Source organism: Myotis yumanensis, unplaced genomic scaffold (assembly GCF_028538775.1).
Source record: "Myotis yumanensis isolate MYYU_CA2020_CCGP unplaced genomic scaffold, mMyoYum1.0.hap1 SCAF_1, whole genome shotgun sequence".
Taxonomy (NCBI): Eukaryota; Metazoa; Chordata; class Mammalia; order Chiroptera; family Vespertilionidae; genus Myotis; species Myotis yumanensis.
This window is the reverse complement of record NW_027223752.1, coordinates 145,092,753-145,164,841: the sequence shown is the minus strand read 5'-3', so window position 1 is coordinate 145,164,841 and position 72,089 is coordinate 145,092,753. Positions and strand designations below refer to the sequence as shown.

Genomic DNA, 72,089 nt, shown 5'->3' with positions numbered 1-72,089 from the left:
TAGCTTTTTTTATATACCAATAATGAACTCACAGAAAGAGAAACAACAAAAACAATCTCATTTACCATTGCACCCAAAAAATAAAGATACCTAAGAATAAACTTAACTAAGGAGGTAAAAGACCTGTACTTGGAAAACTACAGGACATTGAAAAAAGAGATAGAGGAAGACATAAACAAATGGAAGAATATACCATGTTCATGGATTAGTAGAATCAACACCATTAAAGTGTCCATACTACCCAAAGCAATCTACAGATTTAATGGAATCCCCATTAAAATACCAATAGCATATTTCACAGACCTAGAACAAACTCTCCAAAAATTCATCTGGAATAAAAAAAGACCCCAAATAGCCACAGCAATCCTGAGAAAGAAGAACAAAGTAGGAGGGATCATAATACCAGATATCAAGCTATATTACAAAGCCACTGTTCTCAAAACTGCCTGGTACTGGCACAAGAACAGACATATAGATCAATGGAATAGAGTAGAGAACCCAGAAATCACCATTATGCTCAATTAATATTCGACAAAGGAAGCAAGAGCATACAATGGAGTCAAGACAGTCTCTTCAATAAATGGTGTTGGGAAAATTGGACAGATACATACAAAAAAAATGAAACTAGACCACCAACTTACACCATACACAAAAATAAACTCAAAATTGATAAAGGACTTAAACATAAGATGGGAAACCATAAAAATCTTAGAACAATCCATAGGCAGCAAAATATCAGACGTATGTTGTGGCAATATCTTTACAGATATGGCTCCTAGGACAATGGAAACTAAGGAGAAAATAAACAAATGAGACTAAATCAAAATAAAAAGCTTCTGCACAGCAAAAGAGACCATCAACAAAACAATAAGAAAGCCTACTGCGTGGTAGAACATATTTGCCAATGTTATCTCCGATAAGGGCTTAATCTCCAAAATTTACAGGGAACTCATACAACTTAACAAAAGAAAGATATCAGTAAACAATCCAATCAAAAAATGGGCAAAGGACCTAACTAGACACTTTTCGAAAGAGGACATACAGAAGGCCAAGAGACATATGAAAACATGCTCAAAGTCACTAATCATCTGAGAGATGCAAATCAAAATGACAATGAGGTACCCTCTCACACCTGTCAGAATGGCTATCATCAACAAATCAACAAACAACAAGTGCTGGTGAGGATGCGGAGAAAAAACAACCCTCCTTCACTTCTAGTGGGAATGTAGACTGGTGCAGCCACTATGAAAACAATATGGAGTTTCCTCAAAAAGTTAAAAATGGAACTGCCATTTGACCCAGTAATACCACTTCTAGGAATATATCCCAAGAAAATAGAAACACCAGTCAGAAAGGATATATGCACCCCTATGTTCATAGCAGCACAATTCACAATAGCTAAGATTTGAAACAGCCTAAATGCCCATCAGCAGATGAGTGGATTAGAAAACTGGTACATCTACACAATGGAATACTATGCTGCTGTAAAGAAAAAAAAAAAAGAAGGAATTCTTACCATTTGCAGCAGCATGGATGGAACTGGAGAGCATTATGCTAAGCGAAATAAGCCAGTCAGTGAAAGATAAATACCACATGATCTCACTCATTTGTGGAATATAAAGAACATTATTAACTGATGAACCAAAATAGATACAGAGGCAAAGAAGCATTGAACAGACTGTCAAACTACAGCGGGAAGGCAAGGGAGGGTTGGGGGAGGGTAAGAAATTAACCAAAGGACTTATATACATGCATATAAGCATAAACAATGGACACAAGACACTGGGGGATGGGGGATGAGGGCATGTGCAGGGGGGGTCATAGGGGAGGCTGGGGGGGGAGGTCAATGGGACATATGTATTATTTTTAATACTTTAAACAATAAAATAAAATTTAAAAAAATAAAAATTGAAATCCCAGTTGACCCAGTAATCCCACTTCTAGGAATATATCCCAAGAAATCAGAAACACCAATCAGAAAGGACATATGTACCTCTATGTCCATAACAGCACAATTTACCATAGCTAAAATTTGGAAACAGCTTAAGTGCCCATCAGCAGAGGAGTGGATTAAAAAATGGTGGTACATCTACACAGAATAATAATAATAATAATAATAATAATAATAAAGAAGGAATTCTTACCATTTGCAACAGCATGGATGGAACTGGAGAGCATTATGCTAAGTGAAATAAGCCAGCCGGAGAAAGATAAGTATCACATGATCTCACTCACTGTGGAATATAATGAACAACATAAACTGATGAACAAAAATAGAGCCAGAGAAAAATATATTTTAGAATATAATAGAAGTAATTCTGTTACTTGCAGATTTTTAATATTTCCTACAATTTTTGTAATATTATACTATATTAGTACAGTTTTGGTAATATTATTACATTTAAAATATTTTTTCTTTTTTAAAAAAAAGAACCTTCTATGTGGGATACCAAAATACATACTCTACCCTCAAAAGAATGATTAAGAGGCCAGGAAAAAGAAACACCAACAGTATTTGATGATAGAAGAAATACCTACAAGAAAAATAAAATTTCTGTGACTCCTTGAAGAGATCAAAGTAATTAGTAAATGACTCTCTGACTTATAAAAATAAGGAAAATTTTTCAACAATTAAGATTTGTGTTTAGTTTTTAAAACTCTGGTAAAATACACACAACATAAAATTTACCATTTTAAAGTATACAATTCAGTGGCATTTAGTGCATTCACAATGTGGTGCAACCATCTTTCTAGTTCCAGAATTTTTTTTTTTAATAATATTACCTAGCCCATTTAAGCACTCAAGAGTGTTAGGTTTGTTTGTTTTTTTTAAAAAAATATATTTTATTGATTTCTTACAGAGAGGAAGGGAGAGCGATAGAGAGTTAGAAACATTGATGAGAGAGAAACATCAATCAGCTGCCTCCTGCACACCCTCTACTGGGGATGTGCCCGCAACCAAGGTACATGCCCTTGACCAGAATCGAACCTGGGACCTTTCAGTCCACAGGCCGACGCTCTATCCACTGAACCAAACCAGTCAGGGCCAGAATATTTTTATCATCCCAACAAGAACCACATATGTGAAAAAAAAAAAAAAAGAACCACATATGTGTTAAGCAGTCACTCCTCATCCTCTCTCCTGGAGTCCTGGGCAACCACTAACTAGTCTGCTTCTGTCTCTCTGAGTTTGCATAATCTGGATAGTTCATATAAATGAAATAATATAATATGTAGCCTTTGAGCCTGGCTTCCTTTTCACACATAACGTTTTTAAGGTTCGTCCATGTCATAACATATATTAGTACTTGATCCTTTTTATGACTGATGATATTCCACTGTGTAGATATGTAACATTTTGCTTATCCAGTCATTCTTTTGGCTATTGTGAATAATACTGCTATGAACATTTTGTACAAGTTTTCTTTGAACACTCATTTTCAATTATTTTGGAAATATAACTATTGAGTAGAATTGCTGGGTTACATAGTAATTATGTTCAATTTACTGAGGAATTGCCAAGCTGTTCTAAGCAGCCACACCATTTTCTTCACCTACCAACAATGTATGAGGGGTCCAATTTCTCCACATATTCACTAACACTTGTTATTTTCCTTTTTTATTAGTAGATAATGTGCTAGCTCACTGTGGTTTTGATTTCCATTTCCTAAGGACTAGTGCTGTTGAGCATCTTTTCATGTTTGTTGACCATGTGTTTGTCTTCTTTGGATAAAGGTCTATTCAAGCCCTTTGCCAATTTTTAATTGGATTGTTTGTCATTTGGTGACACAAATAGGAATGTAATCTTAAAAATATGTCAAGAAAGATACATTCCTAGGTTATGGTAAAATAGCAGAATGGAATGGACAGTGCAAGACCCTACCTATAGGAAGGTCTTTCCTTAACTACTATTATGTGGTGCTGTACAGAAACATAGTAGTGGGGCACTCTTAAATGACCTTTAGAAGGCCTGACATGCTTATATACTTGGCAAAAATGCTTTACCAAACCTTCCATTAAACATATTCCCCTTCCTTGTAGATGCTTCTCTCCCCCTTGCTTTATTTTATATATATATATATATATATATATATATATATATATTTTATATATATATATATATTTTTTATATATATATATATATTTTATATATATATATATTTTATATATATATATATATATATATTTTATATATATATATATTTTATATATATATATATATTCCTCACCCAAGGATATTTTTCCATTGATTTTTAGAGAGAGTGGAAGAGAGAGGGAAAGACAGAGAGAAATATCGATGTGAGAGAAACACATAGATTGGTTGCCTCCTGCATGAGCCCCAACCAGGGCCAGAGCAGGGAGGAGCTTGCAATCGATCACCTGGGACCCTTCAGTCCTCAGGCCAACACTCTATTCACTGAGCCAGACCAGCTAGAGTTCCCTCCCCCTTGCTTTAAGCAATTTCTTACAGTTGCCATTAACCAAATTTCACCTGTATATAAAGATTTCTGTAAATGACTTTGTGTTTGGTTTTATATACCTAAGACTGATCCTATGATTTTAATACTCCCATACACAGAAATATTGCTTTATGTATAATCCCATTACATTTTAAAATCTGTATTCTCTTTATATTAACAATAATGGAAAAAAGCTGCACATAACCTCAAAGTAGAATGCCCTAAAGATATTATTACGTTCAGTTCAAAGAATTGAATGTGTATTAACATCTTAATTCTAATGCCTACAAGCTTGCAAATGTGCCCAAACTATCAAATTTTTAAGTCAAAAACATAACTATTTAAAAATTCTTACATTCTGTCCTGCCAATGAGTAAGGAAGAATGTCCCCTTTGACAACTGCTTCTGCTAGGTCATCATTATAATGAGCCAGTCTCCCAAAAGCCAAAGCAGCAGTCTGTTGAATTGTTGGGACCATGTCCAGAAGAGGCCTCAGCAAAGACATTGCACCTGAGTGAAATTATGAAAAAACAGAAATCAGCAAAACTTAAATTAAAAAGCAAAACTACAATTTAGCATAGTATAGCCAAATAAAAAATTAAGGGAAAAATCAGCAAAAACAAAAAATTAGCCACTAAAAACTAATGGGATATTTAGAAGCATATAATTGGCCAAGACACAGAATAATAAAACCTGTAATTATCAAAGAAGCAGCATAGTGTGGAAATAAGAACGGCTTTGGGTTTAGAGAATTTAAATCCCTGATTTGCAAACACTAGCTATGTGACCTGATAGGGCTGTCAGGACTAATGCAAAGAAAAGTTGTGAAGCACATTGCATAATGCCACCCTCAGCCTTTGCGAATTATATCTTTCAGAGTTGAGTTCAGATTATTTCATCTCAGTGAAGTCTTTCATTTGTGTGGTGTTTTGTTTTGGAGTTTCTTTTCTCTAACTTTTGGGTCTTCCTCTGGTTCCAAATGAACTTAGAGTTTATTACGGAAATTTTATCGGGATCTATCACAGGGCCAGGGAGCAGGAGGGCCATTTGGCTAGGACCTCACATTCACGAAGAGCTGCAAATCATATTGCTGACATTATCTCCAAAAAAATAAATTCTTTGATAGAAGAAAGCATATTGTATTATGAGGTCTCACAATATCATTTTAGGATTGTCTACAGCGTAGGTTTATCATCCTCACAACAATAATAAAAACAGTTTATATTTGCAGAGCACTTGTATGCATGCATTGTTTTCAAGATTTGTTTTCCATATTAATTTACTGACCTCTCATAACAAACCTATGATGTAGGCCTTATTATTATGTCTATTATACAGATGAGGACATTGAGGCTGAGAAAGGTTAAAAAAATTATCACACAACTAATAAACGGTAGAAAAAGTTTAGAAATTTTGACATTCTGTATTGATCATCTATAATAATAAAAGCATAATATGCTAATTAGACCGGACATCCTTCTGGACAACCTTCTGGATGAAGCCGGGGCTGCAAGGGAAGCCTGGGTCCCAGGTGCCTACAGGTGGCTGGAGGGAGGCCCGGATCCTGGGTGCCAGAGGGAAGCCGGTGCCAGCAGTGGGGGGAAGGAAGGCCTACTTTGCACAAATTTCGTGCATCAGGCCTCTAGTTGCTAAATAAATAATATGTATTAAAATTGAGGTGGTTGGAAAAGGGAGTCAAATAATTGCATTTTGGTCATTTTATTGGACATTCCAACTCTTTATATTAACTTTGCCTTACTAGAAAATATGTAAAATAGTCAACAGCTATTTGTGCTTTATGATGGTGTTTTAGTCTAAGGTTGCAAGAAAGGTAATGATGGAGTTCAAACTGGAACAAAGTGCTTTTGACTTTCTAAACTTTATGTAATTTACAGAAGGCTATTCAACTGCATAATAATTAAAGATTAATAATAATTAATCTTTTCTATAAAAACATATTCTAGTGATCTATAAAAGCATATATTACCAATATTCTTTTATAATGATACATCCAGAAACATTTGAAATAGAATAAAAGGAAAACATTTACAATAATATTTAGGATTAAAGTAAGAGAAATAGTATTACCAAATAACATGAACAGAGAATAATGATGCTTATCTCAGATACATTTAATGATGTGACCTGTGGCTTTTCATAGTCTCACACTTCATTTAGTGATCATTTTCATATCTAAGTTGCTTGGTTAGACCATCTAATACAGTGGTTCTCAACCTTCTGGCCCTTTAAATACAGTTCCTCATGTGACCCAACCATAAAATTATTTTCGTTGCTACTTCATAACTGTAATGTTGCTACTGTTATGAATCGTAATGTAAATATCTGATATGCAGGATGGTCTTAGGCGATCCCTGTGAAGGGGTCGTTCGACTGCCAAAGGGGTCGCGACCCACAGGTTGAGAACCACTGAATACAAGACCACAGTTTCAAGTTTAAACCGCACAGGCTGGTTAACTTTGCAGGCACACAGCACTCCTACTCATGCCTAGATCATAGCTCCTAACAAATCAAAGCATAAACAAATCAATATGCCTATGCTCATAAGTGTTGCTTATATTATTATCTATATCTTTTCCATAGAGATATTTAGGAAATATCTCACAACAAAAAGTCTAAAGCACAGAATAAGGTACTAGAATTACCAAGCATTAACATGGGTTCTTTCTGGAAAGTTAGGTTAAAACAATTTATCCATTTCTTCATTGTAGTTTGCTTTATTACTTCATTTTTTAATTGTAGTAAAATTCACATAACATAAAAATTGCCACTTAAACCATTTTTAGTGTACAATTCAGTGGTATGAAGTTTCATAATGAATATATTAATTAGGCAAAAAATATAAACTATAAGTATGCCTAGAATAGTTTCCAACGATGTGTAATCATCACCATCATCTAGAACAGCGGTTCCCAACCTGTGGGTCGTGACCCCTTTGGGGGTCAAACGACCCTTTCACAGGGGTCGCCTAAGACCATTGGAAAACACATATATAATTACATATTGTTTTTGTGATTAATCACTATGCTTTAATTATGTTCAATTTGTAACAATGAAATTGTGGGTCACCACAACATGAGGAACTGTATTAAAGGGTCGCGGCATTAGGAAGGTTGAGAACCACTGATCTAGAAACTGTTAAACTGTTTTCTACAGAAGCTGAACCATTTTACATTCCAACCAGCAAAGTGCAAGGGTTCAGATTTCTCCATATCCTCACCATCACTCATTTCCCATGTTGTTTTAAAATAATAGGCATCCTAATAGGTATGAAGTGGTATGTCATTGTGGTTTTGATTTACATTTCCCTAGCACTAATGATGGTGAATGTCTTTTCATGTGCTTGTGTATTGGCCATTTGTACATCATCTTTGCTGAAATGTCTATTCAAGTCCTGTGCCCATTTTTAAATTAGGTTGTTGTTGTTGAATATAACTTGAAATTTTTTATAATAAATACACACCATTTAAAAAAGAAGAGCAAAGAAAAAGAAAAGCTAAATTTGTTTACATATATTTAAAGTTTCATAGTAAATATATTAATGAGGCAAAAATATAAACTATAAGTATACTTAGAATAGTTTTAAGAGAATCACAATTTAAAAAATAAAAGAATCATGATTATGGTTCATGTTATTTTTTTTCTGATGATTCTGGTATTTCCTTTTTTTCCTTACTTGATAAATTTATGTGAAGTGGCTTATTGTCTTTTGAAATATAATTGGAAAATCAATACATACTGGATTATTCCACCTAAATATTTCAAATTAAAACCTCAAGAACTTTAAACTTCCATGGTAAGAATTTGATGAATTCATCTATTTAAGTATATAATATTTAACTTAATTATGTGTTTATTATTACTTACAGTATTTAGCTAATATACCAAAAGCCTCCAATTTTGGAAAATTTCAGTTTGCAATTTTAGCATTAAAATATTTTACCCCCCAAAGTGTATTTTACTTGTCCCTATACTCAAAGGAATTTTCTACTTTCTCCTCCACTTTTCTATTGCATCTGGACTAAGAAAATAATGTCAACAAAATGACACATAATTCCTTTCCTTCTATTCCTGTTTTCATTATCCAAGTTAGGCTACTGCATGGAACTTCTGCTCTATCATACTTTTCCTGTATTCCTTAGTCCAAACAGTAGCACAATGAGGATTTTGCAAAAAATTTAAATCATTCTTTAGGGAAAATATGGCCCCTAATTTCTAGTCCTTAAATTTTCTCTTAGTGGTTTATCATCAATCATTAAGTCCCCAGGGACATGATTTTTATCTCTTACACAGCATGGATGGAAACTTTGTTATTTAATTACAGGTTTGTCCAAAAAATACAGATAATGATACAAGAGACACTGAGAGACAAAAGGGGTAAAGGTAGGGGAAGGGAAGACAGGGGGAAAATAAGTATATATAACATAAAAAGAAATTTTTTCTTACCTGCCTGTCCATTAGGAATCCATAGTGATTGATCCTTGGTGAATAAATGCATGAAAATTTAGAATCCATAAATTACAGCAGTCTGAAATAGTTGCTATATCTGATACACAAGGTCTCTAAGGAGCAGCTAATGACCTTATTGGGCTCTCCGCTGAAGGAGCCAACATGATCTATCTAATACCTAATATTAAAAATAATTCATATATTGTACTCTAATATTTATAAAACAAGTTAGTATACTCTAGGCAAACTGATAAAATAGTGTGAAACTATTTTTGAACTTTTATAGGATACATCTTTATAATCCTCTCCTACCCCAACTTTATAGCTTTGTACTCCTTTCGTATTTTTCTTGTTCCAGTGCCATACTGGAGACATTGCTGCTAATACCTACATTGCAATCCAGTTATGCCCCAAACAACCTTGCTGATCCTGCCCAGATCATTCATTCAAAAAACAGATCAGAGTTTATCAAGTGGCAAGGAATAAAACTACATACATGAGTTAAGGCAGCTCCTACTCTCAAGAAACTAATAATCAAGTAGAGATTATAAAATAGCCTCAAAATAATTACGGCTCTTTCTTTTAATTCCTTTCAATGCAACATAGGCCTAATTACTTGATTTTGCATACCTACTGCATATATAAATTAGGAAGAAAATGTCAAACATTTCCAAAGACAAAAAAAATTACTCAAATTACTCATTCATTCTCATATTATATATATAATTTATATACATATACCTCAATTTTCTGTTTATAAAGATATTTAACATATCAACGTTGTTTCTTTAAAAACAAGTGTCTGTCCCGGCCAGTGTGGTTCAGTGGTTGAGTGTAGACCTATGAACCAGAAGGTCACTGTTTGATTCCCAGTCAGGGCACATGCCGAGGTTGTGACCTCAATCCCCAGTATAGGGTGAGCAGGAGGCAGCTTATCAATGATTCTCTTTCGTCACTAATGTTTCCATCTCTCTCCTTCTTACTTCCTCTCTCTGAAATCAATCTTTAAAAGACATATTAAAAAAATAAAGATTTGTTTGCCCTCGTTACTTCTTATTTTCTTTTGCAATTTTTTATTGTATTTATTTTGTGGTAAAGTATACATAACAAAATTTATTATTTTAACCATTTTTAGATGTACAATTCAGTGGCATTAAATACAGTCAGAATGTTGTGTAACCATCACCCACTATTATTTCCAGAACTTTTTCACCATCCCTAACAGATACTTTATACAAATTAAACACTAACTCCCCATTTCTCCCTACCCCCAGCCCCTGGTAACCTCTATTCTACTTTCTGTCTCTCTGAATTTGTTTACTATAGATACCTCATATAAATGGAATCATATAATATTTGTCCTTTTTTGCCTGGCTTATTTCAAACTTAGCATGTTTTCAAGGTTCATCTGTTGTAGCATGTATCAGAATTTCATTACCTTTGTAAGATGAATACCATTCGATTGTATACACAACATTTTGTTTGTCCATTCATCTATTTCCACCTTTTGGTTATTGTGAATAATGCTGCTATGAACATTGGTGTACACATATCCATTTAAGTCCCAGCTTTCTATTCTTTTTACTGTGTACCTTGAAGTGGAATTTTTGGATCAAATGGTAATTCTATGTTTAACTTTTGAGGAACCATCAAGCTGTTTTCCACAATGGCTGCACCATTTTACATTCCCACCATCAAAGCGCAAAGGTTCCTCCACATTCTTACCAACACGTATTTTGTTGTTGTTGTTTTCAATAATGTGTGTGAAATGGTATCTCACTGTGGTTTGATTTGCATTTCTCTAATGACTAATGATATTGAGTATCTATTCATGTGCTTATTAGCCATTTTTATAACTTCTTTGGAGAAATGTCTATTCAAAATTTTTGGCCATTTTTGAATCAAGTTGTTTGGAGTTTTTTGTTGAATCTTAGGAGTTCTATATATATTTTTTGGATATTAATCTCTTATCATATATATGCTTTGCAAATATATCCTACCATTCTGTGAGCTGTCTTTTTAGTCTCTTGGTATTGTACTTTGATGCCCTTCTTTATATTTTTTTGACTTAAATGTGAAGTTATTTCTACCATATATATTCTTTGCTTTCCAATTTTATTCAAAATTATCACAAACATAAAATATGTTAAAGATGTATTATTGCAAATTTTTACTTTTGCTATTATTAATAAAAATAATTATTATTTCTTTATTATTGCAAATGTTTTATTTTTATCTAAAACTACTTTTTATATGACCATTTACTATGAAATTGCACTATAGTTCATTCAAGCTTTGGAAGAAGTGATTTTTGCATACAATTAACCAATACAAAACAAAGAATTCATCTTTGACTGTCAATGTTACTACTTGACCCAGGCATTCTGTTTGAAGTCCAATGAGAATATTAAAGAAATTCCATGCTTTAAAAATAGAAGGAATCACTTGCCCTGCTTGCTACATGACTGCCTATGTTAACAATAGACTGAGGTAATTAGAGCCTGTATCTGGAGGTAAACTGATTGGGTTCAAATTTGGGCGCTGCCATTTCCTTGCGGGGGGACTCAGCAAGGTTACTTAACATCTCTGTGTCTCAGTTTCACCATCGGGAAAATGGTGGTAAATTCTAAGACTACCTCATAAAATTGTTGTGAGAATTACAATGAAGTAAAATTTCTAAAGTGTTAGAACATGAGTTGGGATAAAATAAACACAAGTGCTTGTTAAATAACATACAGTAGAGCAGGCTTTAAAGAACACAGAAAAGGCAACCCAGGAGCAGTGACATCTAAGTTGAGATCCAAAGGCTTTGGGGGAAGATTGCCTGCTAAAAATTTGGAGGGAGTAGTGAGGTAAATGGATTGGAGAGTATTCCAACCAGAAGGAGCTACACAAATGAAGCTGAAAACCAAAAACAGTTTGGTGTGTTGACAAAACTGAGAATGCAGTATGACTACAGTGTAAGAGCGGAGAGAGGTTAGAGAAAGAAGGCTAAGAAATTAACAGGAACCAAAATCCTGAAGTATTTTGAATTAAATCTGAACATTAATGTCAGTATGGTGACAGAATCAAATTTGCACTTTGTAAAGGAGGCTCCCTCTGATTACACTGAGAAGAAAGGATAAACACAGACAAGATTGGAGGCAGGAAGACCACTTGGGAAGCTGTTGTAGGAACCTACACCGGATGTGAAGATAGCCTGGAGAACAGCAATGGCAAAAGGGAAGGGGACAAGGGAGATATTTAGAAGAGAAACTGATTAGTGTGAAGAAGATGGAGAAATTGGTGACACTTCAGGTTTCTGGCTTGGACAAGGAGTGCATGATGGTGGTGGACTGTAGAAGAAGCCATGAGAAAGTCAGACCAGCCTAAAATGTCAAGTGGGGGGTGACTTGGGAAGAAATAAAGCAGGAGATTTGGGGCAAGATCAAATTTGGCTTCAGGTCAAATTAAGATTTTGTGATGTTATTCTAAGTGAAATGGGAAGCCATGGAGAGCTTTATTGTTTACACCACTTACTCTCATGGAAATAAATGAAAATGAAGACTGAATAATTCCCAGGTCCACCATGAATGGCCGAGCAGGCTGTGTGCTGCACAAATCCAGGGGATGCCACTCACATAGATCATGATATAAATGGTACACCCAAAGCCATGCAAAGCACAGCAGCCATCCTTGACATAGCATCTTAAGTGGTTCTCTAGTTTGTTTATGTAAATGAATTGCTTATTTCCATAGTAAAACAATAAACATCTCTAGAGCAGAACTTGTTTTATACTTGTTTTCTGTTTCTCAAATTACCTAGCACAGATCAGAATACACAGCCAGCTCTTATTGAAAAACGTGTGGTCTTGGCTCTAGAAACCACCACTCACTTTGATTTTACTACTGTAAGCACTACCTGTTCTATCCCAGAGTAACTCCAACTACACTTACCAACTTTAGTAGATTTAAAATTTTTATTTCTATAATAAGAAATTATATTTACATGATTATACTTTTACTGAAGTAAGTGTCATGCCACTGATGAATTTTATAACTATTTCTCATTTTATAACTATTTCTCATTTTCCTTCACTGGTCATCTTTTATTTGAAAATATTTAAGCATTCCCCCCCCCCCCCTTGCATTTTTTTAGAGTAAAAATTTTCATGAACTGGTTTCATGATTTGGTTTCTCCCAGCCCCTATGATTATATACCTCTGGCCACTATTCCTGCATTTGATTAAAAAAAAATAGAAATTTGGGTATCACATGTCTGTTTTGTTTTCTGTATAATACTTTTTCACTGCCATTACTATCAAATCAATTATGATTTTAGGTGATATATCCCTTACAACACAGAGTCTTATAATTTATTTAAAGGGTCATAATGAATCACAAAAATCTATGTATAAGCTTTTTACATGATGATCAAAAGTAACCCATTTTCTCCTTTTAAAATTATTCTCATTGTAGTTAATACTACAGTTAGCATCTTCTGAATTTTGTTTGGTGATTCACTGTTAACTCAGTTGTTTATGAGTGAAGGACTACCACACCTGATATCTCATTTTTGTGTGGGGAGAGGTGAGAGGAAGATGAGACCAAGACTACTGACTCACTGCACAAATTAGCAACAATTCTAAGAGGGCAAGGAAGCGCAGCATGCATTTATTTACTTATTTAACATATACTTGTATAGCATTTACCATTTACCAATGAAACTGGCCTATTGCCAGGTTTAGAATGCATACCAAAGGGTATAATCTCTGAATTGATGTTATTCTGCCATTAACATTACTGTAGCTGTCTTCCTTGATTACTGTATTAAACTAATTCAACTGTCTGACTAGACTAGGTCACAGCCATCACTATGAACTGAGTGAGCATGTAGAACATACAAGTTATGGCAGGTTCAATTTACATATACTTTAGATAAAATGAATGGAACTCACATGTTTATAATTATACTAGAGGCCCGGTGCACAAAAATTTGTGCACTGGGAGGGGGGTGGTCCTTCAGCCCAGCCTCTGCCCTCTTGCAGTCTGGGACCCCTCAGGAGATAACAACCTGCTGGCTTAGGCCTGCTCTTGGGTGGCAGAGGGCAGGCCCAATCCCTAGGTGCAGCCCCTGGTCAAGCTCAGAGCAGGGCTGATTGGGGAGTTGGGGCGCCACCCCCTGTCATGCACAGAGCAGGGCGGATCAGGAGGTTGCAATGCCACCCCTAGTCATGCTCATGGTGGGGCCGATTGGGGGTTTGGGGCACCGCCCCCTGTCACACTCAAGGCAGGGTCGATGGGGAGGTTACGGCGCCACCCCCTGTCACGCACAGAGCAGGGCCAATCAGGGGGTTGGGGCGCTGCCCCCTGTCACACACAGAGCAGGGCCCATCAGGGGGTTGGGGAGCTCCCCCCTGTCAAGCACAGAGTAGGGCCAATAGGGGAGTTAGGGCACCACCCCCTGTCACACACAGAGCAGGGCGGATCAGGGGGTTGGGACGCCACCCTCTATCACCCACAGAGCAGGGCCGATCGGGGGTTTGGGGCGCCGCCACTGTCACACTCAGGGCAGGGCCGATGGGGAGGATATGGCTCTACCCCATCACACACAGAGCAGGGCCCGTGTGTGTGTGGGGGGGGGGGGGTTGGGGCGCCGCACCCTGTCACACACAGAGCAGGGCCCATCAGGGGGTTGGGGCACCTTCCCCTGTCACGAACAGAGCAGGGCGGATAGGGAGGTTGTGGCCCCGCCCCCTGTCACACACAGAGCCGCAGGGCGATCAGGGGGTTTGGGTGCTGCCCCCTGTCACGCTGATCCCGGTACTGGGAGGCATATTACCCTTTTACTATATAGGATAGAAGCCTTGGGGGCCGGCTGGTTTGCCCTGAATGGTGTCCTGGATCAGGGTGGGGGTCCCCACTGGGATGCCTGGGCAGCCTGGATGAGGGGATGATGGCTGTTTGCAGCTGGTCACACACCCTTCAGTGTGGGGGTCCCCACTGGGGTGCCTGGCCAGTCTGGGTGAGGGGCTGAGGGCTGCTTTTAGGCTGACTGAAGCTCCCAACCACTCCTTTTTTTTCTCTTTTTTTATTTTATTCTGGGTCAGCTTTAGCTCTGGCTCTAGCTCTGAGGCTTCGTATCTGGTTTGTTTGCCTTCTATAATCGAAACAATGTATAACTTCAGCTCTGAGTTCCCGGCTGGCTGAAAGCTGGTTTCAGCTTCTTATTTGGAACATAGTACATAGTTGCTTAGAGTTGCAGCTCAGAGGCTGGCAAGGCAAGCGGGGAACATTGGAGTCCGCAGTCCCTGGAGCAAGCAAGCCTCATGTTCGCTTCCAGCTGCCTGGCTGCCGGCTGCGATCTTGGCTGACAGTTAATTTGCATAAGGATATGCTGATTAGCCAATGGGAAGGGTAGCAGTCGTACACTAATTACCATGTTTTTCTTTTATTAGTGTAGATATAGAAATATGAAAATGAGCTTTGACTATAGTTTCAAATGAGCATGTAAGTTCCACACTGGAGAGAAGGCAGTCAGTCACAGGCAACTGACCCCACTGGGCTCTGATGAAATCTCCTCTGCACCCCCCTGATCCAGGTAGGGTCTCAGACCAACAACTCTCCGAAGTACTCTCTTGGGTCTCAATCCCCAGTGGATTATATGCTCTTCCCTGGGTGCTTTAACGAGTCTCTGGATTGATACGGCTTTTCCTTAGAAGCCACAAGAAGCCCAAAGGTCCTCCTCTAGAGCTCTAAGACCAGTTTAAGCCCTAAATACAATTTCTCCCTCTAACCTCCAGATATTTATTAAAGTTAGTCCTCTGCATCTGGCCTCCACAAAAGCTCCCATAATGGTCCTTAAGAAGACCTCAAAAGCCAGTCATGCACAATTACTGGACAGCCTTCTTACCCAAAGGCCTGAACAGACAACTTGTTTTAACAGTTAACATTGAGGTTTACTAGGAATTTCTAAAACCACTTAGAAATTGTTTACTAATTCCTACAAGCAGAAAGATCACAAGATCAGACAGCAATTAAGAAACAGGTCTTAGTTCCACTTTGGCCTCTAACTTGCTTTGTGATGAGGGCAATTATCCATCCTTTTTGGGCTTAAAATCCACACTGAAGAAGATACCTACACTACCTACCTGAGCTGTTACAAGAATCTGATTTTTTAAGAGATGTGAAAACACTTAGAAAATTAATTACTCCTTCATTCTATTTAAAGATGTTAAACATCTACTCTATGCTAAGCATTATACTAGGCATAGAATTTACAGTTAGTGAAGAAAACAGAAAAGAAATCAGTGCAATTATGAGAAGTATTATAAAAAAAGAAATATTAGGAGCAAGGAAAGCATAAATCAGGAGACTTAACTTACTCTGAGGGCCCAAAGAAGGTTTCTCTGAGGAATTAACATCTAAACAGAGCCATAAAGAATGAGCAGAACCTTGGCCAGTGTGGCTCAGTTGGTTGAGTGTCTTCCTGTGCACTGAAAGGTGTCTTTGGTTCCATTTCCAGCCAGAGCACATGCCCAGGTTTCGGGTTCCATCCCCAGTGGGTGCATGCGGGAGGCAACTGGTTGATGTTTCTCTCTCCCTCTCCCTTCCTCTCTCTCTAAAATCAATAAAAAGATATGTTTTTTTAAAAGAATGAGTAGAAATTAATTAGAAAAAGAAGTATAGGAAAAGGTTCTAGTCATAGCAGCAAAGACCATGAAAAAAAAACTATTAAAGTGTAAAGTGGAATTAGAAAATATTCAAATAACCTTTCAGAAACATTTAATATGTAACATTTAAATTTAATCCACACTATCTCTAAGCCCCACTCTCATAGGTTCATCAATAGCTTGGGGTTTGTTTTAGTTCCTTAATTGTCTAATTTTTCCTAAGAAAACAATGAGACCCTAGCCTTCACTGTATTATTTTCTACTTATGTACCAAAGCTTAGATAACAAAACAGATAAATGTCCATGTAGGAACAATGATTTGGAACACAGAATCAAATTCTGAATAATCTTGTTTTTAGGACATATTGTTAGGGGCTACATTTTCAGAATTTTTATAGTGCCATAGAATATTTTTCACTTAAACATAGGTGAAAAAAACTATATACCGATCTTAAAAAAAAAAGAAAAAAAAGCCAGTGTTTTGAGTTATAATTTACAACTATAAGACTCCTTTTATATTGACAAAATGCATCAAATTTAAATAGCATAATTCATATTTTGAAGTTGCTCCACCAGTTGTCTTTATCTTATGGAACAGTAGTTTTTGTAAGAGAATCATGGTACATTTACCTACTAGGATATGTTTAGATACATTATAAATGCTTAACTCAGGCTTTTCCTTTTCATAGCAAATTGAGGTGCTAGATCATTAATTTGAATATTTTAACACTGCCCCAGACACATGTAATTTAAAATCATTTTATGTCAACATATATTACTTATTTTCTTGAACGCTGAATCCATTAAGTTGATTCAACTTGCAAATTAGCTTCAGACAGATGCACAAAGTGTTATGCAAACTTCTGTATTCCTACTCTTCTGAAAATGTGCATACTTACTGATTTGCCATGCTCACTGTTTTGCTATAGATTATATGTAATATATTACAAAGTATTAATTTAAACTTTACCCCCACTTTACTTATAGGAATATCTGCTTCAAATAAGTTTATTTGATTTAAAAATAATTTTAAAAATAACTTTCTTGGAACTTTTACTAGCTTTTTTCTAAAGACCTCCTAAACAACCTGAGTGGTCTGGTATTCCAATATGCCATAAAACATGATTCTTATATTTTATAACTAAACAACCACCCTAAACTGCTCAAATTCTACAATTGGTAGAATTAACAGTCATTATCCAAAGAGGAAAGGTATCAAAATTCATTTTTTTGTTTTAAATTATTTGTTATTATTACTATTTAAAACCATATGTGCATTATAAAAATTTGAAAATACAAATTAACAGAAGAAAATAAAAACATCACAGATTGTGGATAATTCTTACATTCTCTGTACATTTAATGTTTAGAATATGCATAGATATATAATCATTAAAACTTTAAAAATATAGAGCCTATTTTTGTTTTGGTTCACATTTATAGCTGTGAGATGTAATGGTCCAAATGTACAGGGTTTGAGGTTTTAAACTTTTTAGTATTTTCATGTATGCTCTTTTGATTTCAGAGGAATCAAATCTCAATGAGAAAAAAATAACTCTAAGTTATAGACACATTGTACACAGTTCTTTCTAGAAACAAGTTTAATTAGGAATCAAACTTATTTTTGTCCAATTATTCTGAAGAATATTGTTTGCTTTAGTAATTACTTTGGACATATTTAATAAGGCAGATTCTCTCATAAGACCAACAAAAGCACAATGAAAAAGAGCAGAGATTTAAAATGAAATAAAATTTTATTGATAATTTTCACCTTTAAGATTCCTTTCACAGTAAATGAATTCAAAAATTTTTAACAACTGAACTACTGATTTATCATGATGCCCATATGGAAATGGTTTTCACATTACCTTGAATATATGATATGCTATTTTATATAAATAGCTTATATAAAAGTAAGAAAATAAAACCCTCCCAGGTATGCAGAGATTATGTCAAAGTCAGGAATAAAATGTAATGGTGTCTTACACTACCAAAATGAAGTCACATAACTGAAAAAAAAAAAAAAGCTTGATCAGAATATATAATTAATATATATATTTAGTGGCTCATTCAAAAGCATTTTTGAATCCAGGTGATTTTTTTTAAAAGAATAAATCATTTGAATGTTTAAGTTAGTTTACTATTAAGAAAAGTTCTCATAAAAAAGCTTACAGGTTATTTTTTATTAAAAGAATAAATATATTAGAATATTCATTATCTGTCTCTACTTAAAATAACTAAGAAGTACTTAGCCCAGCTGGTATGGCTTGGTGGTTGAGAATCTACCCAGGGCACATGCCCAGGTTGCAGGTTCGATCCCCAGTGTGGGGTGTGCAGGAGGCAGCCAATCAATGATTCTCTCTCATCATTGATGTTTCTCTCTCTCTCTCCCGCTTCCGTCCTCTCTGAAATCAATAAAATATATATTTTAAATATATATGTATAATATATTTTTTAAAAGAAGTGCTTAAATTAAATCTCGATAACATGAAATATGTTAAAATAAATTTCTCAGGAAAATAAAAATCTTAATGTTCCAGCAAGTTATTAGTCAATGAGTGGATTAAAAAGCTATGGTACATTTACACAATACAATACTACTCAGCTGTTAAAAAAGAAAGAAATCTTACCTTTTGCAACATCATGCATAGACCTGGAGAGTATTATGCTAAATGAAATAGGCCAGTCAGAGAAAGACAAATACCACATGATCTCACTTACATGGATCTAATAAACATAATAAACTGACAAAATAGAAACAGAGGTATGGATACATGGAACAGATTGACAGCCGTCAGAGGGAAGGGGGTTGAGGGTAGGTAAAAGAGGTGAAGGGATTAAGGGGGGAAATATATATATATATATATATATATATATATATATATATATATAAAATTTGTTTGGACACAGATGACAGTGTGCTGATAGCCAGAGGGAAAGACAGTGTGGTGGCAGCCGGAGGAGAAGGGGGCTGGTGTTAGGTGGAGGTGGATAAAGGAGGGGGAATGGGAGTGGAAAGAGGCTTTGCTTTGGGCAATGGCGCACAATGCAGTGGGCAGATGATGTTTGATGGAGTTGTACACTTGAAACCTGTACCCCAATAAATCCAATAAAAAAATAAATAACTTTTAAAAAGACAATAGTCAAGTGCAGATCACGTTAAAACATTAAGTTATATTCCTTTTGTACTCCATTTCTTCATAAGTCAGAACATAAGTGAAAATAGGTGGCTACTTAAAATGCCACCTCTAAGTCACTTATACTTTGGTGATCATTTAGTCTAATAGTTTGGATTGACTAAATTCCATAATATATTCTACAATGTACACTAATGGGAAGAGAAAACCTACCACTATTATACTAAAACATGATATTCTGTATTTTAAGTGTTATCTATACTTCCATATTTCAGTATCAAATGTTTAATATAATGTAAATAGCAAGTGTACATTCACGAAGGCTGTTAAATGGGACTGAGGGGGGAACCCTGTTAAAGGTGCATTTTTAAAATGTAATATGCTCTAATGAACTTTAATTAACCAGTGTATTAGGTTCTGAGTACTTTGAGGAGTATACATGCATGCATTAAAGCACACACACATGCAGAAGAAAGTAAATTAATCCACATGAAACAACTGCACAACAAAAGATTATCAATTTTGAAATAACAAAATTTTTTTAAATGGAAAACAGATTAGTGGTTGCCCTGGGTTAGGGACAAGAGGGAGGTGGGTGTGGTTATAAAAGGGCAACACAGGGAGGCAATCTTGTGGTGATGAAGGACTTTTGCATCTTGACTGTTGTGGTGATTGACACACAAAGGATAAAAATGCATACCACACACACACACACACACACACACACACACACACACACGAGCACACAAATAAGTACAAGTCAAACTGGGGAAACCTGAATTAAATCAATGAATTACCAATATCAACTCCTGGTTGTGATATCATACCACAGTTTGCAGGTATACGGGATCTTTTATTATTTCTTACAACTACATGTGAATCTATAATTATCCCTAAATAAAAGGTTTTTTAAATGATTATAAAATGCACTTTCTCCATTCTAAATACATCTCCTGATGCCCGCCCCCCCCCCCCCGCGCCAAAAAAATACAGGGAATAAATAAAATACCAAAATCTCTCCCAGTGACAAAAAACAAAACACCCCCCCCCCATACACACACACACAAAATCTAGGTGCTGTAATTCCCCTAAAAAAAAAAAACACACAGTAAATACTACATCTAAACATTCTTGCCCTGTCAATATGTTCTTAAATTTTTTTAATTCCATGTTAATTTTAATGTTTTAAAGATCATATCCAATGAATTGAAGGTTTCTCATGACACAGTGATAAAATGCTATCTTACTCTGAGTTCAGACGGTGGTGGAATCGTGCTAAATGAGAGAGGGAGGGCAGGGGGAGAAGAGAGCCACCATTATCTTATCTCTTTACTAGAATAGAAGCCTCTCTCTCTCTCTCTCTCTCTCTCTCTCTCTCTCTCTCTCTCCCTCCCTCCCTCCCTCCCTCCGTTCCTCCCTCTCTGTAGTCTGCACGAGTTCTTGCTGAGGGGTGAAATGAGAACACCATAATGATTTCTCAAAGTTAGGTCTTTACCTACTTTGAATCTCCTGGGAAATATTCAAGCATATCATGGCTCTTTCACTAATGCAAAATGAGAAATAATGTGTCAGCGGCTCTGGAATTCCTTTGGTGTGAAGAAGTGAAGGTGATCAAAGGCAGGGTGAAGTGTGGGGGCACCCGGATAAAACGGGAGTGATTAGGGTAGATTCCCATTCGCGTAAAATGACTTCCAGGCAATTCGTTTGGCTTTGACTTTCAACCTGACACAGGCCTGGTTGCGATCAAGATGTTAATGGGGCGCTGGGCCCCTCACACCAGCCTGTAAGCCTCAGCCTCAGCCTCACCCGCAGGCCCTCAGAGACCGGCTGACTCCACACCTCACTGAGCTGGAGGGATTTGGGGGTGCTGCCCTCCAGTCCCCGTGCTGCTCCTCCCCAGAGCTCCGCGGGCAGGGGGTGGGGGTGGGATGGAGGCCGGGGTGAGGGGAGGGTTGGGGCGCGAAAGCGGGGACTGGACGGGAGGCCGGGTCGAGGGCTCTGCGACTCCTGCCTGGAGGCGCGGGGCGAGGCCTGCGCCCCGGGTGACAGCCCCGCGCGTGCGGGGTGACGCGGTTCAGGTGAGGGCTCCACGCGCGTTGCAGGGTCTCAGTGTTTTGGGGTCTGGTCGTCAGCTCTGCCGCCAACTGCACGAACTGGGTTTGGGCTTCCTGGTTCCGCTCCAACACTGTGGGAGGGACGCGGTGGAGCTGGCCGCCCGGTCCTCCCCGTCGGGGCGCCGCCCCAGCCCCGCCCGGCAGCTCCTGCCTCTGACTCCGGGCGCCCACCGCCCCCGCGGGTCCCAGCTCGGGGCCTGGGATAGAGGAGCGGCCTCGGCGACGGGAGCCGGTCCTCTCTGTACCCGCGTCTGGTCAACCGACCGGCACCGGGACGTTGCAGGGGCTCTCTCGCTGCCATCTCGCCGCAAGGCCCAGCCCCGGGAGTGACGTCGGGGCCGCCGGGACCCGCACCCCCGAAGACGGCCAGCCCCGGGGAACTCCGCCCGCGGCGGCGCCCCCGACGTGCCAAATGCGCGCACGCGCTGCAGGAGTAGCGCGCCTCCGGGTCGCTGGCCCGGTGTGGGGGGCGTCCTGGGGAGCACAGGTGCTTTACAAGCGACCCCGGACCCGCAGAGCTGCCCGCCTGCGCGGGAGCCCCCAGGGCCGGGACACCGGAGCAAGTGCAGTGAGACAAGGAAACTGGGCAATGGACTTGTGTTGGCTTCCACAGTCAAGTGGAATCTCACACATGACATTGTGGAATCTGATAATTACATTATTGTCAATGCAACCTTAAGGTCAAATGTTTCTCCCTTCAGTCCAGCTTTTATATACCTGGCACTTCAAGTTTCAGAATTCCTGGTGGGTCAAGACAACGATGTTCACACACTGAATTATGTTGCATTGAAAGCATTTAATAAGCACTCCTAGATATTCAATGAGAAAAGTGTACGAGGAAACGATGTGATAAATGTCCTGTCTTCCGTGACTTTCTCCTCCTACTACTAGCTTTGCTGTTTCCTCATTTTTGTGTGATTTTTAAACATTTGCACTTTTTTAAAATTTAGGCTTTATTTATTTTTGCTGAATGACATCCCCCCAAAAAAGGGGGGGGGGGAGAGAATCTTTACCTGGAAAGTCTTAATTCAAATTATCTTACTGGGCTTCCCTAGCTTATATAACTTTAACTCTGTACCTAGTCTCTCTTAACAACAACAAAAATAGGTACTTAGTCTATTACTGGTTCCTAGCTTCTCTAAAAACTGTATGCCAAATGTTTCAATCACAGGTGTCAACTTAAAACGCTTCTCCACCAGAAACTACAATTTCACCAGGTGTGGGTAGATATCGCCACAGCTGCTGCTGAGTAATGCCAAAGAGAGGAAACCTCTTGAATTCTCTTCTTCAATAGAAGGGAGCATGCAAACTTAGCTGGCTCTTATATTTGGTGTGAGTCCTATAAAATAATCTTGAAGATCTCATTCTGACTTGAGTTCTCTGATGAAGTCTTGGCATTTTGTGAAGCCCCAAATAGTTGGGAATGGACCCACAATCAGAGAGAGCAATGTGCTCAGTAAGGCAGATGCGTGTCTTCTGCTCTGCAGTTCAGAAGCCAGTGATACCCAAACCCCTCTGCTTAACTCCAAGGGCTGTTTCACAATGATCTCCACATTAACCTAAGGAAACAGACCCTTTAAAATTAAAGTTGTCTAAAAAAATAAAAATAATAAAATTAAAGTTGTCGTGTTTCCTTTTTTGAGATGTGTGTGTTGAGGGGGGAGATTCAGCAAATAATTAAAATTGCAAATAAACTTTCATTGTAATTTTGTTTTCAGTTCCTTGTTGCATTATGGGGGGAAATCCCCTTAAAACTAAAAGGTTCCATAATTGATTTCAGTCCTTAAACTCCCAAGTTAGTACAGCTGCCATTTTTAATGGTGGTTTCACTATGCATTTTCTTTTCTTTTTTTCACTATGTATTTTCTACTTTAAAAGTATTGAGATAAGAGCTCAGAGGTGAAAAAGGTGTAAAGCTATAAACATGTCTAGTTATGGAAGGCTACAAAGTTTGAAAACTTTAATTCAAATGGCATCTAATATATTTTAACTATAGATTCTGAGAGTCTGTCATCATTAACAATGTCTATGGATTAAATTGTTCTGTACCTGATAAAACACAATATAGGATTCCTACTTTATATCTGAAATTAGAGATATGAAAGAAGCTAGATCCTTGGCTCCTTAATTCTAGCTTTTTTTTTTAGAAGTCTTTAAATGGCTAATGTAACATGAAATGATTATAACATACATATAAGTTGTTAGCAATTCAAATATAAAATATGGCAACAGATTGCTTTTACTGACAAGAAAGCCAGTCTATATTTTCTGACTCACGTTTCAACTTTTTAACTTTAAAATAAAATACTATTTTTTTTACAAAGTTAATTGAATGCCCCAGATCACACACACACTTCTAATAGTGAGGGGAAAAAGCTATTTAAGGGATATTTTAGTTTTTTTAAAAAAAAAATGCTGTTTAAGATAAATATCTTAAAGTACCAGCTGACTTTAAATACAGACATACAATGTTCTTGACACATTAAATTATACATTTGATTGAGAATGAAACATTACCTGAACAACTTGCAGAAATGTTTCTCTGAAAGATTTGTTTGGAAAACTTTGGCTCTTTTATAAAAAGCGAATCTTATGTAACTTCAAAATCATCTTTGCATTCCTCTATGCAAATGAGACTAAAAAAGATGACAGTATAAAGCCAGCTGAAAATTCTGTTCCATTTCTCTTTAAAAATTTGCTTTGGAAATTCAGAAAATCCCATCATCATGGGTATATATTCTACACAAGCCTAAGAGAACTTTAGTTAATTTTAACATACATGTTACTTTTTCCTTAGCTCCTAGCTTAATTTTAAAATCAAAGCTTTATATATATGCTAATTAGATATTAACACCCAGATTTTAAAAACTGCTGCAGAGGTGAATCAAGTATGTATCCATATGTGCTAGACACTTTGCTAATAACAGAACGTGTCTGTCTCCTAGGACATGAAATCTAGTGGGAGACAGACATGCAAACAAAGTATTAATTCATTCAACAAGCATATACTGCAGTCTGCCCTGTCTTAAGGGCTGTAATTACTCTACAATGTGCTTTGAAAGTAAAGAGAGGGGACTTAGGGGAGCCCAGGTGAAGAGGCAAGGCTATCTAAAACATTCCTTAAATAATAAAAGGCTTCTTGTTTTTAAGAAAAATCAGCTGTTTTATCTAAGTATGAAATCTCCTTCCTTCCTCCCCCAAATAATAAAAACATAGTGTCAGCATTTAAACAGGCGTTCATTTGGCAACTGCATATATTTAAGTTATGAGAACACAATAATCATTTTGCCAACACCAAATCTAAAATTACTGAAATAACTCATTTACATACTTGAATTAACAATAAGGGATTACATACCCCATTACTAAGTGGATTCAAAATATTATCTATAATGAGGAAAGCAAACATACTACATTTTAAATATTGCGTTGCCACTCTTTTTTTAGGAGGGTGGGGTGGGGGAGGGCGTCAGGATTTTAGGTCCAGGTCTGAGCAGACCGTCTCCCTCTGCCAGGAAGTTTGTCAGCAGGGCAGAAGGCTCTTGGACACTCCCTCGAGGAGGGGAAGATGAACATTTCTATGCTTGTGTCTTATTTCCCATTCTTTGCTTTAGAAGCCTTTTTAAGCCAACTCTTTACAGTTTAAACGTGAAAGCTTTTAGGTTTCTTTTAGTGTTAAGGTCAAGGAAATGTTATGGTGACAGTGATTTGGCTGGCCCCCAAATTCTAAAGACACAGGTGTATCTTTTCCACTAATTCAGTGATGCAGAGATTTTCCCACTCCTACAGCAGGACCGTCATTGGTGGGCTTACACAAGAATAATTTCATCTCCAAAGACACCGTGTCGCACAAAGTGATGGATACTAAAAATTAATGATTCTAACGTAGAAGTCTGAAATACAGCGTGACGTTTCCTAAGACAATGGGACATGCATAAATTCAAAACTGCTGCCTGGTGAGAGAGACACACAGATGTGTGCACATCGTCTTCCTGAAGACCCACGTGGGTGTCCCTGAAAAGGGGCACCCAAGCCCCTGCCGCCGACAGAACGCGCCGGGCGCCCTGCCCGCAAGACTGTCGGCCTCGCTCCCGCCGCCAGGCCACCGCACCTGAACGCCCGGGTGGCGCGGGGCTTCTCTGGGAGGAGCAGATGGACTCCTTCCCCACCTTCCCGTCAGCGGGGACGCAGGACACAAAGGTGGCAGGTGCCACAGAGGAACTCGGCCCCGCACCCGAGCTGCGGCCGGGAGCCCGCGGCCCGCGCAGCCCTCGGTGCGGACTCCGCCCGCCCCGCGCCGAAGGCTCCCGGCCAGCGCCTCGGAGCCGGCGCCGGGAGGCCCTGCGCGGCGCGGGCGCGGGTCCGGGTCCGGGTCCGGGTCCGGGTCCGGGTCCACCGCCCTGGCCCCGCACACACCTGCGCTCAGGGCGGCGGAGGCGCTGGGGCTGGAGCGGAGGGCCAGCACGCAGACTCCCCGACCTCCCAGGCTTTTCTTTTACCCCGAAGTTTCTGGAACCCCAGGAGCCCTCCGCACGCCCCGCACACTTTCTAGCCAGGCTCGGGTCAGGGCCCCGCGAGAGGCCGGGCCGCCCGGGCGGGGAGCGCGGCGGGAGGAAGGGGCGGGGGCGCGGCCCGAGGCCGAGGGCGGAAGAGCAGCGCGGGCTGGGCCGGCGCCTCCCTCCCGCGGGGCTTCCCGGGGCGCCCGCGGCGGGGTGGGGAGTTTGGGGGTCCCGCGCCCCGGCCTCCTCGCAGCCCCGCTGGCTGCCGGCTGGGAGCGGGAGGGAGGGAGGGAGGGCGGGCCGCGGCCCCGCAGAGCCGCCGCGGCGGGGGCGGGGGTGAAGGAGCCTGTCCTTTCGCTTTGCTTCCGCGGCCGAGCCTCGGCGGGAACCGCACCCGCGCGGGCTCCGCCGAGGGGTCCCGCCCGCGCCAGCCGGGCCGGCGGCCGACCCGCCGGGGGGAGCCTGGAGCGGGCGGAGACCGGAACCGGAGCCGAGGCCCGGAGCGCTGGCGCAACCAGAAAAGCTCGCCGCGGCGGCTGCGGCCGGCCCGGCTCCCTCCGACTTTCTGCCCTGGGGTGGCGGGGTCCTGGGGGGCGGGAGGGAAGGAGGGGGGGGTCTCCTACGCTCTTTGCCCGAGTGGGTGAGGGAACCCGGCACCGACTGGCAGCAGCCCGCTCCCTAGACCTCGCGCGCAAAAGGGATCCCAGAGGCGGGGTGAAGAGCCAAAAGCTTACTTAAAAAAAGAAAAAGCTGTATCTCACTGCGCATGTGCGAGCCTCAAAAAAAATTTTAAGTCATTTCGCGTTATCAAGTCCCAAGCCAAAACTTATTGCTCATTAATTACTCGGAAGAACAATTGACTGAATGCTCTGATGCCTAGGAAATAATGCAAAAGTACAGAGAGAAGGAGTTCAAAGTTTCCGCTTTCACAAAAATAGCATAGACTACCCACTCTGTATACCCGACAGAGATTATCAGTCTAAAGTGAGCTAACATGCAGGCGAGATTGGAAGACGTGGGTGCACAGCAGCTCATTCTTTAAGAGGAGATACTTGCTCTGCAATTTGCAACACCTGTCATTTTATTTTTTGATATTTCGGAGGAAACATCTGAATGCTGCTAAAGCTGAATTACTTTCCCTCCTACTCCAACATTTTCCCATAATTGTTTTTTAAAGTTCAGATAAAGTGTCTTATATGTTAAAATATAAGAAAATGCTAATGACCATCTATAAGAAAAAAATACTGATACCTTTCCCTTTAGTAAGATAGGAAATGGATTATAAAGAAAGAGTATTTATTCTAGGAGTGTTCCCTTCCCAACCCCTCCCCCGTGAAAGAATACATAGTTGCTTATTTTAATTATAAGTAAATGTCTTAGAAGTTTACAAATACACTTGGAACTATTCAAATGATGCCAGTATGTTTATGATCAAATTCCAAAGAGAAATAAACTTACCAACTCTTTGGTTAAAGAGTACACCAAATGAGGACAGTGGGAATACAGACTTCTTGTAGCACAGATGGAGAAAAACGTTATTTTTTTTAATGTGATGCTTAATGCTTTAAATGTATGGCAAATGTTTAAGATTGCTACAAATAACTGGCATCAATTATCTTTCCAAAAAAGGATAGTCCCAGAACCCATTGCAGACCATTACAACATACTAGAGTTGTGTTGCACTAGAGTCTCTAAGGTTAGAGAGCCTATATGACTTGTGTATATTAAAGTTCATGAAAATGCATCTTTTTAAGTCTATTTAAAGGTTGTTCTTATTATTCTATTGTAAACTTACTTTATTGTAATAAATCTTCTTAAAAGTGTTTCCAAAGTGACAAGAATTTTAAAATGTGAGCAATTTGAGTAGAATGGTCATTTGATAAAAGTGAGTGAGGTCCACTGGATCACATAACCTCTTTCTCCTTAGAAGATGATGGGGTAGTCTGAAGAGAACCCATGTGAAAATATTTTAAGAAAATTGTGATGAGGCATATTTAGAAAGAAACAGCTGGTAAACACATTTCCCCAAGCTTACTCTGAGTTCTTCAGTTACACTAGAAAAACTGTAATGAATCATGTTCAAAGCAAAAATACTCTCCTGAGTTAATTACTGATAACATTAATTTTCTGATTCATGAACAGCTAGAGGCTTTCTAAACATTACTCTATTTTTCCCAGTACAATATATACTTCTGTATTTTGGAAGTGAGTTCATTGAACTTTGGAGTTTTGTTCAGGAGGTTGGAAAGGAGTAAAAAATTACGTGATAAAATTCTATAGAAATGTAACCAATTCCAATAAAAGGTCCTCTGTACGGAAGTACATTATGGAAATGACGTGGTTGTCAAACCTAATTGCTTGGCTTTTGAGTCCTCTTAGAAGAAATTCTACAGCCTTAGGGGTGGAGACTCAAAAGCAGCAGCATTTCTGGTTTCAGATTGAATAAAACAATGAAATCCATCATTATTCAAGTCAATAGTGATAATTCACATGAATATGAATGCACTTTGATCTTATCCTTCAATTCATTGAAAGACACAGTTGTAATGAAAAAGGGAGATAATCTCTTTAACTTGGTCCAAAGCAAGTTGTTGGAGCTTTTCACTCTTGAAAGACCATAGAAAGGAACTTTTCACTAAAGCCTTGCTTTCCTATTTTTAAGGTGGTAGGAGGGCGGGGGTGTTTGGGCAAGCTACAGGTCATTATGTTGCCTCCAGGAGCCAAGTAGCACTAACTTTCTTCTTTGAAGTAAACTGTCTTATTTAGTGAACTTGACATTTTGTGCAGCTTAAAGGTGACACCTTCTATAACACCACATCTAGGAGACATTTTAGGAGTCATCTTGATTTGAGTTTACCATCTGATATGGTTAAGACATTATTACTTTCAGTATGTTTTAAAGCTAATTTACACTAAATAGGAAATTTCAAGGTGCATTGTCTTAGCTTTGCATACCCAACACTAGCCCCTTCAATGTTCCTGTTGAACTGTAAAGATAGTTAATGCCAAGTTTGTACAATCTACCACATTTGAAATATAATTAGGTAAAGGTATAATGAATAAGGATATCTGATTAAGGCCACTAGTCTGGAAAATGTGTAGCTTTCCATTGAGCTCATTAAAGATATCCAAGCTTTATTGTAGTTATTAGTAAGTTTTGTTTTTCTAACAAGGGTTGTTAAACTTCTGGAATCCTCTGCAAATTGTTGAGTCATGTTAAATGGACTCCAGAGCATACAAAGGTAAATTAAACAGATGCTTGTCCTCATGGAACTTTAAACTTAGGAATTTCAGCACATCTATAATTTACATGAAATTTCAATCCACGAAGAACACTCAACTAAATAATTATTTAAAGCCAGGAAAATAATTAACAGGGAAGAAATTTAGCAGTGCACATATTTCTTGAGTTATTCTACTTGCTAAATTAAAGACTTTGCTGGATACTTTGAAGATTATTCTTCAATAAAAACCTGCTTAAAACACAAGAGTTCTACTTAAAATACATCAGTGTCCTAGAACCACAGAAAACAGATAAGGTAGAAAAATTCATAAGGGTTAATGTCATTCATTTTCTTTATGCATCAGTGTGGTCACTCAGTCCAAATTGTCAAGGGGTGATGTGGACCATAAAATGAATGGGGGGGGGGGCGGGGGGGGGGAGAAATGTCCCATCAAATTCTGTATAACAAGGACAAGTATATGGATATAATGTTTGCCCTAACACAATCCACTATGGTTTTCGTGCAAAATATTCGTGGCAAACTAAGACGAAAGCTAGTAGTGTTTGCCTGTGGCTCTAACCCGGAGGAAAGCCATTACCAAGAGCAGACACAACCATACGCGCTCTTCTTTGTGTAACTAGAAAGGGAGTCGGTGTCTGGTCTTGACTTCTTTCTTTTCCACCATCCTTATTTCTGATGTCAAAAAAAGCTTCCTAATGGAGTAGCCATTGACCAAGAATTTCGGCTCAAGGTGGTGAGGAGGGCACCTGGGACAGGGACTAAGCAAAGCACCCCTCTTTCGGGGGCTCAGGTGCCTGCTCGCGCGCAGCGGGCGCTCGCAGCTCCCCTATTGTCTGCCGTGGGGGCAGGGCCGAGCCCGCGAGCTGGCTTTGGAGCGGGAGCCGAGGATCCTGATGAGATCCCGGGGCGGGGGCGAGAGGGCCACCCCCAGAGTTGCAAATGCTCGACCCCGAGGTGTACGAGGCGGCGGCGGTCCCGGCGGCAACCGCGGCGTCCCAGGCTGCAAATCGCCGTCGTGTGGTTGCTACTGGCAACCGAGCCTCTGCGGAGCGCGCAGCCACGCAGCCGGGAAGGAAGGTGGCGAGGGAAAGCGGCTGCGGCGCAGTGCGGACGCCGACTGGCCGCCCGCAGGGCCCCCGCCCACCCGCGCCCGGCGGTCCCTCCGGGCTGTGACCGCAGCTGTGTCGCACGAAGGGCCAAGGGGCTCCTGGGTTGGGGGTGTCACTGCCTCTGGAGCGTCAAATTACTGGCGCCCTCCGTGAAGGCAACATGGCAGCTGGGTCTCGAAGACCCGGCTCACTCGGTCCGCCGGAAGGCGGGGCCGCAGGCGGCGCAGGGCACGGCCTGCACCTTCCCAGGCCCGCGTGCGCCCTGCTCGCCCGCGAGTGGGAGCCCGGCCGCGCCCTGGGCAGCTTCGCGCGCGGCCCCGCCTCGCCTGCACCCCGGGCCCTTTGTTTCCCGCTCGGTGGGCTCCACGCTCGGGGGCTGTCACGGAAACCCTCGCAGACAGCACCGGCGTGGCTGCAGCCTCCTGGCACCGCAGGCGCCCTCCGGTGTCCCTCCCCGGGGCTCCGGCCCCGGGTCCGGCGGCTTCCTGCCGCGGGGCCGCCGCGCTCCCCCGCCTCCCGCTGAGGTGTGAGGCGGCGAGGACAGTGCCCGTCAGGATCCCTCAGGAAATGAGATCCTTCTTTCTCACCGTGGAGGGGAAGCTGCGGGCTCGGGGAAACCAACGGGGAGGGAAACCCCCACGAAGTCTGCGGGGCTTCCTCGCGCTTCGCACCAGCCCTCGGCGGTGCAGCGGCTGCGCCCCGCGGCAATGCGCCCCCCGCAGAGGCCTGGAGCCGTCCGCGGGGAGCGGGGAAGGATTCACTCCGGGGAGCACCTAAGGGGAAATTCATTTTTTTTTTTTTTACGGCGGCTTTAAAGAAATCATGCCACATAGACAAGCCAGTTGTGACGTGCAACACATGCTACTGGAATCCTGAAATCTGCCACCAAATGGCGGCTCCTGCGGTCGGTCGGCGGCACCGATGGAGGCCTCGCCCGGCAGCGCCCATTTCAGGCAGCTTTCACTTCTCTGCCGCCACCGGGACCTCCCTCCCCAAGTTCTCCTTCCCTCGCCCGGTCTCTGGGGTGCGCGCGGGACTCCGGGGGTCCAGCCGGCGCGGGCTCTGCAGGGAGCCCGCTGTGGTGTCCCCAACGCCTTCGGAGGCGACACCCCACCTCGGGCCGCCCTCGCTTCGCCCCGGGGGCGCGAGGACAGCGGGCCTCCCAGGTTGTCCCCGATGGAGACCCATTTAGGCGTCCCCGTTGGGCCCCAACGTGTGGTTCTTGGCCCCGATTTTGAGATTCTTGCCGCGCACCGCCCCCTCCCTCCACCATGTCCCCGGGTCCAGTTCCCTTCCAGGGGATCAGAGCCTGTTCCACCCATTAACCAGGCTCCACTGGGGGACCCTCTCCAGCCACCGCCCGCGAAGCGCGGCCTCGGGGAACCTTGGGTGCTGGTTTTACATTGTGTTAATTTCGTTTCCAATCTATCCACCCGAATCCCCACCTCCAAGGACACCTGGTTATTGCAGGGGGAAGGGCAGAGGATTTGAAGCAGGGCAGAGGGCAGAGGGCAGAGCGAGGCGCTGCTCAGGAACAGCCCCGCACACATGCTCCATTGCGGGCTCCGGAGGGCGGGCCGCGGCCTCCGGGCGGGGGTCCGTTTTTGCGGGCGCTGCGCCTCGGCGGCGGCGGACCCGCCTGTGCCTCGCCCGTGAAGCCTTCCTCGTCAGGCCAGGCGCACCCCGCTGTCGCCGCCGGTCGCCACGGTCCGATGCTGGAGAAACGACCTCGTCTCCCCGCCAGCCGAGCCCCGCAGGCCTGAGAATCGAGCTTTCAAAATTGGCGGGACGCGAATCCGCCAGCCGAGCGGCGCGGGGCGAGCGGCGCACGCGCAAAATGGCCTCCGGTGCCCGCGGCCTGGGCTCGCGCGGGGCGGCCGGACCCCGCGGCGCGGCGGGCGGGGCGGGCCTGCGCTGGGACTCCCGCACCCCTCGGAGCGCGGCTAGTACAACCTCGGGCGCGGGAGAAGGGCCCTTTCTTCCCGGCGCGTCCGTTGGGGAAAGGCCCCCGGACCCGGGAGGCAGCGCTGCCGGGAGACGGAGGTCTTCGGCCGGCGGCGTCCTGCGCGCTCGCCACCGAGCACCAGAGCATGCAGAGCCTTGTTAGGGGCGGGGGAGCCGTGGATCTGTCCATCCCGGTCACCGTCGCCCGGGTTTTATCTTCCAAGTCGCGCAGTGCGCGCCAGTCTTTGGCTTTGCTCGCGTATCTTCCTCTCCAGGGGGGGCTGAGACCTACGGCGGCGGCTCCCGGACAGACCTCCCTCCCGCGATCTTTCCTCTCCGGTGCGACGTTCTCACTCCTTCCATCCCAGTTCCCAGCGCGCTCCCCCAGGACCCCGTCCTCAGCCTCCCGAGTCTCTTCTCTCAAACTGGGTTCTGGCCACCGAGGAGGCTAGCGGGCTGGGGAGCGCCGAATCGGTACCGAACTTGAAATCACGTCCTCTCTGAAGTTTGGATTTCATGCTGACCCCCAACAATCAGAGCAAGAAGTAATATTTGTGTTGAAATGTAAGTGATTCTGAGGGAGCCACACCTGCTGTTTTTGGGAATTCCTTCTGGAAGGGACATTTTAAGACAAGAGTTAAAAGATGGGAAGCACTTTGACTCATTCATTGGAAGCTTTTGAATGCTTACTAATTTTTTGGAGGTAAAATAGACTTCGGGATGAGTTTTCCACATACACTTGAACTCCTTCAGAAAACCCACAAGGATCTTAAAGTAGCCTTTCCAGAGGTAAATGACTTTTGATGCCGTCGACTTGAAGACAAGTTGATAGTGAAGTCTTTGTGCGACCTAGAAATTGCACATTAAGAAAAAGAAACTGGTGCAAATAAAGGAAATCCGTTTCAAGAACCAAAAGAAGAAAAAACGGTAAAAAAAAAAAATTAACTACGGAAACAGGAAACACTCGACTGTGTAAACATTTTCAGAGACTTTCATAATCAAAACTGGCCCGATCTTGAGATTTGCAAGATCTAAAGACTCAAGGACTTCACGGGGCTATTTCCCAAGTCAGATTTACTGGGAGGCTCTAAGAGGTGATGCCATCTCTTCCTTGTAAAGGACCAGACTATCTAAAATAGTCCAGTTTAGTTCAAGGTTTTATTTTGGAGGTGATAGATTTTTTTTTTTGAGAGATCTTAGCAAAAATCACCTGTTGTACTGTTCGTTTTATACATGAAGAAATACCCTCAAGTGAAATGACATTATCTAATTAACCCCAGAGCCTTACGCTGGAGCTGTGTTCTGTCCTCTTTGCACCAATAGATGTCTTTAAAAGTATGTTTTTTAAAAGGGTCATTTACATGTAATGTCACCAAGGCCTTTTGTTTTGGATAAAATTCGAGTTAGGCTGTATCGGGGAAAGCACTAAACTAAATCAGAATTTCCATTGTCATTCCAGGGGCAATGAGAAGATATATATTTACCAAACCTTTAAAACAAGTGAAAAAAACTAACTTCCTTCATTCCAGGATTCTAAAAGAGACTAGGGTCCCTATGCAGATTGTTTCTAAAATTGAAATCCCATCCCCTCAAAAGATGACTGTAAGCTATTTTTGAAAAACCAAACATGTTCATCTCTTGTTGGACAGTGCAAACAGCATGTCACATGGGTTCTTATTAAGCGCCTCTTAAGTTTTCATAACATAACTTTATCTTGGTAGGCCTATATGAGTGTGCCAAATTTCACACGCGAACTAAAACTCCAAATATTGGGAAAAGAGTAAGGGAAAAGGATGAAGAGAAGTCCCTACCAGATTACTCTGCCTGTTGCATTATACCTCCGGAGATCCTAACATTGGCACATATGAAATGGGAACGGAGTAATGTTGTTGATAGGTTAAGTCAGCTTTCTTTTTTTCCAACTCAGTGCAATTAGCGGTCGGCTGGCAATTTTAAAAGCAAAAAGTAGTTGTAAAGTAGTATGCATGTGTAAAGCAAGATAGATCACTATTTACACAACAGCAACTAGCTTCATTCTCTCTCCGCTTTTAAGCTAAAATCTGTGAAATCAATTTAGGCATTTTCTGTGGAATATTTTGTTAGCACTACCTTTGTAGTACAGAATCCTAGAATACTTTTCAGAAGCAAAAGCCAAACTTACAAGTTAATTTCTCATGTAACCTGCTTTTACTCCTTAGAGTTACAAAGTTAGCTTTGCTATAGATTTTTGTAAGGTTGAAATTTAAATGGTATTTTAACAAAAGTTTTAAATCTTAATTGCCAAACTGTGATGGCTGATTATAGAAAAATCCAAAACATTGTAATCTTCTATTTTATTAAAAGACAATGAAGTTTTGGCTGAAATACCCTTTAATTGCTTAAGCAATTTTCAAATTGAGTAGAGAAAAAAATCCTTTCCAATAAAATAAATATAAGTTTTCAAATATAAGTCTTAAGCCATAAATGCAGTATCTGATATTTTAATAACTTCAAAAATAAATTCATCACTAAAGTCTAAGTCCCATGTTGATTTTACAATTTGGTTTTGAATAAGTCAAATGACAGTCCACTAGCATCTGAAGTTTTTAGCCTTTGAAAAGTTTTTTCATTTTTTAATACATACAATCACCCAAAGTAAAAATACCACTTGAAACTTTCATTAACTTTTCTTTGTCTTAGATATGAAAAAGTTGAGGCCTAGAAAAAGAAGTTAAATTCACCCAAATTGGCAAACATGGGTAACTTTTACTTCAAAGGTTATAAAGTAAATAAACAGATACATCTTTCAATTGGGTTTTTAAGCAATTATACAACAAATCATGTACTTCTTACCAACATCACTACTTAAGACAGCAATGGATTCCCTTTAGCTTTTATCTGTTGTTATCCACAATAGGGTTTCCAAAACTTCTGCACATTGTGCTTTTCATATCAAATTTTTATTACAGTCTTAGCTATTTTCTAAATGAATATCCCTTTTATTGAACTTTTCCCAATTACAAATGAAATCTAATTTTACATCTATAATTAGAAACAACACAGTGGGACTGTACAAATTTAGGTCAAAATAAAAATATATGTATTTGTAGTTTCATAAAACTTCATTTACTGTATTTTTAAAGAAAGCAGAAGTAACAACAATATATGTAAAGTAATGATTTAATGACTATAAGCAAGACAAAGCAATAGAATTGTGCTTCTTTTGCAGACTGGGGACAATGAAATTGTTTACAATTTTCCCATACAAACATGAAACAATATTCATATAAACACCCTCACAAATAACTGATGGGTGATGAACACACACCAAGTTCGACCAAAGCAAAGTACAAACTGAAAATTGTTGAGGTTATTCATATTTTAAATTCAATATGCTCACTCTATTTAAAAATTAATACCTGTAGAAGCTCATAATAAATTGCTTCTATTTACAGACATTAGAGAGGGCATATGCCATTGTTTACAACTATAAAAGCAACTCTTAAATTTTAAATTACTGTTATACCACATATTAAAATAATTTTAGATAATGTCTTCCTCCAGCAATTTGCTGGTTTATTTTAAAATTTGTCTTAAGATTATAGTGATCAATATACATTTGTAAGACACAGTAATTTCATCATAAGCAATGGGAAATGAAGACACTATTTCCAAATTCCTTTGTTAAAAGTTTTTCTGCAATATATTTTAAAAGTAAACATGTATCACTAGAGAAAGTCAATATGATTTGCCAATTACTTCCAAAGGAACAGACTTTAGAATTAGATATCCACATTAAAAATATTCTATGCCGAAAAGGCTCAAATGTATGATATCTGCAAAGGTCGAACTGGTTGGGAGAATTTTAACAACCATTTTTGCATGAAACACAATATTTTCTTTAAAGCATTTATAAATATATCATACAATACTGTTTCCTGTTATGTCATATACCAATATGGCATTGTACAACAAGCATAATGCCATCTGATTCTTACAAAAGCGAATCATTTAAACAAGTCAGTAAAATAAACGGTAGTACCCGCTTTTAGGCATACAGATTGTAAAACTGAAGTTTACTTTCTTTTGATCGGTTTTGCGTAGCAACAGAGAATTAAAAATCAAACAGGAATCAAAATGGCTAAATATGCAAGAAATCGTTATTCACAGTGACATGGCTACATAGAATGCATTATTCTATGCATATTCTTTCTGTTTGTTGAATTCTCAGGTAAAAAGCACTTGTTTTCTACAGGTTCACAAAACGGCGTAATAACAAGAACAATCAAGGAGAATGTAACATAGGCAGCGTTAATTGAGATTAACAAACTATGGCCAAATGTTTATATCCACTGCATAATATTTTCAAATCCAAACAACGGTTACAGAAACCATTTCATATCTTTCCTAACACAGAAAAAAATCTTGTCTGCCTCTCAGAAACCAATTCTTTATAGGAACAATCTTCCTTTTCGATTAACGTCCATATCAATATCACATCTAGTCCATCTTTTATAGCCAACTTTAATGCACTACAAAAGAAAGCAAATTGGACGATAGTCACATGTATTAACATCTATAAAGCTGTAATGGCATGAAGATATCTATATAAATCAGGGATTTAAAATTGTTTTCCTTAAGGTCTCAGGTATCAACCAGATGAAGTTGCTGACGACCCATTTACTGAAGATTTTCGAGGTCTACTGGCAAAGGAAGATTGGTGGTTACCGCTGGGGCTGTTGCTGGTTCCGTTCATAGTACTGGAAATGTGAGGAAACTGAGGATGAGGAGACTGAACTGGAGTACTAGGGCTAGGCAAACAAGAAGAGGTGGAGGGAATACCTCCTGCTGGGCTGTTGGCCTTGTCGCTTCCAGAGTCACTTTCCAGTTCTCCAGCATTTGTCAGTCCATCTCTCTGGTGACTGATCTTCATTCTTTTACAAGTAGGTCGAACTCTGTATTTCAAAGGAAGTGGACCATTCTACAAAGTTAAAAGGAAGAAATTAATCTTAACTCTTTAAATACAGTTTACCACAATAATCTGTATCAGATATGCTACTGACCCTTCTCCAGGTATAAATGTAGGCAATATCCATTAGTGTATAGTAATCCTTTAAAGGTTCCTCTTCATACATGACATCAATCTATTGAAAAATGATATTTCAATTAAATATCACAATGCAAAAGTAAATCTAGATTTTTTTGGTCTAAATATAACCCAAAAGTGCTTTAAAAAAACATTTTCTCCAAACATTTAGACAAAGGATCACTCTTGAAATCTCAAATAAGGAAAAATATTTCTTGAAATTATTAAGGGATTTGTTTTCATAGCATAAAACAGAATTTATTTTAAGAGATATTTCCAAGTTAAATACTAAATTAAATTCTTAAATTTTTTAAAATTGCTTTTTGGGATTCAGAATCCAAAAAAAAAAGTAATTGAATAAAAAAAAAAAAATCTCTATAAAATGCAAGAACACTGTAAAGTACACACCTGGAAAGTATTAGGTATGTCCATTTTACTTCTGAGAAACTTTCTTAGGTGCATTACAGTCATTGCTGCTGGGCATCGTAAATATCTTTTGTCATTCACCTAAGTACATTTAGGAAAGAATTTTTTTATTCTTAACTTTCAGATTAAAAAAAAGTTTTAATTAGATTGTCTGGGTGATAAAAGGTATCCCTAAAAGTGGGATATGACTAAATTCTTAACTATACTTTGCATTTACTCTTTTTATAAATATTAAATGAACAGATTCTTGATATAAGACTTTAAGTATATCAAAGCATTAAACATTACTTACTTAAAATATTTTGTAACAATAGCAATCATATATAAACTAAATTCTACTTATAAACTATCAGATATGTCACTTTTAAACATCAAACATGACAGTTTTCTTCCACTTGACAGCATCATCTGACCCTAGAATATTCTAAAGGGCAACATCACTCATAAAATTTAGAACCTAAATTTTATTTTTGCTTTTGAAACATGGAAACTTACCTCCTCCTTAGATTTCTCCTTGTCTTTGTTTACTTTCCGATCCAATCTAAGAAACAGATCATTTATTAGTGGAACAATGTATCTAATAAACATATGAGTATAAATCACATTTCCTAAAAAACTTACCTGTTCTGATCAAAGAATTCAATGGATAAGCTTATTATCTCATCATCGGTTATAATTCTCTTATCTTCATCTGCAACTTCTCCTCTATCTTCATTAGAGCCATTGGTGGCTATAAAGACATTATGAAAGTCAAATTTTAAAAATTAAGTATTTAATTATATATTATATATGAGAATAGAAGTGATATTTGGGTTAAACTCAATTTTAATAAATTATTGAAAGTTCTCCCTCCAAATAAAATGTCTTCCCCCCTCCAAAGAGTTTACCATCAGCTGAAGGATGAGCTGCATAAAAATCCCTTCTTCTCTTCATTTCATCTAAAGGGGGGGAGGGGAGGGGAAAGACTTAAACCTTTGGTATAGCAGGTAAAACTGATAAAATGCTTTTTAAAAATTAATTTTTAAGCAAGTTACCCACTTTTGAAAAGCCCTGGAACTAATTTGTATACAATATCTTGAAGAGTTTTATCTGACCTGAAAAATAAATTAAGAAAATAAACTATCAATATGACAAAAACTAAAATGTTCACAAGTTATTATAGATTCCCTGTTTTCCTGCTGCTATTGTATTTTACTTGACTATGACTCTGTCTATAACTACATTAATAAGATAACAAAAGTTCTTTATGTAGTAGCACTATTTTAAATCAGTAGAAAAATACTTTATTTTATATTCAATAAATTCCTCGAATTTTACCGAGTCATGAGATGTATGCCCTTCAAGTTACTAAGTTAGCTATGAAAGGGAATAAAGGAGAATAGAAGCACTTTGAACACATTCACTTTTGCCTATTATTAAATCAATAAAACAATGAAAATGAAAAACTGATTCAGTTTTCAAAAATCTTAAAATCACTTGAATAACACTGAACTTTGTTTACAATTAGTCATTATTAACATGGCATGAAATTAAGGGCTACCCTACGAAAAAGCATACACATTGGGTGGGGATTCGAGGGTAAGTTTTCTGTGAAGAAATAAACAGGGTAACCCTTCACTAAATTATGCAATTCCAACAACACAATGATTTTAAAAATTTTCTACCTTATGTTCAGTAGTGGTCTGGTTTTGTGAACTTGGACATCACAGATAGGACAATACTTGCTGGTCTCCAGGTAGCGCACAATACATGTTTTACAGACTAGAAGTAAAAACACATTTTTGCAAGTTTAGAAATTATATGCTAAGCATTAAAATTAATGTAAAAAATGGAGAACAGTAGCAAACTGGTAAATGACAAAATATATTTTTAATTAAATAAACTAATATCCTGAGAACATTTATACATTGCATACTTATATAATATTTTATTAAATATTTGTCAATAAAAATTCACTAAATGCAAGAGAAGAAACGATTCCACCACTTTGTACCAACATTCCCAAGGACTGCGGAATTGTTAGTTTTCCTATTTCAGGATGAAATGTGAAATATGACACAAAAAAGGTCTAAAACTTTGTACTTACAGGAATGTAGACATTCTATGATGGTTGTGGCATCAATGAAGTACCCTCCACAAAGCACACACATCAGGTGGGGATTTAGCTCAGTGATCTTGATTCTGGTTGTTCGATGCATTTCTGCTTAATAAAAGATCCTGCAAGACACAGAAATATTGGCCATAATTGACAGAAAGAGAATCGACATTATCTCCAACTCCTAGTAACCTTACACTCTGAAATGCTGAGGTGTTCATGAAACTCGTTTAACATCGCACAGCTAGACTGTCCCAATGAATTCTACAGAAGAAATCTAATCAGGCTTGAGTCAATTATCGTGAAACGGTGAAAAAGGTTCCAACTAAAGTTAACTTGTGCTCCTCAGGTCATTCCAGCAGGACAAGAGAAGGTCTGGGTGGGGGCAGGGAGCTGAGTATTCGAGTCTCTTTCTTCCATTTGTCCTCCAGCCTAGAAGCCCCAGGGCTACTGCTGTCGCCAGTCCCCACAGATATTTACCAACCGCTAGGGCTTGTTCAGTCTCCCAAGTTTATTGTAAACTACCTTATGGATCTTCAATCGAAACCCAGGAGCATGCCCTGGCTTTCCAGGGGTTCCTGTTGTTTTAGGCGCTTCCAGCAACCAGAACCTGGCACGTTTTTTACGCAACACAAAGGGAAAATAAATTCTGCTCGATCTGCATCCCTGGCATTTCCGGAGCTGGGTGCTGGGGCCTCAGGAGAAGCACCTCGAGTCAGCCTGGGGCTGGGGCCTGAGCGCGCGGGCGCCCGGGGCCGGGATGCAAGGGGCGGATCCGGCAGCACCGGGGCTCGCGGCTCCGTCAGCTCCGGATTCGGAACTCGCCTCTGTCGGGGTTTCCATAGCAACTTACACTTACACTTGGCATCCGGCCACAGCTACAACTCCTTGCGGACCCAGGCCGAGCCCGAGCTTCTGCGGGCGTGCGGGGTGGTTGGGGCAGCGGTGGCAGAGGCAGCGGGCGCGGGGGAGGGGCCGGCGCGGCGCGGGGGCGGGGCCGGCGCGGGGGCGGGGTGGGGTGCGGGCGCCGAGGCCCGGGGGTGGGGCAGCCCCACGAGGCCCACGGCTCTGGGGAACAAGATCCCTGCCCGCCACGACCCAGCGGGGCAGTTTGGGGGAGCCGGAGTGGGCGAGTGGTAAAGGGAAATGCAAACCGCACTCCCGGCCATTTCGGACACTCTTGGGGGCCTCATTCCACCTCGATTCTGTGCGAAGAGCTTCTTTTAGATCTTGACTCTTTCGGTCTCTCCTGTTTGCAATCACTAGATCAAAAATTTCACGAAGGGATCTTTTGAGAATTGCCAACTGTGCACTTAGCCCGAAACCGTCAGAGCTCAAATTGCAGAGATGTTTATTGAACTGAACTTCTTTAAAGCTTTCTTCTTTAATATGAAGTTCTGCTGTAGATTAGATGAGCGATACAAAGTTTTGAAAAGGCTAAAAACTGAAATCTACTTTACAAGAAGAGGAGAAAGGGAAAAGCCCTGTGTTTTATTTGAGCTATGCTGGAGACAAGAAAAACTTCTTTAATCGCCACAATAGTGACAATATGTAAAGAACCATGTGACCACAGCCCATTCCCAATGCTAAATCAACACCTTGTCAACCCAGAGCAACCATGGACGAGGAAAACAAATGCCATTTTCTCAGCCTAACCTCCACAGAGACTCCCACACGATGAAATGATATTCCCAACAGATATTACATGTTATAAAAAGTCACAGTAGGGAACTATCATCAATGATACACCAGTGTACAATCAAGGAAGTCAATTATTTTGTGTAGTATTCTTGAAAAATACATTTCTTATTCCCACTTCACTCATTTCAGAACCTGAAATAAGACTAAGTTTCTAGACCTGTCTTGAAGGACATTCTCGAAGTTGCCTTGAATAGAAATCTGGGAGCTTGTGAAACTTGAAGATGTATCTAAGGTTGTAATTTTTAGGAAATTTTTATGTAGAGGAGGGAAATACCAATGAACATACATCAATGGCTGAAACTAAAAGCTTTAGAGTACTAAAAATTGGTAAAAACAAAACCTCTTTTATGAAAGTGCCTACAGGGACAACCAGCGACTTCAACCAGAAAGCTTCATGTGTGACTCCTCAGTTATCTTTGGGTTACTTGTTTAGAAGAATATTGTCAACATATTATTGATTAAGTCTAAGAGGGGCTGCAGAGGAGTTGTGAGTGGAGCAGTATCCCTAAAGAGTAGCAATATTTAAATCCATTGCACTTGGTGATTAAAAACAAGTATTCTTGGTTAAAAAAACTCTCTCTGTGACACCACAGGACCTGCCCTAGCCGGTGAAAGCACACCACACGAATGCCACGGTCACGAAGATTAAGTTAGGGGCTTCAATAAAGAGAGCTGCCTTTACTTCTCTACTTTATAGAAAACCAACACCAAACACAAATATTAACACACCATGACAGTCAAACCTCAGTGGAGGGTTATCTACTGATTGGCTTTAAATATTTAAGTCACATATACTTGACCAAAACCCTTTCAAATTCATCTTAAAGTCTTAATTCACACAACTCTTCTAAATTTCTGAAGAATTTGGCCACAACCCTATTATCATTTATGATGCTAATAAGTATCACTTTGTTACTATATAAAAATCAGGTCTTGATCTTTTTACACCATTTGAAAGTACTGGCAGCTTAATGAAGACTGGAAACATTTGACATGCTCATAAGGTTTAAGAAACACTTGCACCTTAGAAGTGAAAACCTTCTAGGTTCCAACATAGAAACTGCCAACTAAGCAAGCAAAAATGCATTAGACATACAATGGTAAAAATAGTCAATAGTTAAAACTTGCCATTATGGCATACTTAGTTGGGGCTGTCAATTTGATTGGAGGCCTAATACCAGTAATGTCAAAATGAAGGAAAACAGAAGCAAGTTCCTATTATGTTAACAATTGGCTTGACTATTGCAATCTAAGAAATGCAAATGAATTTCAAAACCCCATGGAGGCTCACAGCCCAATGCAAGTATGGGTGAAGTAGGGGTTAGCTTGGCTCCTAGGGAGAATTCTGCTTCATGCTCATCCAAGGACTTGGTAGAACATCAAGTACAATGAAATGCTCAATTTTCTTACAAAAGTGTGTGTATGTGTACACACAAGTGCACACACCATGACTTATCCATGACCTTAAAGACATGGTTACTAGATGTATAACTTGCACAGGTAAGTTATTTCAAACACTTGCACTCTGGGGTAGAAGTATGGGAATGCACTCAAGTATTAAAAATTTATAAATTTGCTCATAAAATCAACCTCTGAGAGATTCTGATTAGACCACTTAATTCAAATATTAACGTGGTCTCATAAATTAGTATATATATATATATACTGTCAACAATTTGCATCAAGTTTCAAGTGTTTAATATAGCTTATAATGTGTTTCCAGAATTTGAAGGTTAAAGATATAAATTGAACTACTCATAACATTCCAGGTACCACCAACCTACACTTGTATTTGGAAAAATATGCCCAGAATTTTGCCTAATTTAAGGGAAGGGGTTAATGCAGCCTTCTCTTTCAAATATTGAACCGTGACAACTAAGCCCACTAAATCCTTTTATTGCAATTGGAAATGATCAAAGTCTCTCTACTTGTTTATTTCCAATTATTAACTGTAAATCTCTGGGAATAAAAGATCAGACAATATCGCTGCCAAACCCAAAAGACTGCGTAATTATATTCAATCACTTTTTGGTGCCTCTTTTCCAAAGCATCTCTTTACCATATGACCTATGCTGACATTTAGCAAAATCTATAAAACATTGTGGACTTAAGTCACGGTTCTAAGTGCATCCCATTGTAGAGGGTGAGAGAAAAACTGTCGTCTCCGAGAGGGGAAAAGAGAGGAAAAAGCTGAAAGAAAGGGAACCTCCTGCAAGACGAACGTCCAGTCACCATCATCCTTCCAAAAAAAGCTCCAAATTTGAAATGGCCACTTCCCGGTGAGCACGTCCCAAGTGATGTTTAGATAACTCACTCAGGACTAATAACAAACACCACCTTGAAAACTTTACCATTTTAAACACAAACGCAGGAAACCTTGCAAACAACTGGGAACCGCCATCTTACAAGCCATCCAATTTCACACAAGTGTCCCTCCAACTTAAGTTAATAACATTTTTATTTGGGCTCCCCCCAGGCTAACACTCACCTTGGCGGGACCGCGGCCCCCCACGGAACCCGTCCCTATAAAATGGGGGCGTTCTCTGGCGGTTCACACCCCCCCAGAGCCCTTTCTTCGGGAGAGGAGGGGAGCCACTTGACCCAAGCAGCTCCCGATTTCAGGAGCCCGTCCCCGTCTCATCCAAATCTACCTCCCAACAAAGGGCGCCGCGGCCGCGGGAGCCGCAGAGGCTGCAAATACAAGTGTTCTTCTCGGGGGCCATGTGCGTCGCGAGGGTGCAGAGGGGCGCGGGGGGGAGAAAGGAACTAAAACGTGGGGCCGCGCGCGGCGCGTCCGGGCGGAGCGGGAGGCGGCTGGAGCGGCGCCGAGCCCGGCTGGCGGCGGCGCGGCGCGGCGCGGGCTGCGGGTCGGTCCCGGCGCCGCGGGAGTCGGCGGGCGGCGCGGGCGCGTGCTCGCGGGCGCGGGCGGCGCGCGGGGCCCGGCGGGCGGCGGCGGCGGCGGCGCGGGGCTCGGTGCCCACGCTGTCAGCGCCCTCCCGGCCCGCGGGGCGAGGCGCGGGGGGGCCGCTCCCCGTCCACCCGCGGCCAGCTCCAGCCCCGCGCGGCCTCCGCCGGCCCCCGGCCCCGGCCCGGGGCGCTTCGACTCCTACGTACCCGGAAAAGGCAGCCGGCGAGAGGCGATCGAAGCGGGCGGAAAAGACAATGAAAGTTAAAAGTCGTTCAGCAGAAAATGAATGTGAGCCAAGCGGCCATCTTGAAGCGAGCTGCAGACGCCGCTGTCAATGGGCAACGAGCGCAGCCGAGAGGAGCCGCGGCCGCCGCGCTCTGCTCATGCTGCCTCCGGAGCCCGGCCTCCTCCTCCTCCTCCTCCTCCTCCTCCACCTCCTCCTCCTCCTCCTCCTCCTCCTCCTCGGCCTCCTCCTCCTCCGCCTCGGCCTCCTCCTCCTCCTCAGCCTCCAACGCCTCCTCCTCCTTGGCCTCCTCCTCGGCCGCCGCCGCCGCCTCCCGCTCCGCACTCGGGGGAGGGAGCGCGCGGAGGGGGCGCGATCAGTATTATTCTGCGGGGCTGGGAGGTGTTTCTAATCCGGATCGGGGCTCCCTCGCCAACATCCCCATTGTCTCACCCCGATCTCTGCCTTTAATACTACAATTATTATTTCATAGTTGCTGTGGGGGGAGTGGGCGAGTGGGGGGCGCCGTGAGTGTGCGTGCGGAGCGGCGGGGGGAAGGGTGGCGGGGTGAGGAGGGGGAGGGGACGGTGGAAAAAAATGCACCGCTGAAGGCAGAGTGGAAACTGACACCGGCTCCAAAATGGCTCAGAGTCCGCCCGCCCCCTCCCCCGCCCCCTGGTCACGTGCTCCCCTCATTCCTTAAGGGCGGCCAGGGAATTAGTGTCGGTGTAGTCGGGCCCGTGGCCGCCCCCTCCCCGCGGAGCGCGCCGCCCGGCCCCGGCCCCCTCCCCCTCGCTCTGCGCGACGGCCGCAGCTTCGAAGGCATTTCTCCACCACGTCACTCGCGCCTCCCAGCTCCGGACGCGGGCATCGCTCCCGCCCCGCACGCAGCCCAGCCCACCCCGCGCACCCACCCCCGTTATTTCTTTTTTCTGTCTTCGCCTCCGCCCGCGGCGCACCAGTCCACAGGCTCCAGCCGAGGAGAGGAGCGCGCCGGCCACCCCCCTCCCGGCCCAGCCGCCCCCGCGGGCTGCGGCCCAGGCTCCGGCGCCGCGGCGCGGAACCTGCGCCCGCGTTGGGCTCGCGGAAACAACAGCGCCTGCCCTCGTCTTCCCGCGGCCGCGCGGCCCCCTTCCCCTCCCGCCGGCGGCCGAGGCGGGGCGCGCTCGGGCAGCCGCTCGCTCCGGGCAGGGGCTCCGCGCGGGAGCCGGCCGGGCCGGGCTTCGGGAGCCCCGCGGGGGCAGTCCGGCTGCGGCGAGTCCCCGGCGCTGGTATCGGGACGGGCCAGCTCCCCTCGCGGGGTGACTGTACCGGCTCCCGGCTCCAAGCTGGAGTCTTCCACCGGGAGCTCGCCTCTTTTCCCACCGGGTTTAATTTTAATACAGGGGAAAGACAGTCGTTAAGAATTAACGCTAATTGTTCTGTCTTCAGAGTAATAACTGACACACAAACACATCCAAACAAACGCTCAGTTCTGGAGAGAACGAATTTATTCAGAATGTAAATACTGTCTACTTCCTTTTTTAAGACTTGAGAAATCAAAATGGATCAATGTACAGTTAATACTAACGATTCAAACACGTAGGCAGACTTTCCCTCTAAACTTTTTCGTAAGTAAAAAAGTGTCAAAACTGATGAGTGGCATAAATCCAAAAAATTTTTTTTCTATTTAAAACAGAGGACACAAACGACGGTTCGGCCGACGGGACGTCAAGGAGTGCTGGTCTTCCAGGCGCGGGCGGTCGCTAACTTCCCCAAGTTAAAATTGGGTTGCTCTTTCCAGGCTTTTCGAAGCATCTTTAAGTTTCCCCACTAAGTCCTAAAAGACGTATATAATGCTATGTTTTTTAAGATAAAACACGGGAAAGAAGTATCCAAGTTTGAGAAAGATTCAAGAAAAAAGTCGGGAGACACTTTATAAACAAGTTTAAAATTCACGAGGATGTTAACCTCTGACAGACCATCAAAAGAAGGTTTTCCTCTAAAATAGTTTATCTTCAAATCGGCTACTTGCCCTCAAATTTGAAATAATGATTTACAACCGAATCCTCTTAACAGGCAAGGCATAAATTAAATTTCTCAAGTTATCTAACAAAGATTATCCTGTATTCACATTTTCTGAAAGTTTAAAGTTGATTAATGGTTACATTTAAAAAAAAACTGCAGAAGATGCCTTTTGGAAAATTCAATTTCACTAAAATTTGAAGCAATGATCTTCATTTTTAAGTGGAAAGAAAGAAATTCGTTGTCATGTCCATTAATCAATGTAGTGAATTTCCCCAGCCTTACATTGGCAATATAAAATTTTAGAATTTTATGTATAGTTTCCCCTTTATAAAAAGTCTTTTAAAACCACAGTTTAAAAATCCTCTTTTGAAAGTTTAATTCAATTTCTGAAAACAATCCCTTTTCAAAGCCATGTTTATAATTTTGCTTTGTCCTATTGGATCAAACTCATCACAAATAGAAGGAATTTACACTCAACAATATACTCAAAAGTTTACTTTAACTGAAAGGAACAGCCAATATAGACCAATTCTCTATTAGTATCATCTTAATTCCAAAAGTGAAGTCTACGTTAAAAGATTGCTCTTGAAGTCCCCTTCCCATTAAATCCTTACCCAGTCTTCATTATCTACTGACAGATGATTAGATTTTTCTTTTGAACTTTCCAAAACATAATTCTCAAACATCTATAAAAAGATGGACATATTCACAGATCCTACTACTGTACCTGTAATTGTTCCATGTTGCAACTAAAGCTAATCTCTGGGTAGGATTGGGAATCAGTGTTCTAGAGAAGGAAAAAAATGCTGTTTAAATCAAGAAAATTAAAATTCCATTACACATTTAATTTTTAGACAGGGCTAATGTATAAATACCTCTACATTTAAGGTCACCAAATATGCAGGTCTGTACATCTTATGAAGTTGATTGGTCTAAAACAACACAACACATTTCAGTGTTCAACTCTGCTTTTTTAAGTTCCTAAACACCCTGAGGGAACAGTTAAACTTTACCTTTATCTGATATTCCAAACGCCAAGAAACATCAGTTATATGAGGGAGAGATCTGCCTATACTGAAAGATACAATGATAATTTTGTACATAATATCCACAAAAAACTTTCAGTATTTTTCTTTACTAAGAACGGTTTCTACCTTCCACCTCCCTCCCCCCCCACCCCCACAAAATTTGAATCCATTCTGAATTTAAAACATTGTTAAACTTCAAGTTTTGAATAGTAAAAGATCATTTTAAAAATTATCTCAATTATCTTCATCTTTTAAAAACATTAGCTTAACTTCAATTGTTTAACTTGCCCTTTGGCCCCTTTTCTTTTGGTCAAAATCCCTGTTTTTTTTTACCCTGTTTTGTTTCACACCAGCATTCTTCATTCATACCTGCAAGTGAAAAGTGGCTCAACTTGACACCTTACACAGTACCTACCTTCCCAGTAGGATTTCTAGGGAATCCTTATTATTCTGGAGGGTGGAAAAAAAGAAAAAGAAAACATCTTTGCAAACAGAATAGAAAAAAACAGTAATTGCTCATTTAAAAAAATTGAGGTAAATAACCTGATATTCTGTGCAAAACAGTTCTATTCGCTCTCTATCAAATTTACAGTCTTCTAGATAAGTGCTAAAGGAAAAAAGAAATCAAAGTTTAGTTCCCATTTTAAAACTAAAATTGTAATAATAAAGATATTATTTGATAATAAATGGAATTTAAGTAAATCCTATACCTTAGAGTTGATTTGTCAGCTCTTTGCTTTCCTGCTTCCAGTATGTAAGTTGCAGCTGCTGTATGACAATGTTTTAAAACCACTGGGTCGATATGTTTCAAGTCTGGGTGATCTAAAATAGATTGATTGCCAGTGATGCCTTTGATAAAATTTTTATGGTCATGTTTCTGCAAGGGATATTTTCATTTGGGTACCCCACCCCTCTAACAAGATAACAAAAAGAATTCCACTGTAAGGACTGGCAATTATAAGTAAATGAGATGAGCAAGAAGGTCAATGGCAAAACAATAAAGAGCACACATCAATAATTCTGGTATTTCCCGGTCTCAATTACCTTCTTTAATTTTGCCTTCATATTTTTAGTGTTCTTAAAAAAGCATTATAGTTCCAAAGAAAAAAATAACTATACAGTGGCCATTCCAACACTGGATGGAGCAAATTCAGAGGAAAATAAGGACATAAATATTTCACTTGGTGCAAATTTAAGAATGAATACATTCCCTCTGAAGATTAATTATAGTGTAAATGGCTCCATGGACAGTAACACATCAAGGGAGGCAAGGGCACGGGTTCAGAATATTAAACATAATTTTCAAAATGTTTTCAGGTTTTGAGAGCCATCCCTTTTTTGAGATTACCCAGGTGGTGGCTACTATTTTCGTTTACAGAACTTCCACTTTCATACCTTCTGTACGTGTTTAGTTCATGAAACTACAGAAAAAAAAACACACAAACATTTGAATTGTTGGGATATTTATATTTAAGAAAAGTACCTAGAAGCGACCTGTCTTAAAATATGTCTTCAATCCGTACAAACACCGCACTCCGCAATCGCTGGCTGCACCACCGAGAGTCGCCTCCTGGTAGCTGGTGCGGAACCAAACATTGTGCACCGCATCGTAACCTCTAGGTGTGCAGCCTGTGCAGAAGGTACCGAGCTGCGCGGCTGGAGGAATCCCAGGCGCCGGGGTATTCTCTAAGCTGGGAGATGTCAACACGATGGGACCTCGCCATTACTTTGGAAACAGAGCCTTTGAAACCGCTGCCAGTCTAGCACTGAAAGCTTGAATTGCCAGGGAGCTCGCCTGATGAAACCCAAGTGTCAAACAGCCTGCACCCCAGACCAGGCTGAGAACCTTAGGTGTTTAGGCCACAAACAAGACTTAAACACGGGTTTTACACAAGAACAAAGAGCCTGGGAGTGGAATCCGGCTCGGAACACACAGCTGGCTACGTGCAGGTGCCAACTGGGGACAGAGCAAGGCTAGGGTCCGCTCTGGGTCTTGGCGGAGCCGCCACCCCACACTCCGTCCGGAGCGAAGGGCAGAGCCCGGAGACTTCCTCTTCCCAGGGCTCCCCCTCTCGCTCGGTCTCGCACTCTCCTCCGAGCGCCCCTCCGCCCAGGCCGACCCAGCTCGGAGCCTAGCGGCTTACCTAACACGGCCTCGTCCGCCTGGGCGTCCAGCAGGCTCTGGAAAGCCGCCCGGAGGAGAAGCGTGAAGGCGTTGGAGTCAAAGGAGCCGGGATCGGCCAGCCTCTGGAAGCCCTTCTGCACAGACTCCGAGAGCTCCATTGTGAGCGCGCTGTGACCTTCGACACGCGCACCACGTGATACGCGCCGCGCGCTCAGCTGATGCGGCCGCGCGCGCACGCGGCCCCGGGCGGCGGCGCGGGCTGCGGGCCTCCCAGCGGCGGGCGTCCTCCGCTGGGCGCCTGGCCTTCGCCCCGGCCGCCGGCCTCCTACGCCCCGCGTCCCGCTGCCGCCGCCTCTGCCCTGCCCCGGCCGCCAGGGCTGCGGAGTCTGAGCGAGAGGGCGGCCCCGGGTGCTTTGTGGACGCCCTCGGCGCTCTCTTCCCCTCCGCGCTCACCTGGACAGTCCCCAGCTCCGCGGGGCTCCGCGGGGCTCCGCGGCCGCCTGCCCCGAAAGGCCCCCTTGGGAGGTGGGGGAAGGTGTCGGGGTCCCGCCCCACTTCCTTGAAAATACGCTTCCCCACTCTCGCTCGACGCGACAGCCTGCGGAAAGCGCCACTTTAAGGCAACTATTTTTTTTTGGGGGGGAGGGGGCGTTTCTTTTATTCAACAGCTTAACCCCCTAGCACTGCCCTTTTGTGCGACTTTTATGTAATTCTTGTGTATTTTTCCTTTTCCATTGTCATTTCTGGAATATGGCAATTGATTCCTTCCTGCGTGGGGTGAGAAAGTGTATACACATACAATACATATAGCGCGCGTGTGTACTCAATGTACTGAAATGATGGAATGGTTAATTATTCAAAAAGATATTTGACATAATTATTAAAATGTGGTATGTTCCGCTGCAAATAAATATCTTCCAAAAGTAAACATACAAAAAACATACAAATTTTGTGCTACTCTACTCAGTATCTATGGGTCCATTTTTAATTACTCAAAGAATCTTCACATGTTTATCTCAGAAAGTTATCTTAGTAAAATACAACTAGGAACGGCAAGAATTTTATTAAAAGTAAATTACTATTTTGGGTAACCATAACTTTAAAAATTCAAATATTGTATAAAGTTTAACTTCCTCGTTATATCTCTGTGAAGTTGGAGAATAAGAGTGATTCTTGTAAAAAAAAACAAACAAACCAAAAAAAAACAAACCAAGAAGCAAAGTAGATTATGCATTTTTGATGAAAAGAATTTAAAAAGAAGAGTCAAAATGCCCGTTTTTTACCAGTGGAGGTGAGGGATAAGGAACAAGAAAGGTGTTTTCGTCTTCAGGAGAGGTTATTTGACACAGACACAACGTGAAAGACGTTTCTGGGCATAATTTAGGTGCTTATTTGAAAAAAAAAGTTTCTAGTGAATACAGTCAACATTTGACCTTGCACCAATACGTAGAGAGCACCTGATACTCCAATAGGATGCAAGTGGAATAATTTGGCATCTGTAACAGACTGAGCACTCAGGTTTTCGAGGGCTTTGGAAGGCATATGGACTAGCTCTTCACTTCAGTGAGCCTATAGGAACAGGGAAGGATTTAAAAGAGTTTCCTTAGACTCTTTAGGAAACAAAAACCTATTAATCATCTTCATCTTTTCTTCCCATCTCTTATTGTCTGTTTAAACTCTTTGTTTCTCATCAGCAGTAAAATGTCAGTCGACAAATTTCCAGATATCTGATTTACATAGGGGGATATTTTACAGGGCAGAATTGTATAAATGTTAAACAATATAAACAATAGTCATTATATTTATTACACATATTTTTATGACCTTGCATAACATTGATTGTTAATACTCTAATAAAATTTGAGTTGATCATTGTAATCATACTCAATTTGGTATTGAATGCATTCATGCTGGAGCATAGATTTTAATATTTTAAATTTTTTAAAGAGTTGAAATACAATTAAATGGTTGTGAGTTTGTGGGCATAAAAGTTAGAAAATTCACAAGGATTGTTTTCCTAATAGCTGTTATGTTACTCTCTTGTGCATACCTAATTACTTTCTCTTACAGGGCATTTGTCTTCTGCCTGAATATATTCATGTGATAGGCCCAAGTGATGGGTACATTTCCAGTTCACACAAAAATTTTAACCATAATGTTTTCTGATGCTAGAAAAGCTTAATTTTTCTACGGTAGATAAATTTATTTCAACTTCCTTTGAAGGAGGCACAGGATTAAGTATTTGTTTCATTGCAAATAGAATGTGTGTGTGTTTTTCAAGTAAGCCATTGAAATACATTGAAGTATGATCATTAAAATGTCATGGTTACCCAGATTTCGACTCTCTTGGTTACAGCAACAAAATGAATGTTTTTTATATTGTTAGAAAAACTATGTACTAACACATGCTGAAAGTGTGAAGAAAAACTTTAAAATTTGTGCTTTGGTCACTAAACACCACATTGGAGCTTTCACTAGAATTTTAAAAAAATCTGTAGGCTAAAACTAATAGACTAACAAAGAACCTTTAAAAATAACAATTATGTATAGCTGAAAATAACAACATAGATATTTAAACATCCTCATGTTAATACTATATTTTTCCTTCTAAATTGCAAATATTAAGATAGACAATGATGATAAATTTGTTTTTCTTTTTGAGATTCTAGAAGTTATTCAAAGAATTATAAAGTATCATTTTAAACAGTGTTATAAAGTATTTTAAAATACAATGTATCCTTTCAACTGGTTAAATTTTTTTAATTTTTTTAGAAACCAATTTAATATTGGCTTCTGCACTGGGAGTACAATTATAGTGGTCTAGGGCGTTTATAGGATCTATGTGGTCAGCTTTTCCCAAAGGCCTCATTTGTATTTTTGTTAGTCTTATGAAGTAAAATATTTTCTAGTATTCTTTTAGATTGTGTAAGTACTTTTGCTTTTTTTTTTTTTTTTTAAGAAAGCTGAAGGAAAGTATTCCTTTAGATTGAAAAGTTCATTGAACATCCATGGGGAGAGGGGGGGAAAGCCAATATGCCTAAGGGCCTATGAGACATCCAGAAGTTTTAGCTGCATATAAACTCTTTGTTCTAGTGGGGTTCTATTTTATTTCTACCCGTGGGGTGGGTACCTGCTCATTTTCTAGAGAGAAGAAAGTTAAAAACAATGAGAAACCATCTTCCTTATGCCCCTCTTGTACTGAGTCTTGGATGGTTAGTGATCTTCAAGCCTTGAGATATATATATTAATGAAAATAAAATTTACTGTTTTAAAGTTATTTTAACCACAAATGGACAGTTGGGGGGAATACATAACTGAATTGTCCATGACATTTGAAAGTATAGATAAAAATTATTTCAGTGAAGTATATAACATCTATGCACATTCTTTTATTAAATATCTTAACTTAGTAAGGCTTGGAATCTGAATGGTCCAGTATTTGCACATTCATGATCACAGAGTTCAGTGGTTTCAAACTGAGTCTTATGTCCAATACGTTGTCAAACAGACCACACTGAGTATTAAGAGGGGACAACAAAGCTTTTATTTTCAAACTTAGTGACCCGGTGCATGGATTTGTGCACACTGAAAGGAAATTAATTAGAAGAAATATTTTAATATTGCTATTCACTCTTTATAATAGAAGTGTCAGAGATGAAAGAAAATTAGTAAAATGTATATGAAAATATATAAATTGATTAATAAATACTAGTAAACAATAACATGATATAACTACAACAAAGATATAAAAACAACAAGAACATGATATAAAAACAATGATAAATTGATTAAACTTATTCTAATATCTCCCTGTATACCTCATTAAGAGTAAAAACACTTTCAGAGTGCTTGACTAATTTCCTTTGTGATGAAGTACTTACAACTTTAATGTCACACGCTCTTCCAACTGGAGAAAAAGCAACAGATAACTGACCATGTCCGAAAATGTGTTCAGGCAGGAATATTCCTACTCTGTCTAGATTGGTGCCAGCAAGAGCTTTGTATGTATCGTGCATCTGCGAGTCAATGTTTATTTTTAAATTGCCAGTGTGCATCATATTTACTGGCCAGATGGTCAGACGGACATACGGTCGGTCACTTAGCCTTTTATACACACACACACACACACACACACACACACACACACACTGAGTGGCCAGATTATTATGACCACCTGACTTTTGTAGGCAAATTAGCTATAATTTCGCGCTGAAATTGCTAGAGGGCCAGACCATTATAAGTAGGGAAGCAGGTTGTTTACCACGACAGAAGTGATTTTTTTCTGAAGATATGGGTAAACAACGTGATTTAACAGCCTTTGAACATGGATGTGTGTGTGTGTGTGTGTGTGTGTGTGTGTGTGTGTGTATATATATAAAACATGTAATCCAATTCTTGATAATTTCTAAATGGTGATTGCCATAATAATTAGTATAGGCAAATAGAGCCTTTCCCCCCTCATATAATATAGCCTATCTTGTATATGTGGACTTTTAGATAAAACTCAAATTCATTTAAGTGGAATTAGTGTCTTAATATGTGAGAAAGTGAAATGCTAGTCACATTCAAGAAACAGGAACCAAGGAATGAAAATCAATGATACAATGTTATCTAAAACACTTAGCAAATTCATGCTTATGGGTTGTCATGAGTGTTTTGGATTTTCTACAAAAAAGTTCCATTCAAAACAATTAGACTACATAGTATAGTTGTTATTTCAATAATATTTTCGTAAGTTAATACCATTTTAAAAGTTCATTTTTAGATAATAAAGTTACTCAAATATAAAACTTTAAAATGTGATAAAGCAAAAAATAAAATTGAATATTTTAAGTCTAAGTTTTAACAGGTTAAATTATCCACACTACTAAGAAACTGAATTTCTTAAAAAGATAAGTCTCAAAGCATTTTTTTGAAGTTAGGAAATGTTAATTTTGTTAAACTTTGCAAACAAGAAATTCTATAGTCAAGATATTGTCAAAAAAGGAGAATACTTTTGAATTTGTAAAGTGAAATTTGGTAGTTATCATTGTCATGCCATGATTCTAATAGCTTATACTTGAGTCAGAATAAGATGACTCTATCATTAAAGGTATGTATATAAGAATCAAATTATAATTTTTAATATAAAATCTTTGTATCTAACCAGTCTATAGCTTTGAAAAGATTTTGTGCATATTAGAGAAGTCATATCTGTTGTTTAAGGCTTCTTTCAGGAAGTTTGATCCCTTATTTTGAAGTAAAGCAACTAATATTACATGGAAATATCTGAGTTGTATAGACTAAAATTGTGAAGTCTTTAGCTAAGAAGAAATGAAGAATTGGTTTTTCAAAGGAATGGACAACAAACAAATACAGTTTGGCAAGGGATGAAGGTAAATTTTAATTTAAAGGCTAGGAAATTAGAATAAAGAAAGTAATCATACTCCATATTACACTTAATGAAAAAAGAACAGATTGAATTATGTCTTAGATTTCTTTATGTAGGCAAATAAACTAATAACTTATCTTTAAATTAAGTAAATTATTTAAATGATTATAATTTACTTGTCTTTTGTATGAATTATAAAAAGCAAGTTTGCTCCTCAAAGCACATAATTCCTATCTACTTCACCAGTGATATGAAAATTAGGAGCTGACCAATCATCCAATAGATTCCATCAAATAGACTAAATAATAGGCACTGTTTCCACCTCAACAACATTTTTTCTCTCTAAGTTATAAAGATTACCACTTAAATTTCCTACATCATGGTCTGGTATCAGAATGATCCCTGTTAGCTACAAGAGAACAAAAGTGAAGAATGGACATGGTTGAAACAACCATGAATTCAACAAAGTAAATTCAACCATTTACTTTGATGAATATATCCAGTCAATTCTGCCATATGTCTACAGACTGTCCTTTAAATTATTAGCATGTTCTTTAAAAGAGAGAAAGATGAAATATTTTTAGAAAAAGAAAAGATAGGAAGGAAGGGAGGGAGGGAGGATAGTTTTTCCCTTCATCAGGAGAAATATCACAGAAAGCTTATTTACTGTTTGTTTTCTCTGACACATCTATTACAGCCAAATTCTCTTAGCTACAGTGAATTCAACTGAACCTCACAATAATGCTGGCAATGGACTGGAAGTTTCATCTGTCATGTCCAGAACCTAATGAAAAATTTGACCACCACTTATCAAATGAATCATTTCTGAATGGAAATTGTATACATAAGAATACATGATCTGAATTAAATACATTACCAACACTAAAAACACTATACCAAATGTGTTTCTATCTCATTTAAAGTAAACATTTAAAATTAATATTTTAAAAAGAGCTTACTTGGTAAAGGAAGGCCTAGGTAAAAGTGTTTTAATATTTTATAATATGCATGATATTTTAAATAATACTAACTAAGGATTTCACATTTTAATTGTGGTTATTTTGAATCTTATTTTTTAAGAAAACATATATATTTTATCTCATTTGTCAAAAGATGGATTTGAAATTATTTTATGCAAAATTCTAAAAATACTTTTGAAAAAAACTTGTAGAGTAATTGGATTCACTTATTTTTTTGCATAGATACAAAACCTATTCATATAATACCTTAGTTCATACATAACTGATTTGTACAGCATGATAAATGCTCAGGAAGTAATTGTATAGATTGTTGTGAAAATAGGCACCTATGAAACATGAAAACTTTCCATTCCCCTTGCCTTTCCCATCCCATAGGATCAGTTTTTTCTTCCTAAGCTTTTGATTGTTTTATTAAGGTTAAACATAAGTACAGTTCTAATTCTTTCAAGTATTATTTTCAAAATTACATTCCTTTATGTAAGCATTTTAATCTGTACTGTATGGAAAGGGATTGAGGAGTAAATTTTATAAAATGTTTTTAATGTCACAAAATACCAAGAAAATACAGATGGTTTCTGTCTTACAACGGTTTAACTTACAATTTTTCAGCTTTACAATAGTGCAAACGTAATATGCATTCAGTAGAGACTTACTCAAATTGAGAATTTTGATCTTTTCACTGGATGGCAATATGCCGATTGATACTCCCTTGTGACTCTGGGCATTATACTAGTAAAACAGGCTTTGTGATAGATGATTTTGTCCAACTATAGGCTAATGTAGGGGTTCTGAGCACATTTAAGGTAGGCTAGGCTAAGTAAGCTATGATGTTTGGTAGGCTAGGTGTATTAAATGCATTTTCAATTTACAATATCCTCTATTTATGATGCGTTAACTGGACACAACACCATTGTAAGTCGAGGAGCTTACAATCTGTAATGCCTAGCAACAAGGTGAAAGGGAGAATTGTGTTAACATGGTCAATTTAGTCCATGTAATTAGACACTGGGACCTAAGTTATTAGTATCTGGGTAATTACTTAATTTTCTTTTTATTTTGCTCTAAGGGAAATAGGCCTGGATCATTTGGAGCAATAATATTCTAAATCAAATTAAATGTTGGCAATTTTCATTTGACTTGCAGTGCTCTAAAATTATAGACCAAAAAAATGAGAAATTTGATAAAAAGTATAGATGGAAATATGTCAGTAAATGAGGCCTAGGAAAACTGAATATTTCATTTGTTTTTCTTAACATTTGAAGGTGACAGAAAATTTTAAATGAGGTCCACCTACAATGTATAAGTGAGTAGTTGTCAGAGGTTTAAGAAAACTTCTGTTTTTGTTAATATAGTAATTTAATTAAAATATTTGAGAATTGCCCTGCTGGTGTGGCTCAGAGATTGAACATCGACCTAAGAACCAGGAGATCACAGTTTAATTCCTGGTTGGGCACATGCCCAGGTTGCGGGCTTGATCCCCAATAGAGGGTGATCAGGAGGCAGCTGATCAATGATTCTCTCTCATCATTGAAGTTTCTGTCTTTCTCTCCCTCTCTCTTCTCTGAAATCAATAAAAATATATTTTAAAAAATTGTCGAGAATTGAAATGTTTTATAAGACCAATGGTATCAGTAAAGAGACATATTTTGTTTTATAAATTTCTATAAACATGCATCCTTTTTAAAAGAACTCTTTCAACAGCATATATTGGAAATTTTGATTTTACATTTGCAAATTATAATATATAGAAGGAAAACAATATTCTACTATATATATTGTAGATTTGAAGGTTGCCTTAAATTACTTTTGTAATAAGGTGGACATAAATAAAAATCTTAAATACAGATGTTTGTGAGCTATTTTAACCAATAATTAAAGTATTTTTAGAAAACTAAAGCATTTCAAACTCATACTTTTAAATTAATTTTAATTTTTTTTGCTTTTATTCAGTTTCTAAAAGTTACTATGATAATATTTGTCTGTTTGTAGAGACAATGACATTCTATGATGACTAATGTTCAAGTTGAGTCATAATGATAGCCTGTTATATTAAAATCAAGAGTGACTGCAGGAAAGTAGTCATTTTGCAAGCAAACATCCTTCACATTATCGGGGGGAGGGAATGGGGTAAGCATACATCACAAAGTAACAGACTTAAATCTTTAACAAAGCCTTAAGTATCTGTCCATTGACATAAATGGCATAAAGACTATTCATGTTTGCCTTAAGTTTTTTTCTCTTTAGTTAGATTTGAACATATTCAACATGATTCCTAAGATGGTTTGAAAAAACAACACTTTAGCCTGGCTAGTGTGGCTCAGTGGTTGAGCGTCTACCTATGAACCAGCAGATCACTGTTCAATTCCAGGTCAGGGCACATGCCTGGTTGCAGGCTCCATTCCCGGAAGGGGGCATGTAGGAGGCAGCTGATCAATAATTCTCTTATCAATGTTTCTATTTCCTTCTCCCTTCCTCTCTGAAATCAATAAAAATATACTTTAAAAAAAACTTTACATTGAAATGTCATCAGAATTTCAGGCATAGTTTTATATTATGCAGAAATTTTAAATTATTATTCCAGCTAAATAACAGAATAGTAGATAATGCTACTTTGTGTATTGGAATAATATTGCACCATTTTTTAATGAAAATAGTTGTTGCTCTTTTTTTCCTTTAAGACAATCTGAATAATTATTTTGGAAATATGAGTTTAAATGACAAAGGATTAGAGTTTATCCTTAGTTTCAAGTGGAATATTAATCTTTTGAATAACATTTGATTAGGATAACAAGATTTATTGACAAGAAATATAAAAATACTTTGGAGTGGATTTATCCAGATATGCATTCTATTGTTTTTAATAAGGAGATTTTTATAACTGCTTAAAAAGTTTATTTTATCTTAATAGCTGTAAGAATCACTATAAAGTTATATAAATAAGTTAGAATGCCTTCTTAAAGTATTTTAAAGTTCATGGGACTTAAACCTTTATGATTGTTACTTCTTTACTTTGCTTTGCATTTATGAAAAGTCCTTTTATTAAACAATTACCTGGTACGTAATAGTCAAGAATGTTAGCTGAATGAAAGATAATAGAGCATGGAGGCAGAGCAAGTGGAGCTCACAGCCTTGTTTCACCTACTTCCAGTTCCATGAGCTTGGGCTTATTTTCTCTAGGTCTCGTTTTCCTCAAATGTACAGTGGAAATAATAATGACAACTTTTTCATATGTCTCTTGAAAAGCATTGAGAGCCAAGCCTTAGCATGTGCTCCATGCATGCAATTATAACCAAATAGTGCAATTCTGTAATTGCAATTTTGTTGTTACTGTCATATGGTTTTTCATTCAGATTTACAGCTGTTGTGCACATGATGTAACCATTTGAGGACAGGCACATAAGCTCTACTTAGAAAATGAAATAAAAAGCTTCTGAGCTGCCTAGCACTTCTTTACTTTCAGGGACTCTAAAGTGACTCTGATAAAGAGAGCTCTTTTAATAGCAACAGTCCTAAGAGGCCCTCAAAGACCTTGATGTCAATCATTATCTTGATCCCCCAGGAATCTCAGAATCCAGGCCAGTGTCCATTATGGTCGCCTACCTTCAACACCTCCCTCTTCAGTAGGCCTAGTGGGGCAATTTCCTCTCTTCCTCCTCCATCTAACTCTAGTTTTTCTTGAATCCTTTCTTATGGTTAGCAGCTCTTTAGAAAGTCTCTGGAAGCAAAATCAAGATGCCTTCACCTTCTCCTCTGGAACATTTTGTTTAATTTTAGGGAGTTATTGTCTCATACACTAATTAGAGTGACCCATACTTATGGGCCTTTTGATTCTGCTTGGAACATCTACAAAGAGCCACATGCTTTATAAATCATTGGGAAGATTTAAGCAAATTTAAAACAAGAAAAAAAAAAAAGAATTCTTACCTACCATGGGATGGAGACACACAGTTCAGAATGTGAAAGTGTAAACTCTCCAACTCCAAAATATTGAACAATTCAATGAGTTTTGGCAAATGTATGCAGTCATGTAACCACACCACACAGAAGATATAGAACATTGCAATAGTCCAACAATTTTCCTTGTTTCCCTGTGCAATCATTATACTTGCCAAACTCCTGATTCCAGGCAACCACTGATATACTTTGTCTTACTATAGTTTTTTCTTTTCTGGAATGTCATACAAATAGAATCATTTGGTTTGTAGGTGTGTTTTTTGTTTGTTTGTTTTTATTTTTTATTTTATTTATTTTTTTAATATATTTTATTGATTTTTTTACAGAGAGGAAGGGAGAGGAATAGAGAGTTAGAAACATCGATGAGAGAGAAACATCGATCAGCTGCCTCCTGCACATCTCCCAGTGGGGATGTGCCTGCAACCCAGGCACATGTCCTTGACCGGAATCGAACCTGGGACCTTTCAGTCCGCAGGCCGACGCTCCATCCACTGAACCAAACCGGTTTCGGCTGTTTGTTTGTTTTTAATGTTTTTATTGATTTCAGAGAGAGGAAGGGGGAGAGGAATAGGAACATCAATGATGAGAGAGAATTATTATTTGCTATCTTCTGCATGCAACCTGGACATATGCCTTGACTGGGAATTGAACTGTGACCTCCTGGTTTATGGGTCAACACTCAACCGCTGAGCAACATGGGCTGGGCAGTTTGTAGTTTTTGAGATGCACCTTTGTTGATGTGTGCATTAGTAGTTCATTCCTTCCTATTGCCAAGTAGTTTACCATTGTATGGATCATACCACAGTTTGTTTATCCATTCATCATTGAAGGACATTTAAATTGCAGTTTTTGAAGATTATGAATAAAACCTCTATAAAGATTTGCATGCTGATTTTGTGTGGACATATGCTTTCATTTCTCTTGAATAAGTATCAAGGTGTGGAATTGCTGGGTTATATGATATGTGTATATTTAACTTTATAAGAATCTGCCAAACTGTTCTCCATAGTAGCTAAATTAATATTGCCTTTCCATATCAGCATTGTACAGGAGTCTCAGTTGCCTCATGTTCTCCTCTTATGTGGTAAATATCAGGTATTTTAGACTTTTTAACAGGTGTGTAGTGGTATGTTATTGTGGTTTTAATTTGCACTTCCCTAATGACTAATGATGTGAAACATCTTTTCATGTGCCTATTTGCCATACTTACTGGTACATCTATTTTTATTAGTAAAGTGTGCATGCAAAACTTTGGCACATTGTTATAGGGTTTTCTTATTATTGAGTTTTGATAGTTCTTCACATGTTTTGGATACATGTCCTTTATCAAATGCATTTTTTACAAAGATTTCTGTGGCTATTTTGTAGATTGTTCTGAGAGTATCTTTCAAAAAGCAGAAGTTTTAAATGTTTATTAAGTCCACTTTTTTCTTTTATGGAATGTGCTTTTGGTGTTATGTACAAGAAATAATTTCTTAACCAAGGTCACAAAAATTTTTACCTATGTTTTCTTCTAGGAATTTTACAGTTTCAGATTTTATATTAAGTTTCGTGTTCCATTTGAGCCAATTTTTATATATTGCATGATATATAAATTAAGTTAGGATTTTTTGCATATGGATATTCAATCATTTGGCCCTATTTGTTGAAAAATTATCCTGTCTCAATTGAATTGCCTGTTAAATGGTGTTAAAATCAATTGACTGTATACTGGCTAGTGTGGCCCAGTTGGTTGGAGCATTATGCCATATACTGAAAGGTTACAGTTTCGATTCTCAGACAGAGCACATACCTAGTTTGTGGGCTGGGGTGTGTATGGGAAACCAATCAATGTTTCTCTCTTTTCCCCTTCCCCTCTCTCTAAAATCAATAAACATCCTTGGGTGAGGATTTAAAAGAAAAAAAAAACTCAATTGACTGTATGTGGGTCTATTTCTGGATTTTCTTTATTTTAATTGAAGTTATTGGAATGGCATTGATTAATAAAATTATATCATTTTCAAGTGTATAATGCTATAATACATCATCTGTATATTATATTGTGTGTTCACACAAAGTCAAGTCTTCTTCCATCACCATTTATACTCCTTTACCCTCTTCTGCCTACCCCACTCCCCTCCATCTGCTTATACCTATACTATTGTATGTGTCTATGAGGGTTTGTTTTGTGTTTGTTTTGCTTAATCTCTTCACCTTTTTTTTAAATCCAGCCCCCAATTCCCTCACCTCTGACAGCTGTTAGTCTGTTCTCTATGAGTCTGTTTCTATTTTGGTTGTCATTTTATTTTGTTCATAAGATTCCACATATAAGTGAAATCATATGATAATTTTCTTTCTCTGATTTGCTTATTTCACTTAGCATATCTTCAGGTCCATCCATGTTGTCACAAAGGGAAACATTTCCTCCACTTTTATGGCCGAGTAGTATTGCAATGTGTAAGTGTACCACAGCTTCTTTACTTACTCACCTACTGTCAGGCTTTGGACTGCTTCCAAATCTTAGCTATTGTAAATAACACTGCAATGAACATAGGGGTGCATATATGCTTTTGAATTAGTGTTTTGGGTTTTGTCAGATATATTCCCAGAAGTAGAATCGCTGGGTCTTAAGGTAATTCCATTTTAAACTTTTTGAGGAACCTACACTGTTTCCAGTAGTGGTTACACCAATTTGCATTCCCACCAACAGTGCATAAGAGTTCCTTTTTTTCCACATTCTTGCTGACACTTGTTGTTTGTTGATTTGTTGATGTTAGCTGTTATGACAGGTATGAAGTGGTATTTCATTGTGGTTTTAATTTGCATTTCTCTGATGATTACTGACATTGAACATCTTTTCATATGTCTGTTAGTCATCTGTGTGTCCTCTTTGGAAAAGTGTCTATTCAGGTCCTTTGCTCATTTTTTAATTGGATTGTTTGGTTTTTTGGTGTTAAGTTGTATGAGTTCTTCATACATTTTGGATATTAACCCCTGTGGAGAGCCGGCACGGCCATGGCATACTCAGCCCCAGGGCACCTTATGTGCCACGCCAGCTCAGCCTGGTTCAGTGACACTGAGGGGGGGGGGGGGGGGAGGGAGGTGATGAAAGGATTGAGAAAAGACAGACAAGAGAATGAAAGCTGGGTCTCGGTGGGATGCTGCCTCCCTGATGAGGAGACAACGCCAGCGCCCACAAGCCGTGTCTTTATTTTATAGCAGATGCCACGAGGCAAAGTAGGGGCGTGATCACGTTGTTTACAGCATTCTCGTGAGTTTCAACCTCACTTAACTACATGCACCCGAACTCTATCACAAGGCACGTGGGGCCACGTGTTCGGACCACAGGCTCCAGCTTACAGCTATAGCTGTTGGCTATAATTGTGCTGGGAAGGCTCTGTCCTCCAGCTGGGACTTGCACGTGGCAATGAGAGAACCCTGTCCTTTCATTAGTCCGAAGCTTGAACCTGGCCAAAACACCGTAACCGCGTCCCACAAACCCCTTATCAGATGTATCATTGGCAATTATGTTCTCCTGTTCAGTGGATCCTTTTTTCATTTTGTTGATGGTTTCCTTTGCTGTGCAACAACTTTTTAGTTTGATATAGGCCTATTTCTTTATTTTCTCTTTTTTTTCCCTTTGCCCAAGGAGAAGCATTTAAAAAAAATATTACTACAAAAAATGTCCGAGAGCCCTGGGTGGGTAGCTCAGTTGGTTAGAGCATCATCCTGATACACCAAGGTTGCGGGTTCAGATCTCTGGTCAGGGTACATACAAAAATCAACCAATAAATGCATAAATAAGTGGAACAACAAATTGGTGTTTTTTTCTCTCCCTTCCTCTCTCTCTCTCTCTCTCTCTCTCTCTAAATTAATTTAAAAATTTAAAATATTTTTAAATGTCCAAGATATTACTGTCTATGTTTTCTTCTAGGATTTTCATGGTTTTTGAGCCATACATTTAAGTCTTTAATCCATTTTGAGTTTATTCTTGCGTATGGTGTAAGATGGTCTAGTTTTTTTGTTGTTTTTTTTTTTGCATCTATCTGTCCAATTTTCCAATACCATTTATTGAAGAGATTGTCTTTACTCCATTAATTGACAAGAAGGTTTTGGATTTATTTCTGGACTAGCTATTCTGTTCCATTGATCTATATGTTTGTTTTTGTGCCAGTACCACGCTATTTTGATTAGTATGGCATTGTAGTATAGTTTGATACCAAGTATCATGATACTTCAACTTTGTTCTTCTTTTTCAAGATTGCTGTGGCTACTCAGGATTTCTTTGTGGTTCCATATATATTTTTGAAACATTGTTCTACTCCTATGAAATACACCATTGGTATCTTGATAGGAATTGCATGAAACTATAGATTACTTTGGGTAGTATGGACATTTTAATGATGTTATTTCTCCCTATCATGCTTGGTGTCAACTGTTAGGTTGGCTAACTGCGGGAATCAACTCCAATTACTGTGTACGAATTGCTGTGCAGGCACTGACCACATGAAGCGGAATTCACCTCAGCAGGGTCTGCTGCTGGCCAAGATATCTCTTTGAATAACTGCTTGTGAAGCTATTTGGATACTGTTCTGATGTTGTCTGAAGCTGGCGTGTCTGTTCTGGGACCTCTTGGGAGGCTCTCTGGTGCAGGTCAATGTCAGATGCTTCCTCTGACTGGCCCTGGCAACCTGTTTGGAGCTACTAAGCAATCTTGCTATTTGTGGCTGCCTGTACTAGGCCTGGGTGTGCATGGGAAGGACAAAGATGTGCACCAAGGCTGGCTTTTACCAGCTCTGAGCCCAGAGCAGACCAGCAAAAGGCTTAAGGCACCCCAAGACCTTCCTCCGTCTGCTGGCTGCCTGATAGACTCAGTCACTGAAAGAGTGTCTGTCCTTACTAAAGTTGCTTGAGGTAGGTTCTCAATGAGTCACCAGGTAGGGGCATGTGGTGTTCACCAGATTGATACAGGTTCAAACTTGTTGCCAATGCTGGGTCTGAAGCCATTCATCAAATATTCCAGGATATAACAAGTATAGCTGCCCCTCACCAGGTACCGCAAACAGCTGGGTTTGGGTGGGGTCTCAAGGAGTCATCAGGGTGAGGCCAACAAAGTTTATCAGGCCCAAACAGACCAAGATTTGGCCATGTGAAAGCTCTGTACCACCGGTCAAGTTTGAGGGCAAAATGGCTCCCATCTTAGGGCCACACAACTCAGTCTGTCCCAGATTCTGCTGGAGCTGGAGCTCCACACAGTGGGGCCACTAGAAGTCAGGAGGGTGGGGACAGCAGATCTCCCCTGATGGGGAGATAGCAGGCAGGCTTAGAGGCATATGGGAGTAGTGGCCCTGGCCCCAGAGCCACACAACTCAGTCTGTCTCAGATCCCAGACCTTCTGGGGAGCCCAGGCTCATCAGGGTGGGGCCTCTGGGAGCCCAAATGGTGGGGCTAGGGGACCTCCTGTGAGGGAGAGGTGCAATCAGGTTCATGGGAAAGTGGGGGAAAAGCCCCCACCCCAAAGCCACACAACTCAGTCACTGACAGCCCCTGAATCTGCTGGACCTCTACAGGCCTGCTCAGGCAGCTGACTCTTCAGCAAAACATGAGCTCCACGGGATGTGGTGACAGGGAGCCCAGAGGGTGGAGCTATTGCATTCCCCCAAGACAAAGCTGTAAGGAGGGGTTTGCTCCACCCAACAAAGATGGCATCTGCAGTGTGGGAAATAAACTCAGCACAGTGATCCTTAGGCTGTCTCTTCAGCTCTCTTCCCAGACTTACAAACCCCAGTCTCTACTCACATGACTCTAGTGCCAGCTGCCCTCCCTCAGCTGGAGCCCAGGGTGAGTGGCTACAGATGAGATTTTGTGCATTGGCCCTGTAAGAGGGTGCCTGGGTCTCTGGCAGACTCCGGTTTCTCCCTGGCAGACAGAATCCCCACTAATTTTCATAGCCAGATGTTATATGGGCACCTCATAGCTCTCCTACCACATCTTCTCCCACAATTGTGTGAGGTCAAATCCCTATAATGAATTTCTTATTCCACATCATTCCTAGTGGTTTTGTTTCCCTGATTGAACTATTAACTGACACATATAGCAAGCAAATTGCTGAGTCACTTCTCAAGCCCAGATCTGTCTGGCTTCTAGGCTCATATCAGTCTTCCTCTCAACTAAAAAAACCCAAACACAATTAACATTTTTATTTGGATGACACTCATTATCAAGTTTGGCTTATTGTTATAGATGGTATGATTGCTTAGTGGTTATCTTCCTAAAATAGGCTGGTTTCATAGAAATTTGAACCTATTCTGTTTCCTAATACATAAAGTTCTTCAAGGACAAATCAAAATTTTCTAATATATTTTCCCAAAGTTTCTACTACAGTATTGTGTGAATTGTTGGTACTCAATAAATGTTTGTGACTTTTAATATGAGTATCGTAGTTCCTCAGAAAATATGTAAAATAGTCCCACATCAGAATATAAACTTATATTTGGGGAAAGTAGGTATAATAATATGTGGAAGAAATGTTAAATTAGGATGTGTAGAAAGATGAACATTATTAAATAGGAATTGGACTGCTACTCAAAAGGTTGGAATGTTTTTGTTATAAGCTGAGGCTAAGCTTCAGAATGAAATGCAGAAAGAATCCTGTCCATCTTGAACACTGTGAGCTCATTGTAGAGATTGTTGTTACATGCTACTGAAAAGATACCTGTCCCATTACAAATAGAGTAGTGCATCTATCCATTATCTTAGTCCTTAGAAACATACTCTGACTGATGTATTCAGAAAAAAAAAGATTTTTTAAAGGATAATAGGTGCTTTTAGAATCTCTGGGAGGTTCAGAAAATGAAGCTTTTGGTTCGTGAAACCAGCTCTCTGGAGAAAAAAAATTCTTAATTTCTGTAATGTCTAATGATTATAGACATGACACACTTTTAAGTTTAATCTGTATTATTAACATGTTCCCATCACTTTACCTTTAGATAATCAACAAAATGATAAAGTAAGCCCTGCTTTGTGGTGTTTGCCAAGTTCTGTGGTATAAATACTCCCAATACGGCTGTTATCAAGCTCTCAATGTGATGTCACAATATGGAATTGGGAAAAGATATATACCATACAGATACAATAGATTTAAATAACCTTAAGTCCATAGATAACAGTAAAATAATTGGGAAATGATGAGTGTTATCTATGATTTATATATAATTTACTTAAATGTACGTGTATATAATTTAATGTTTAGAATATGACTGGCTCACAAAATTCCTGAAAATTTAGCAATTACCTTTTACAAGTTGGTACTGCTGGCTCTATCTAGTACACCCATGCTTTGAAGACACCCAGCTAGGAAACAGCACACCTTATCACCCACAGCACTGCTTCATGGAAGATAGCACTACACACGAATGAGTGAATAGCATGCAAGATTCCTGGGCACAGACCTGGAATTAGCTGGGCATAGGAGGGTACTGCTAGAACTATTGCTCCTTGTTGGTTCAGGAAATGGCCACAGTTGGCATCTGTCACCAGAGCACATGACCCTTGTGTTTTTGTGTTGCTAGCTTCCAAGACCTTGAATTGGTAGATATATCTGATTGACAGCTCTCACATAGGTGCAAGAAATCTGAAAAACAAGTATTTTACATTTTCAGCTTAGTAGGCAGCAGTGAGGGGTTTTCTCAAAATAAAGTTCAGCTATTGGAGGGCAAAAAGATAACAAGTGTCTACCCAGTCCTATATATCACCCCTTCAATTGCTTCATATCAGCATACAATCTTCTCCCATGACTTAAACTTCCAAAAATGGAAAAGAGAGAGAGAGAGAGAGAGAGAGAGAGAGAGAGGAAGGAAGGGAAGGAGGGACAAAAGGAGGAAAGAAGGAAGGAAGGAAGGAATGAAGGAAGGAAGGAAGGAAGGAAGGAAGGAAGGAAGGAAGGAAGGAAGGAAGGAAGGAAGAAAAGAAGGAAGGAAGGAAGGAAGGAAGAAAAGAAGGAAGGGGAAAAGAAGGACGGAGAAAGAGGAGAAGAATCTTGGGAAGAAAATAATGATTCTAACACAATGAGTAACCTCCCCAGTTCAATTGAAAATGTGTTCACCTTCTTTCTCAAAGTCAACCCAAAGTCTCATTAGTAAATGCATTTAGTTCCAAGTCCAGATTTCAGGATGATGTGCTTTCTGCTTCCAGGTTTATCACTAACACCTCTCAATAGTCTGTTACCTGTAGACTAAGTTGTAAAGTTAATTACTATATTAATTTAGGGCCTATATAAAGTAATGGGGGAAAGGCTTTGGGAGAAAATACAACTTAGTTAAAATTTATAGATATATACCTGACTTAGGAAAGAAGGCAATAGCTTTCACTTATTAATCAACAGGCCAGAGTAGATGTTATGATTTTCCTTCTCTACCATATGTTCCATATTCCCTTTACCTTTAGCTGGTTGGGATTCTGAAACCCAAGGATAACTCAAACTAACATTCCTGAAAGAGCTGATGGTCCTGCATATATAGGGGTTTTTATAATTTTCATCATTGCTAAGGTAGTATTAGGAGGTGACCTGATGTATTGTCAAGAATCAGTGCATACTATTTCCTTACCCTTTACCTGGTGGCAATCTTATTTCCCCTTAGTTGTCAGGAGTATACACCCAGAAGAAAATTTATACTTTCTTGAACTGCTATTCACTGGCATGTGAAGCCTGAATCAGCCATGTAACATACTCATCTTATAATTCAAGGGAACCAAAGGTTTGCCTTTGACGGAAGCATTTTGCCCCTGGGTACTAAGAACTCTATGCCAGGGTCCAGTATCATTGGATAAGAAGCAACATTATGCAGGATCATTAGGGATAATAGTAGAAGGTTTCACTCTTACTTCTACCTCTTGGTCCCCAAATACATCTATTGTAACCGTGGGAGAATTGGTTGCTAGTTAAGAACATTTGTGTCATCCCATCAGAGAGCACACCATGGATATACATCATTGTCGTCAACAGTCTATTCCTCCATGCTATCAGGCTAGCTTCTTCTGAGTAATGTATACATGATAAGCGAATCCTATGAATATAAGATCACTACTTTGCTTCTTCTCCTAAAAGAAAATTTAATTTTTGAGAATATACTCTTTTAAAGACATTTATCAGCTTCACTGACTATACAAGTGACTTAAACAGAGATGTGAAAGAAATCATTGTTCTTTCATGTTAGGTTTTTTATGATGATCCTTATTTCTTTGATCCCTCAGGAATGGGGTTTTGCTTCTTGGTGACTTCTTAATATACAGTTGTACACAGAGGGCATTCCAAGGGCTCAGAATGTGGCTCTTCCTACCATAAAAGCTCTGTTCTTGCTATGATAAAGGAATCATTATGGAGATACTTCTTGATTTTGAGTTCATCTATTCCTTTATGTTCTTTGCAACAGAGGAACAAAACACAATGTGGGCTCAGGGTCCTACCAGCCTTTGTGAAAAAAACTCAGGTCATAACTTTATTTCTCACTTTTATTTATTCAATAAGTACTTATTAAGTATCAAATATATGCAAGGCTTGGTTTACAGCAAGGAATAAAACAGATAAAACTACCCTCATAAAGCTATTATTCTAACAAAAGGAAACAAATAACCAACTAAATTTGTAAATAATATAGTATAACACAATCTATACAGCAAAAAATAAGTCAAGGAAGGAGGATAGGGAGTTCTAGATGGGCAGGTGTTTGCATTTTTAAATAGGATGCTCAAGGAAGGCCTTATTTGAGCTAAACTTAAAGTAAGAGAGCAATTTTATTCCGTCCTATAAACCACAGTTTAACTGAGTAATTAATAATCCCCCAATAACTAAGGTATTTTCCTTTACAATGTACATTTATCCTGATCATTGACTTGCAGGTATCTGTGGTAAAGTCCAGAGGAAGATTCACAGTACATGTTGTTACAGGTTCTTCCTCCAAGGGCCCTAGCCTCCTATTCAATTGCAGGCCCTCTTGGACACTGAATTGTCTCAGGTTCAGGAACTGGATAAGTGGCCCTGAATTTCTACCAATAAGGCTCACAGCAAGTCTCTATTCACCAGATTTAGACATTTTTGGTTATTAAGATCAAGTAGGCCTTTAATGGGCTGACCTTCTATTTTGGTTCTAGGGACCGAATACTCAAATAACTGCTAACGAAGATCCTTAGAGAGCTCATTCTGTTTACCACTCCCATACGCAGCTACACACACCTGCCCTGATGATACAACCCTGGAACGTGGAACTCCCACTGTGAGTTCACTGGGGAATGAAATCAAGAGTCCATTTTACCCATCACACCCCAGGCAACATAGAATAGCTAGGATGATATTCATTCATTTTCCAATGTTGGCACTCTCCTCACCACCGATTATCTTCTGGACCCTGTAAGGGAACACAGGAGTTGGGAGAACAGCTTCTGCATGATCAGTCCATTTCAACATTTTCATCTCCCTTTTATTTGGATTTCTTCCTTGACATTCTATCAAAGAATTTCTGGCATCTCAACTTCATTTAGCCAACTAGACAAACCATTAGAAACATTCCCAGCTGCTTGAGTCAGCAAGCCTAATAAATTCAACCTGACCTAAAATTCTGTCCCATTGTCTTTGGCCTAAAACCCTCAGAATCTATTTTCAAAATTTACCAATATAAGTTAGCATAATTCTACAATTCTTTTGATGTATAGATGGTATTTCTTTTATTGGATTTTGTTATAACCTATCTCTGCTAAGGCATGCTAGGATGTATATCAGGGGTCCTCAAACTTTTTAAACAGGGGGCCAGTTCACTGTCCCTCAGACCGTTGGAGGGCCGGACTATAGTTTAAAAAAAAACTATGAACAAATTCCTATACACACTGCACATATCTTATTTTGAAGTAAAAAAAACAAAACGGGAACAAATACAATATTTGTATTTGCATGTGGCCCGCGGGCCGTAGTTTGAGGACCCCTGATGTATATAATATATGTAACTACATACTACATGTACTTATATACAAATATATTCCCTATACTACATATAGAGTTGTGTATGTATGTGTAGTCATTTGTTATACAGTTATATATATAATTACATATGTGTATATAGTTACATATGCATATATAACTACATACATATACTCATACACACATAAATATATGTAACATAGGTAGATAGACAGGCAGACACACACAATGAGGGATGGAGGAGGTAAAGTACGGAGAACATATTTCTCATCAGGGTAGGTCTTCACAAAGTCTTCAGGAAAGGCAAGAACAGTCTTATTGGCTTCATTTGTCAAGAGAAACTCACTGAGGTTTGGAGGTTCAGTATATTCTGAGTTATTCTAATCCTCCCATATATCCATACTCCAGTCTTCAAGGCTTTACACTTTCTCATTCAGGTCCTTAACTTGAACATGAGGAATGTGGTGAGGCTAGTATGTGAACTGATACTAGGGTCAGATAACTCACAAGATCTAAGTTGATATTTGATTTTCAGTAACCTCAGCATTTATTTTGGGGCCTATCAGCCCTGCTTCATAATAGAGAGGAGATTCTTTAAGAATAATCATAGGAAGTCCCTAGTTTTAGTCTA

General features: G+C 39.8%; 2 protein-coding genes across 4 annotated transcripts; both read right to left on the bottom strand.

Annotated features, from left to right (window-relative positions):
* Positions 1-35,352: 35,352 nt before the first annotated feature.
* Positions 35,353-45,209, bottom strand: BMI1 (BMI1 proto-oncogene, polycomb ring finger). Of its 2 annotated transcripts, none has more exons than XM_070432764.1 (10): positions 45,029-45,209; positions 40,205-40,335; positions 39,783-39,879; positions 39,157-39,212; positions 39,006-39,056; positions 38,740-38,848; positions 38,614-38,659; positions 38,101-38,199; positions 37,670-37,750; positions 35,353-37,587 (listed from the first exon to the last, which is right to left on the bottom strand). In XM_070432764.1, exons 2-10 carry the CDS (start codon positions 40,314-40,316, stop codon positions 37,258-37,260), a joined length of 981 nt encoding a protein of 326 aa, XP_070288865.1. In that variant the 5' UTR covers positions 40,317-40,335; positions 45,029-45,209; the 3' UTR covers positions 35,353-37,257. The 2 variants fall into 2 exon arrangements, with proteins under 2 accessions (XP_070288865.1, XP_070288874.1); XM_070432773.1 differs by lacking the exon at positions 45,029-45,209 and adding an exon at positions 41,073-41,097.
* Positions 45,210-46,517: 1,308 nt separating this feature from the next.
* Positions 46,518-50,388, bottom strand: COMMD3 (COMM domain containing 3). Of its 2 annotated transcripts, none has more exons than XM_070432792.1 (8): positions 50,225-50,388; positions 48,791-48,902; positions 48,624-48,687; positions 48,496-48,530; positions 48,066-48,126; positions 47,928-47,984; positions 47,780-47,839; positions 46,518-46,883 (listed from the first exon to the last, which is right to left on the bottom strand). In XM_070432792.1, the coding sequence occupies exons 1-8, from the start codon at positions 50,361-50,363 to the stop codon at positions 46,845-46,847; spliced, it is 567 nt and encodes a 188-aa protein (XP_070288893.1). In that variant the 5' UTR covers positions 50,364-50,388; the 3' UTR covers positions 46,518-46,844. The 2 variants fall into 2 exon arrangements, with proteins under 2 accessions (XP_070288893.1, XP_070288886.1); XM_070432785.1 differs by having other exon boundaries at positions 46,518-46,864; positions 50,225-50,386.
* Between the last annotated feature and the right edge of the window lie 21,701 nt (positions 50,389-72,089).

Coding starts and splice junctions, on each gene's coding strand:
- BMI1 (XM_070432764.1), bottom strand. CDS start 40,316: ATGCATCGAACAACCAGAATCAAGATCACTGAGCTAAATCCCCACCTG. Junction 39,880..40,204: donor CATAGAATGTCTACATTCCT/GTAAGTACAAAG, acceptor TTTTACTTCTAG/TCTGTAAAACATGTATTGTG. Junction 38,660..38,739: donor GAATTCTTTGATCAGAACAG/GTAAGTTTTTTA, acceptor TCTGTTTCTTAG/ATTGGATCGGAAAGTAAACA.
- COMMD3 (XM_070432785.1), bottom strand. CDS start 50,363: ATGGAGCTCTCGGAGTCTGTGCAGAAGGGCTTCCAGAGGCTGGCCGAT. Junction 48,531..48,623: donor TGTTTTGCACAGAATATCAG/GTTATTTACCTC, acceptor TCCACCCTCCAG/AATAATAAGGATTCCCTAGA. Junction 46,865..47,779: donor GCAACATGGAACAATTACAG/GTACAGTAGTAG, acceptor TACGTCTTTTAG/GACTTAGTGGGGAAACTTAA.